Source organism: Pelodiscus sinensis, chromosome 30 (genome assembly GCF_049634645.1).
Source record: "Pelodiscus sinensis isolate JC-2024 chromosome 30, ASM4963464v1, whole genome shotgun sequence".
NCBI lineage: Eukaryota > Metazoa > Chordata > Testudines > Trionychidae > Pelodiscus > Pelodiscus sinensis.
Window position 1 is genome coordinate 10638987 of NC_134740.1, and position 60948 is coordinate 10699934.

The 60948-nt window shown below is 45.1% G+C and overlaps 1 protein-coding gene across 6 annotated transcripts; it reads left to right on the top strand.

Annotated features, from left to right (window-relative positions):
* Positions 1-24869: 24869 nt before the first annotated feature.
* Positions 24870-59705, top strand: LOC102446945 (cytosolic phospholipase A2 gamma-like). Of its 6 annotated transcripts, XM_075911994.1 has the most exons (17): positions 24892-24962; positions 25052-25116; positions 30503-30619; positions 32314-32456; positions 33795-33993; positions 35430-35547; positions 37455-37595; positions 39637-39690; positions 40841-40906; positions 41462-41518; positions 44344-44391; positions 45242-45295; positions 47479-47523; positions 51995-52090; positions 54429-54583; positions 56537-56705; positions 59209-59705. In XM_075911994.1, the coding sequence occupies exons 4-17, from the start codon at positions 32365-32367 to the stop codon at positions 59379-59381; spliced, it is 1467 nt and encodes a 488-aa protein (XP_075768109.1). In that variant the 5' UTR covers positions 24892-24962; positions 25052-25116; positions 30503-30619; positions 32314-32364; the 3' UTR covers positions 59382-59705. The 6 variants fall into 6 exon arrangements, with proteins under 6 accessions (XP_025043760.2, XP_075768109.1, XP_025043762.2 ...); XM_025187975.2 differs by lacking the exon at positions 25052-25116 and having other exon boundaries at positions 24870-24962; XM_025187977.2 differs by lacking the exon at positions 24892-24962 and having other exon boundaries at positions 24971-25086.
* Positions 59706-60948: the final 1243 nt, after the last annotated feature.

The following is a 60948-nucleotide window of genomic DNA, read 5'->3' on the forward strand; positions in this document are numbered from 1 at the left end:
AAGTGGGTCTGGCCCACGAAAGCTCATCACCTAATAAACCATCTTGTTAGTCTTTAAAGTGCTACATAGTCCTGCATTTTGCTACAAATTCTACAGAGAGTTTCACATCTCTTGTGTGGTTCTAGGTCTTTTCCCCTTCCACTGAATCAATGACATTCATTTTCCACTGATGAGGATATTCTGTTTTCAGTTTTGACCCTGAAAATTTGGGTGCCAATTCTGCCACCACAGTGAGTTCCTGGCCTGCAGTTGGATGCAATTTTGTGCGGATCTGTATTTGGGGAAACCAAAAATGGAAGTCGGTGAAGGATCTGGAGCCACACGTGTCATGATTATGAGGGTTAGCCAGCAGCCTGCGGATTAAGGAGTTAACTACACCTAGCCAGGTGGAGTGACCAGTAGGAATGTAGGTGGGACTTTCAAACTGGGAGAAAGGAATTTGGGATTTTTCTTTTCTCCTTTTGTCTCTCTGAGAGGGTGAGTTCTCTGCAGCTACAGAGAGGGACAAGCATGTCTCTCTCTCTCTCCAAGACACCATTCATCATTTTCTGTAAGTAGGGTAAAGTTTAGGTAGTTTCGTTAGGCTTTATTGTTTTAAGGGTTGGGTATGGGATCTGAGATCTGGCACTGCTTAAAGATGTTTTGGCTTTTCTTTAAAAGTGGCGAGGAGTCCTGTGGCACCTTATAGACTAACTGAAGTGTAGGAGCATAAGCTTTCGTGGGCAAAGACCCACTTCCTCAGATGCATGAAGTGGGTCTTTGCCCACGAAAGCTTATGCTCCTACACTTCAGTTAGTCTATAAGGTGCCACAGGACTCCTCGCCGCTTTTGCAGATTCAGACTAACACGGCGACCCCTCTGATACTTGGCATTTCTTTATAACTAAGTTCTAGGCCCATGGAGTTTCTCCATGAGTATATTTTGTTCCCTTCCTATCTAGTCATTATACTTGCAACAGGAATATTGTTGTAATAATAAAAGTTCTTCCTTTTCTTTTTATTAACCTGGCAGTGGTTAATGGTGTGCCCTGATTTTTATTTTAGGGATGAGATTTCCCAAATGATCTTTCCCCTGATTTCTTGATCAACATTTGGGTGGTGGCAGCGGAAGTTTTATTCCCAAGCTCTCGGTTTTTAAGATTTTGGGGGAAGTTTTATACCAAAGCCTGGTAGATAAGGCTTTGGGGTACACTTGCTGGCCCCCACTTCTGCATTTATCATGCCAGAGTGGGGAAGGAGCCATGACAACAAGCGACCTTCCATGTGAAATTTCCTACCGGTTCATACCCCGTTGCAGAGTAAAGGCAACACTAAGACACCCTTATCTACACTGATACACCCTTTCCTGGGTGGCCCACTATATTCCACATTGTAACGGCCTAAAAAGCCAAGTGCTGGGTACTTGAGAACTTACTACCACTCTACCGGCTTCATATAGCAGGGACACTCTAACTGACAATTTTTTCCTTCTTTTTCCTTCACTTCCCCTACTCCACCCCATCAACTGTCTTTCTCTGCTATTTATTTGGAGTTGGACCCCTTAAGTCAGTGGTCCCCAAACTTTTGGGGCTGCCGGGCACCTGGGGGTAAGGCTACGTATGCGCCACATGCCAGGGTGGGGCTGCTCATTCCCCGCACGTCCGGGGGCACGGCAGCACATGTGCCATGCACCTGGGGTAGGGGCCAAGTAGAATAGAGGGAGTTTATTGCTACTCCAGGATACAGCACAGCATAGCTGTAATCTGGTTACAGGGCAGGTCTAGGATGCCTCAGCCCACCTTGAGATGTGGGAGACTGGGCCCCTAAATCCCAGCCCGTTGCTTAGGCTGCCTCCTCCATGATACCAGACAGAAACTAAAAAGTCCCTTCCAGCCCTGCCCCTCAGACAGGGGCTGGCCTCCCTTCTTCCTTTGTCTCTCTCCCTGGGAGACAACTGGTCAGACAGGTTGGGAACCCCTTGCATAATGACTCATCCCCTGTCCTGCTGGGCCATGCTACAAACAGCCACCAGTGGAGGTCACCCACAGCCCAGCACCCAGCATAGCAACCAGCAAGGTACCAACACTACATCACAATCTACCTTGACTTTAGCAAAGCTTTTGATACGGTCTCCCACAATATTCTAGCCAGCAAGTTAAGGAAGTATGGATTGGATAAATGGACTGTGAGGTGGATAGAAAGCTGGCTAGATTGTCGGGCCCAACGGGTAGTGATCAATGGCTCGATGTCTGGTTTGTGATCGGTTTGAAGCAGAGTGCCCCAAGAATAGATTATAGGGCCAGTTTGGTTCAACATCTTTATGTACCCTTTTAAAAAATATATAAGTACCCCCTTTTAAAATATATATATATATAAATACTCCCAGTACCTACAATTTTCAGAAACACAACATTTTTTGTACCATTGCAACACATTTGTTTGAACAACTTAATCATAGCAGGGCAGGCAATGACATTTGGGGGTGTAAAAATTACAAAAATAATAAAGTGCTGTAAAACTTAAAACAAAAAGTCAATTTTCTCCAAATTTCAGGTGTATTGATGTACCCCCCAGACTTCTCTCAAGTGTGCCTTAGGGTACTCATACCACTGGTTGAGAAACACTGAGTAAGACAGCCTGCTTGTATGGGCAACTGGGTGTGTCCCTTTCTGTGGGAATGCTGGTGAAAATATAGAACCAGGGCTGGGTCAGAAGATTGTACAGCAGCCTGGTGTGACAGAGAGCTGGGAGTGAGAGGTTTGGTGGGCACGGTGCGACTTAATTTTATGTAGAACCCCAGGGGGGAACCCACCACAGATGGGTTATGGCAAAACATGACGAAAAAGAAGCAGTGAACGTCTCTCAGATTTAGAACACAATGGCCACTCTGGGTCAGACCAAATGTCCATCTAGCATTTGACTTTCAAAGGCAGTTGGGTGCCTACTTCCTTAGACGCCTTTAATATCACATCCAGTGTCAACAACTTGATTTACGGATCGCTCAGAGGTCTTTATGGCCAGTGTTTGGAGTTCCAGGTCCACAGATCAGATGAACCTGTAGGCTTTCGCCAAGAAATTCTTTCACTTGGAGCTTTTCATTTTCTTCTTCCGACAAAATGAAGTTGATATTGGTTCCCTTTCTCTATTCTTCTAGCACATTTATTCATCTAATACTCCATTTAGATCAAAAGTTCCTTCTGTACTAATTTCCACTGAAAACTGCCATTTCGTTTCTTCTATTGTTTTGTCACTGGATCAACAGTTCTCCTATCTAGGCAAGAGTCCCTTTAGAAATGGTTGTTTTCCATGAGGGTCTTAATAACACAGTCCTTGTGCCACTGTTATTCCTTTGTACACATAAATATTCACTTTCCTCTATGCAATTATTTCAAATTCCCATCAGGAAACCTATCAAGGGACATGGCATCATCACATAAGAAGAAATGGCCAACTGGGATAGAAGTTTATTTCTGTAAAAGGGAAGAACAACAAAATATCCCAGGAAGTGCAGTTGTAGGAACCCAAAACTCTACTTCCTGACATAAGAGAAAAGTATCAATATTAGAAAAGAATGGAAATTGTAGTACCAAGACTATTGTTTTGTCTATGAATATGGTAAAGGGAAGGCTAGCGTTTGGTGCATAGATCAATAGATCAACGCTGTGTCATGGAAAACAGCACAAATAAATGAAATAATCTGATTCAGAAAAGAAAAAGGCACCCTCCAGGTCTGAATGAATATCATTGATGTGAGAAAGTAAAGACAATGTAGGTGGATTACCACAAAACATGCCTAAGAAAGGGCCGTGGATCGTTCTTTTATTAAGAATGTAAGAATGGCCATACTGGGGCACACCAAAGATCCTGTCTGCTGACAGTGGCCAATGACAGGCACCCCAAAAGAAGTGAACGGAGCAGAGAATCATAGAATTGTAGGGCAGGAAGACACCTCAGGAGCCATCAAGTCCAGCTCCCCTGCCCAAAGCAGGACCGATCCCAACTCAATCAAAACAGCCAGGGCCTTGTCAAGCAGAGACTGAAAAACCTCTAAGGATGGAGATTCCACCCCCTCCCTAGGGAACCCATCCCAGTGCTTCCCCACCTTCCTAGGGAAATAGTTTGTCTTAATATCCAACCTAGACCACTCCCACCGCACCTTGAGACCATTGCTCCTTGTTCTGCCATCCGTCATAAGAACATAAGAACGGCCGTACTGGGTCAGATCAAAGGTCCTTTTAGCCCAGTATCCTGTCTACCGACAGTGGCCAGCACCAGGTGCCCCAGAGAGGGTGGACCGAAGACAATGATCAAGCGATTTGTCTCCTGCCATCCCTCTCCAGCCTCTGACCAACAGAGGCCAAGGACACCATTTTATCCCCTGGCTAATAGCGTTTTATGGACCTAAACTCCATGAAATTATCTATCTTCTCTTTAAACTCTATTATAGTCCTAGCCTTCACAGCCTCCTCTGGCAAGGAGTTCCACAGGTTGACTACACGCTGTGTGAAGAACTTTCTTCTATTCATTTTAAACCTGCTACCCATTCATTTCATTTGGTGTCCTCTAGTTCTTCTATTTAGGGAACTAATAAATAACTTTTCTTTATCGGCCCTCTCCACACCACTCATGATTTTATAGACCTCTATCATATCCCCCCTCAGTCTCCTCTTTTCTAAACTGAAAAGTCTCAGTCACTTTAACCTTTCGTAATATGGGACCCGTTCCAAACCCCTCATCATTTTAGTTGCCCATCACTTTGCAGACTAAAGGAGCCCAAATCCCTCAGCCTCTCCTCGTACGTCATGCGCTCCAGTCCTCTAATCAATTTGGTTGCCCTCCTCTGGATCCTCTCCAATGCATCAATATCCTTTCCGTAGTGTGTGTGTGTGGGGGGGGGGGGGGGCACAAAACTGGACAGAATACTCCAGATGTGGCCTCACCAGAGACGAATAAAGGGGAATAATCAGCTCCTTAGATTTGCTGGCAATACTCCTCCTAATACAACCTAATATACCATTAGCCTTCTTGGCTCCAAGGGCACCCTGTTGATTCATATTCATCTTCTCATCCACTGGAATCCCCAGCTCCTTCTCTTCTGAACTGCTGCTTAGCCAGTGGGTCCCCAGCCTGTACCAATGCTTGGGATTCTTCCGTCCCAAGGGCAGGGCTCTGCACTTTTCCATGTTGAATCTCATCAGATTTCTTGTGGCCCAATCTCCTAATGCATCTAGGTCATTCTGGACCCTATCCCTACCCTCCAACGTATAAAGTGATCCACTATTTTTCAACCGTTCCCAGCTTCTGACAAGCAGACGCAAAGGACACCATCTATGCCTGTCCTGGCTAATAGCATTGATGGACTTAACCTCCATAAATTTATCTTCTTGGCTCCTTGTGCATTTGTTTCAAGTTTGATCACAAATGCTCATAAAAATGTGAATGAAAACAATGTCTCTTCTCTGAGTGTGGTTTTTTTTTATTTCCATTTTTATCTAATACATTTATGTTGCACGCAGTGTAGACTTAGGCTACGTCTATACTGGCAGCTTCTTGTGCAAGATCTCTTTTGTGGAAGAGTTCTTGTGCAAAAACTCTTCCACAAGAGAGCGTCTACACTGCCATGTGCTTTTGTGCAAGAGATGTGCTTTTGCGGAAGAGCATCCTGGGCAGTGTAGATGCTCTTGCGCAAGAAAGATGGCCATTTTAACCATAGGGGCGTCTTGCGCAAGAAATTCATGTTGCCTGTCTACACTGGCCTCTTTTCAAAGAGTTCTTCCACAAGAGGGCTTCTTCCTCATGGGGAGAGGAATAACTCTTCCAGAAGAAGCCCTGTTTTACTATGCTGTACTGTAAATTTACTTCTGGAAGAACGCTCATGCAGCGTAGACAGCCGGCAAGATTTTGCGGAAGAATGACTGTACTTGCGCAAGAAGCTGCCAGTGTAGACGTAGCCTATATAGTGTATATGGGCACATTGTACATCAGAGGATGAAGACATTAGAAGTTAAGATATATCACAGCATCTGCAGGGGAAAGTAAATAAAAGATTTCAGATTTACTGGCACTGATACGTTTAGCCTACGTCTACACTGGCATGATTTTCCGAAAATGCTTTTAACGGAATAGTTTTCCGTTAAAAGCACATCTAGATTGGCAGGATGTTTTTCCGCAAAAGCACTTTTTGCGGAAAAGCGTCCATGGCCAATCTAGATACGGTAATCCGCAAAAAAGCCCCGATCGGCATTTTCACGATCGGGGCTTTTTTGAGGAAAACACTACTGTGCTGTCTACACTGGCCCTTTTGCACAAAAGTCTTTCGGAAAAAGACTTTTGCCGGAACGGGAGCAGCATAGTATTTCCGGAAAAGCAATGATGATTTTACATGAGATCATCAGTGCTTTTCTGGAAATTCAAGCGGCCAATGTAGACAGCTGGCAAGCTTTTCCGCAAAAGCAGATGATTTTGCGGAAAAACATGCCAGTCTAGACACAGCCTTAGTGTATCAGTGAGGATCTGCTACTGTTTTTGAACAGATCTGTATTTTATGGCTCATAACATTTGGGGAAATGAACAACCTCTCTCTCTCTGTGAACAATCCCATCTTAGATCCTAGGAACACACACAGGTGACTATGACAATCCACAGACTTTGCTGTCGGGTTCTCTCTGCTCATTTTATCCTGCTAGCTTGATCAAAACTCACAAATGTGCATCGATCCACGCTGGGAATTACATTTTTAAGCTACAACATGGTTGGGAAAATACCAGTGTGTGAGCTGGATCCAGTGTGCCTGGTTCAGCCTTTGATGGGCTATCACACTAACCTATTTACCTGTACATCCACAGTTATGGGGGAATCACAGCTCTCACTGGACACGGGTCACTGTTCCCAGCCAGTGAGAGCTGTGATCCCCTGTACCTGAGGTGGCACAGGTAAATACAGAGGCAACATCTCACCAGGGGTTAACCCTGGCGAACCACCGCCATTGTAATCCTCCTCCCCCCCTGGGTAATGCCAACTGGGGAAGGTGTTTTCATCTAGACAAATACTTGGGAAGGAACTTTTCAGGGTAATGAGCCATTAGGGAAAACAATAGGTCTGAGGAGAAGCTAATCTCTCCCTCCGCCCCCCTCTGTGAGCTTTTCTGAGAATGCTTCCCAGAGAACCTAAATAATAGTTGGGCAATTTACCAGGTCATTTGACTCCTGGGATGTTGGTGTTTTTCCACAAGGTGGTCTGGGAACCAAGGTTTGAAACAAAGGATTCCCACCCGATACCAACACTATATAAACAGGGAGTGATCTCATTCTTTGTGCTTCACTTCTCACCCTAGCGATCTCCTAGAAAGGCCAAAGGACCAAAGAATGAACTGGGGGAAGTACAGGACCCAGGCTCACGTGCTTTCTAACCCACACATGGAAACCTTCGAAGGCCAAGAGGCAAAGCTAATGACACTCATGCCGTGAGAATCTAGCAGACGGCTGCTGTCACAGTCAGGGTAAGATACTGCACTTTCATAGTCAGTCTAGCCAGTGTGTTAAGCTCACCTTGTGTTTTTGTTTAATTCCTGGTAATCTGCTCTGGTCTCTTCCCCATCCCTTATAATCACTTAAAATCATTCTTGCGTAGATCGTAACTTGTTTGTAGTTCAACCTCAGTCAATGTGAAGTATCTGGGGAACAGTCTCAGATTCATTAGCTCAGGTGTGCATGTTCCTCCCCACATTGAGGGAAAGTCGACCGGAGGAGCAAATCAATATTCATCAGGGGTTTGACCAGGGCAGGGCCAGTGCCAGCTTCTTCAGGGGGAATGAATCGAGTGGGTGATCAAGTGACGCATCCCGTCACCCATTCCCAGCTACCAGCAAACAGAGGCTAGGGAACCATCCCTGCCCATCCTGGCTAATAGCCCTGGATAGACCTAACTTCCATGAGTGTATCGAGTTTATTGTCTCCTTGTGTATGTCTTATTTTGCACTGTGGGTTTTGTTGTTTGCAAACATTTAAAGACAAAATACCGTTTCTCTTCTCTGGGTGTGTGCGTGTTTCGGGACTTCCGTTTTCCTGCCGTGTGTTTATCTCTCCCAAATATCAACCTACAGTTTCAACTCCTGGGCTGTGTCTAGACTTGCCAATTTTTCTGCAAAATCAGCTGCTTTTGTTGAAAAACTTGCCAGCTGTCTACACTGGCCGCTTGAATTTCCGCAAGAACACTGACGATCTCATATAAGATTCTCAGTGTTCTTGCGGAAATACTATGCTACTCCTGTTAAGCAAAATCCCTCTTGCACAAATCATTTGCGCAAGAGGGCCAGTGTAGACAGCACAGTCCTGTTTTGTGCAAAAACGCCCCGATGGCTAAAATGGCGATCGGGGCTTTTTTTGCACAAAAGCGCATCTAGATTGGCATGGACGCTTTTCCACAAAAAGTGAAAAGCGTCCATGCCAATCTAGATGCTCTTTTCCGCAAATGCTTTTAACGGAAAACTTTTCCGTTAAAACATTTGTGGAAAATCATACCAGTCTAGGCGTAGCCCTGGTGTGTGCATAGCTTATGTGAGTGCATCACAAGTCACTAGGTCAATAGGAGGGAAGTCAAGTTACAGCAAGAAGTGTGCAGGGGAAAAGCAAAGAAGAAATATGAGGATAATTGTCTCTGATACCTTTGCTTTTACCGCAAGGTCTGCTATTCTCTCTAAGCACATATGTATGTATTGGAGCTGATGCAGTTTCCCCTGGTGTAACTGAGATCAGGAAATAGTCTGTGGTGCGTGTGTAGTGTTGTGTGTTTGTGTGTGTGTCTTTGTCAGCAGCGTGTATTAAATGGTGCATTTTTCTTCTTTTCCTTAAACAGAGCACAGCTGGACAGACTGTCATACTAGCCTTCTCCTCTTTCGTGTTTCGGGACGTGTCTTAGGAGGTATGTCTACACTGCTACAGCCCTGCATATCCACAGACATGTTTGTGTAGGGGATACCTGTGAAGGGCTCTGCCCAGCCCCTGAATGAAGTGGCGGGAATGGGGGGACGTGCCAGGGCCCTCACTGCCAGCTGGGGAGAACATAAGAACATTAGAGCTACCAGACTGGGTCAGACCAAAGGTCAATCCAGCCCAGTGTCCTGTCTGCCGACAGTGGCCAATACCACAGGCCCCAGAGGGAGGGATCACAACAGGGAATCATCACACAATACTTCTGCCCTCATCCACTTCCAGACGGAGGTGAGGGACAGCATGCCTGGGTAACAGCCATTGATGGACCTAACCTCTGTGAATCTATCTAGCTCTTTTTTGAACTCTGTTAAAGTCCTGGTCTTCACCACATCCTCTGGCAAGGAGTTCCACAGGTTGACTGTGCACTTAGTGAAGAAAAACTTCCTTTTGTTTGTGTAAACCTTCTGCCTCTTCATTTCCTTGGGTGACCCTAGTTCTTATATTGTGGGAGCAATTGAAGAACTTTTCCTTATTCACTTTTTCCACTTCTTTAAAGTTCAAGAGAGCGTAGGGAGTCACATGGGCCATTGCTGGTATTCAAGAGGTGTCCATGTATTGGGTTCATATATATTGGAAACTCTTCCTCTTAGTGAGATGACCTGGTACAAGTCTACCTTCTCCAGGTTTCCCCTACTGTAACTGACTTTCTGTTTCTAGACACATATTATGCAGAACGCAGAAGGAGGAAATCAAACAGTCTTCAAGGAATTCATCCTCTTAGGATTTGGGGATGTCGGGGAACTGCAGCCCCTCCTCTTCCTTGTGTTTCTACTGATTTACACCATGACTGTGGCCTGGAACATCATCATCATTGGGCTAGTGGTGGCCGATGGACACCTTCACACCCCCATGTACTACCTCCTGGGGAACTTTTCATTCATGGAGATCTGCTACACCACCACTCTCCTGCCCAGGCTGCTGGCCAGTCTCGTGACGGGCGACAAAACCATCTCTGTTCACAACTGCATTCTGCAATTATGTTTCTTTGTTATCTTCTCGTCTGTGGAATCTCTGCTGCTAACCGCAATGTCTTTGGATCGGTACCTAGCAATCTGCCATCCCCTCCGTTACTCGGCTCTGATGAATGGCAGGATCTGTTGCCTGCTGGTGACAGGGTTCTGGACAGCGAGCATTGTGGGTTGCAGTTTAGGAACTCTTTCCTGGAGGGGGTTAACGTTCTGTGGTTCCAATGAAATTGACCATTTCTTTTGTGATTATGCACCCCGGATAAAACTAACCTGTGGTGACACCCGGGTACGGCCACTGTTCACGTTCATTATTGCAGTGATAGGGTCGGTTGTGCCCTTTCTACTTAACCTGACGTCCTACGTTTGTATCATCGCTGTCATCCTGAAAATCCCTTCCGCAACAGGGAGGAAAAAGACCTTTTCCACCTGCTCCTCCCACCTCACTGTGTTGACAATTTACTATGGGACCGCGATGATTGTTTATGTGGTTCCAGCAGCCAACACTCTCAAAGTTCCAGACAAAATAATCTCGGTTTTCTACACCGTCCTGACTCCCATGTTTAACCCTGTCATCTACAGCCTGAGAAACAAGGAGGTTAAAAAGTCCATGCGGAAAGCAGTTCTTCAGGTGATTGCTTTGAGAAACAGGCTTTGATTCCTTGAGAATATGGGTCCACACTTCATCCATCCATCCATCCATCCATCCATCCATCCTTCTTTCTTTCTTTCTTTCTTTCTTTCTTTCTTTCTTTCTTTCTTTCTTTCTTTCTTTCTTTCTTTCTTTCTTTCTTTCTTTCTTTCCACAAAACTTTTTAATGTATGGCTACATCTAGACTACAAGCCTCTTTTGAAAGAGAGCATCTAGACTAAAAGCAGATTCTTCGAAAAAGTGAGCCACTTTTTTGAAAGAGAGTCTTGACGCTCTCTTTCAAAAAAGCACAGTTTGCATTCAATAGCATCTTTTTCGAAAGAGTATTTTCAAAAAAAGGTGTTATTCCTCATAAAATGAGGTTTTTTTCGATTGCTACTTTTAAAAAAAATTGCTACTTTTTTCTAAATAATCCTGTATTTTTTCCTTGTATAATGAAGTTTTTTTTATTGCTACTTTTTTTGGAAAAACCCTGTAGTCTAGACATATTGTATGAGACATACTTTGTGAAAAGTGGTCTTTTTCCCAGATACCTACTGAAGTAAATCATTTGTCTTCATTTAGTCATAAATAAACATGCGTGACTAAATTCTACAGGGAGCTTAACATCTCTTGTGTGGTTCTAGGTCTTTTCCCCTTCCACTGAATCAATGACATTCATTTTCCGCTGATGAGGATATTCTGTTTTCAGTTGTGACCCTGAAAAATTGGGTGCCAACCTGCAGTTGGATGGAATTTTGTGCAGATCTGTATTTGGGGAAACCAAAAATGGAAGTTGGTGAAGGATCTGGAGTGACCTTCCAGGTAAAATTTCCTACCGGTTCATACACCGTTGCAGAGTAAAGGCAACACTAAGACACCCTTATCTACATTGATCCACCCTTTCCTGAGTGGCCCACTATATTCCACATTGTAACAGCCTAAAAAGCCAAGCGCTGGGTACTTAAGAGAACTTACTACCACTCTACCGGCTTCATTTATCAGGGACACTCTAATTGACAATTTTTTCCTCCTTTTTCCTTCACTTCCCCTACTGCACCCCTATCATCTGTCTTTCTCTGCTATTTATTTGGGAATTGGACCCTTTAAGTCAGTGGTCCCCAAACTTTTGAGGCTGCCGAGCACCTGGGGGTGAGGATAGTATCTTATCCTGACAATTCCTTCCAGCACCGGGAGGCAAAAGGCCTTTTCCACCTGCTCCTCCCACCTCACTGTGGTTACAGTTTACTATGGGACCCTGATCACTGACTACGTGGTTCCAACAGCCAACACTCCCAAGTTCGTACACAAAATATTCTCTGTCTTCTATATATGAAGCCTGAATCCCATGATCAACCCCGTCATCTACTGCCTGGGAAAAAAGGAGGTGAATAAGTGCCTGAGAAAAGTTATTCTGAAAGTGCTTGCTTTCAGAAATAGGCATAGAAATGAAAAGGGTGAACTGAGGTCTATCACAAAATAGGGATAAACTGATTCATTTTCTCAGACCTAGTTGTGTCCCAGAAAAAAGGATTTTTCTTTCCTGCTTGCTTCCCTGCTTGTTTGCACTGGTAACTCATTAAGGGTACGTCTACACTACAGCGCTAAGCTAATTCGAACTAACGCGTCTAGAACTAAAAACTAGTTTGAATTAGCATTTTGCTAATTCGAACTAGCATGTCCACATTAAGTGGACCCTGAACAGGGCTTAAGGATGGCCGGAAGCAATGCCGGCAGAGCATCAGAGGAGGACTTAGAGCGTGGAGATGCTGTTTCAGGCTAGCCGAGGGCTGCGCTTAAAGGGACCCGACCCCCACCCCAGACAGACAGTTCTCAGGGGTGCCCCGCTTGCAAACCAGTCCTGGCTTGGAGTGCCCGGAGTGCCCACACTGGGCACATCACAGCACTCGGCCATCAGACCGGCTGCACTTGCCGCAGGCTGCCATCTGGGGAGAGGGAACACTTGGGGAGCTGCAGGCGAGCTTCCACCCCCAGAAGCCCGCAGAGCCAGCCCAGTCCTCCCCATCGGGGGCTCGTACCCCATTCCTCCCTCACCTCCTTCCACTTACCCCTCCCTAGCCCCTTTTCTTGATGTACAAAATTAAGGACAATTGTGTTCAAAAATGGACTCTGTCTTTATTGAACAAAACTGGGGGAGACTAGGAAAAGGAGGTGGGAGAGGGGAAGAGAGAGGCTAGGAGAGGGGAGGGCAACTAAAATGATCAGGGGTTGGGAACAGGTCCCATATAAAGAGAGGCTAAAGAGACTGAGACTTTTCAGCTTAGAAAAAAGGAGACGGAGGGGGGACAGGATAGAGGTCTCTAAAAGCAGGGGTTGGGTGGAGAGGGTGCATTCTGAAAAGTTCTTCATTAGTTCCCATAAAGAAGGACTAGAGGACACCAAAGGAAAGGAATGGGTAGCAGGCTTCAAACTAGTAACAGAAAGTTCTTCTTCACATTGTAAGCTCAGGGCTCAGGGTCGGGGGTCTCAGTGGACCCCCTTGATTTTCATTCACACTTGCTCCTGGGTGGCCAGGCTGGCAGCTCTCCTGCCCTAGACAGCCACTTTCCTGTGCCTAGTGTGGAGATCGTGGACGATGTCCACGATGTCCGCTCTAGACCAGGCGGGAGCCCACCTCTTGCGGTCCCGGGCAAGCTCCCGGGAGCCGCCAGCCTGGTCCCGGGAAGAGGGGGAGGGCTGGAGGGCATCAGGTGGGTGGCTTGATCCGTGCCAGGTGCAGGGTCTGCTGGCTGGGTGCTGGCAGGCTTGCACCTGGCACAGGCACCGTAGCCAGCCCGTGCCCCTTTAAGGGGTCCGGGGCCGGGAGGGGGGCAGACGAGTGTTGGTATTTTAACCCCGCCTCTCTGTTTGAAATATTCATAGTGGCTTACACATTTTTTAAAACACAATAAAATATATATAATAATTTCAAATAAGAGAACTCAGAAGGACATAAAACCTGCTAAAAGCTCATAAAAATAGGAGATTAGAAAGTAGGGTATATCACAACGTCTGCAGGGGAAAGTAAATGAGAGATTGCAGATTTATTGGCACTGATACTTTTAGTTTAACAGCAAGGCTCTGCTACTATGTTTAAACAGGTCTGTATTTTACAGCTCGTAACATTTGGGGAAATAAACAGGTGCTTTTGCGGAAAAGCGTCCTGCCAATCTAGATGTGCTTTTCCGAAAATACTTTTAACGGAAAAGTTTTCCGTTAAAAGCATTTTCGGAAAATCATGCCAGTGTAGACGTAGTCTCTGTGAACAGCCCCATCTGAGATCCTAGGAACACACAGAGGTGACTATGACAATCCACAGACTTTGCTGTCGGGTTCTCTCTGCTCATTTTATCCTGCTAGCTTGATCAAAACTCACAAATGTGCATCGATCCACGCTGGGAATTACACTTAAAAGCTACAACATGATTGGTAAAATACCAATGTGTGAGCTGGATCCAGTGAGCCTGGTTCAACCTTTGATGGGCTATCACACTGACCTATTGACCTGGACATCCACAGGTGTGGGGCAATCAGAACTCCCGTTGGACACGGGTCCCCGTTCCCAACCACTGAGAGCCGTGATCACCCGTATCTGCGGAGGCACAGGTAAATATAGTGGCAATGTCTCACCAATGGCCAAACCTAGTGAACAGCTGCCATTTTACTGCCCATCCATGAGCTACGAAATAGTTGTCCCCTTGGTTGAGTGCCTTTCCAATCTTTTTTTTATTATGTCTTGTAGATTTAGTGCTTTGATATTGCTATGAGAAGAGATTTCAAAATCCCAGCCTGAAAGACTCTTCCAGTTGAGGAGTGCTTACGGGTGTCAGTTGGCACATTTCTATAATTCAATACATTTTCATATGCTTCATTCACCTATATCAGCAGCACAACTTCTTAATAATACAAGAAGTCATTTTGCTGAGTGACAACTTCATTCACCCAGCAGCGAGCTGCATTGGTACAAGGAGACCTACACCAATGGACCCGACAGCACAAGCTGACCAGGTGCACTCCATCAATCTGTCATGGTTTCTGTCCCTAGGTAGCCCTAATGGAGAAAGCAGAAGGAAGAAATCAAACTATCATTAGTGAATTCATCCTCCTAGGATTTGGGGATGGCCCTGAACTGCAGCCACTTCTCTTCCTGCTCTTTCTGCTGATCTACGTTGCGACAATGGGTGGGAACCTTCTCATCATTGGGCTAGTGGTGGCTGATTTGCACCTTCACACCCCCATGTACTTCTTTCTGGGGAACTTGTCCTTCCTGGAGATCTGTTACACCTCCGCCATCCTGCCCCGGCTGCTGGCCAGTCTCCTGACGGGGGACAGAGCCGTCTCGGTGAAGGGCTGCATTGCGCAGACATATTTATTTGGTTTCATTTCAGCTTCAGAATGTCTGCTGCTCACGACCATGTCCTGTGATCGGTATATAGCCATATGCCACCCCCTCCGCTACTCTGCCCTGATGACGGGCCGGGTGTGTGCCCAGCTTGTGGTGTGGTCCTGGATAAGTGGCTTTTTGCTATGCACCATGATCAATGGTTTTTTCTTCCATTTACAGTTCTGTAATTACAAAGAGATTGACCATTTCCATTGTGATATTTTACCCATGATAAAAGTGGCCTGTGTAGATACCCAGACTGTGCAACTGGTGACATTAATTATCTCTGCCATAGGGACACTTGTTCCTTTTCTCCTTACCCTGGCGTCTTACATTTGCATCATCACCACCATCCTGAGAATCCCTTCCAACATCGGGAGGCAAAAGGCCTTTTCCACCTGCTCCTCCCACCTCACTGTGGTTGCAATTTACTATGGGACCCTGATTGCTGTGTATGTGGTTCCAACAGCCAATACTCCCAAGATCTTACAAAAAATATTCTCTGTCTTCTACGCTGTGCTGAATCCCATGATCACCCCCTTTATCTACTGCCTGAGAAACAAGGAGGTGAATAAGTGCCTGAGAAAAGGTATTATGAAAGTGCTTCCTTTTAGTAATTGGCATAGAAATCAAGAGAGTGAATTGTAGTCTATACCAAAATAGAGATGAATTGATTCATTTTCTTAGACTCATTTGTGTCTTGGATAAGAGGACTTTTCTTTCTTTCTTTCTTTCTTTCTTTCTTTCTTTCTTTCTTTCTTTCTTTCTTTCTTTCTTTCTTTCTTTCTTTCTTTACTAGGCTGTGTCCAGACTCAAGGGATTTTTCGAAAAAAGTAGCCTTTTTTCGAAAAAACTTCACCTGCGTCTAGACTACAGCCGCGTTCTTTCAAAATTAAATTGAGAGAACGCGGCTTTTCTTTCGACGGCGGAAAACCTCATTTTACGAGGAAGAATGCCTTTTTTCGAAAGTGCTCTTTCGAAAAAAGGCTTTCTTGAATGCAAACAGGGCTTTTTCGAAAGAGAGCATCCAGACTGCCTAGGTGCTTTCTTTCGAAAAAGCGGCTTGCTTTTTCGAAAGTACTGCTTGCAGTCTAGATGCTCTTTTTTGAAAGAGGCTTTTTGAAAGTATCTTTTGAAAAAGCCTCTTTTGAAAGAGGCTTGCAGTCTAGATGTAGCCTATGGGTATGTCTACACTACAGAATTTTGTTGGAAAAACAGTTGTTGTTCTGACAAATCTTGAGTTACGTCCACACTGCAATTGCATTCTTCCAAAAGTAAGTTGAAAGAACAGAGGGGGCTTTGTGACATTGGTAATCCTTTTTCTAAGAGGAAGAAGCCTTTTTCCAAAAGAGCTCTTTCAGAAAAAGGCATGTGTGGAAAGAGGAAAAAGCACAGGTGCCCTGGTGGCCACTCCGTGCATAGCAATCTTACATGCACGACAGAGTCCATTCACTGTGGACACTTTGGCTATGTCTTGACTACCTGGTTATTTCTTGAAAGAACTTCCCCTGCTTCTAGGCTGCCACCACATTTTTCAAAATTAAATGGAAAGAAAGTAGCAGATGTTTCAACAGCGGTATGCCTCATTTTATGAGGAAGAACATCTTTTTTTGATAGAGCTCTTTCCAAAAAAAAAAGGCGCTTTTGATCGCAAACAGGACTTTTTCGAAAGAGAGTGTCCAGATTGCCTGGCTTCTATCTTTCGGAAAAGTGGCTCACTTTTGCAAAAACACTGTGGCCGTCTAGAAGATCTCTTCTGAAAGAGTGGCTTGTTGTCTAGAGGTACCCTATCTGTCAAAAAAGCAGGTCAGTTTTTTTATGTGCTTTCGCACTGTGGATGCTCTCTTTCAGAAAGCTACATCGAGACTACAAGCTTCTTTTGGAATAAGCTTTTCCAGAAGTTCTCTTCCAGAAAATCTGATTTTGAACCGGTTCAAGGAGAGCAAGAAGTGAGAAGTTTTTTCTGCGTGCTATTGCCTAAGTTTAGCTGAGATACATGCTTCAAGAGAGCTCCCTGGACCACCATTTCCCTGCTTCTGCTGATTGTTCGCCTGCCCCTCCGAGGGACAGCAAAGCTTTCACAGTACGTGCTCTGGTTGTCCAGCTTTTGGACACCGCAGCACTCTTTGCCATGGAACTGGAGCTGGCTCTGGGGACACGATGGCCCCACACGGCCAGGCTGCAGGTTCTGAAGCACTTTGTGCTCCACTGTGAGGGGGAGCGAGGCCCTTGCACCCACACCTCACAGTGGAGAGATGCTTCTGGAGGCTGGACCTGAGACAGAGTCAACGCCAGCCTGGGCAGGGCCCACATGCAAATAGAATGCGTGTTCGGGTGCTTGAAGGTACAGTTCAGGTGCCTCCTGACCTTCCTCGACATAGGGAAACACAGCATCCCTGAGGTGGGCTCAGCCTGTTGGGTTCTCCACAACACTGTGGAGAGTAAGGGGGAGGCCTCACTACTTGGATGAGGGCCAGAGGCCAGCCAGCAGGGAAGGGCCTTAAAGCAACCATGCACCGCTGCCACCCGTCATCAGGTAGGAGTGAGCATCTGGGAGGTCTTGAGTTAAAGTTTCTCTCAAGGACCCCAGTAACTCTCCCCAGGTCCTCTGCAGTAGGGGTCTGTGCCTTATCCTACTATACCATTCCCTCAAAACCCCTCCCTTGCCCACTTACCTGTAAACTCAATTAAAAAAATGTTTTTTTTTCCAAAAGATAACTTTGTATTTTGTTTTCCAGTACAAGTAATTGGGGAAGATGGGGATTGAGAACCTGGATAGGAGAAGGGAGGAGGGAGGCTCAGAACTGGGGCTGGGAGTGGTGTGTAATGTGGCTGGGAGTTCCTCCTCAGATCTGGGGATCTTGGCAACCTCGGGGTGGGTATGGCCTGGGACAACATGGGGGTGGGTAAAATGGGGCACTGGAGAAACATTTGGATCCACCAGTGGGCGTCATCCCGAACCTTCTGGGCCAGGGTCTGCTGAATGTCCTGGAGGATGCCCACATGCTACCTCATGAGGTCCTCCTGGACCTTCTGTTACCTGCAGCTTCTCCAGGGTCAGACAGCTGGTTTGCCTGCTGGTGATTGTCCCTCCACGGCTGGTCTAACTGTGGGGAATAAAGAGGGAGAGGCCGTCAGTCATCCCTGCAGACACTCTCCTTGAGTCCTTGCCCTCCTCTGTGAACTTAGAGCAACAGTCCTGGGGACAGGGTATGTCAGACACTGACCCTGAGCCCTTGCCCTCTTTCTGAGCTGCAAGATACAGTCTGTGTGCAGCAGAATCTTTCCTGCTGTGGTTGATGGTGGGAGATATCCCCTGCACTCCCAGATATCAGATGTGTGTGAGGCCTCCTCGGAGCCTGTGAGCAGGAGCCCGGGGGTTCTTCAGGGATGCCTTGTCGGATTGTGTGCCATAGATTGGTGCTTCCATGTGCACGCACTGTACTGCAAGAGCCAGGCCAAAAAGCCGAGCGACAATCAAACGCCAGCCTCTCAGTGTCCACCTTCCCCACCCTGGCTATGTCTAGACTGCAGGCTTCTTTCGAAAGAGGCTCTTTCGAAAGCATCTTTCGAAAGAGCCTCTTTCGAAAGATCGCGTCTAGACTGCAGGCGGATCTTTCGAAAGAGAAATCCGCTTTTTCGAAAGAGAGCACCCAGCGAGGTTTACCGCCATCGAAAGAAAATAATTTCGAAAGAACGCGGCTTGAGTCTGGACTCAGAGGAAGTTTTTTCGGGAAAAGGCTACTTTTCCCGAAAAAAACCCTGAGTCTGGACACGGCCCCTGTGTGCATAGAAAACTAGGAGCACTCACCTGATGGTGCCTCCCTGGACTAGGAGGATGCCTGGGAGACAGCCAGGCCCTGGGGTACCGGGTCCACGGTGAGGGTGCTGATGCTGCCTGTCTCTTTCTCCTCCTTCTCTTGGCTTGGGCCCCCGGGCAGGTGGTGATGGGCATACACAGCCCCGAGTCCAACACCAGGGGTGGGGAAGGTGCTGCACCACTCCCCAAGATGCAGTGGAGCTCCTTGAAATAGGGGCAGGTGTGAGGTCCTGTCTCAGAATGTGAGCCGTGCTCCCTGACGCTGGTGTAGCTCTGGCACACTCCTTTACCCACTCGAGGCTCCGGGGATGGTTCCCCCCTGCAGCCAGGGCCTTAGTCATCCAGCCACAGATGTCAGTGTTGCAACATCTGGAGCGGAAATCCTGTAGGGTTTCCTCTTCACTCCAGAGCTCCAGGAGGGCCCTGTATAATTTTGACTCTCTCTGCATAACATTTCACACAGAGAATGTTCACTAGGTCAGCTCTATTTCTGAGTGCACACTGCTTGCTCCCTGCAAGTAACAATTATGTACCATGGGTCTAGTAGCAAACAGAAGTGTTTTATGAAGTGCGAAGGGTAGGATGTGTGTAGTTGCCAGTGAAAACAGGCACATCAAAGTAAGTTCCTAAATTTAAATGTATAGGAAATGCCCAGCTTGTTCTAATATGCTGTGAAACTTGCTGCATGCAGATCCTTTCCAAATAGTGGATCCTATTTCAGGAGAAAAGGTTCCAATCAAAGTTGTTTTTTTACTCTGACTTGGCTCTCCAGCCCTTCAAAGGGTATGCCTACACTACAAAGTTAATTCGAAGTAACAGCTGTTCTTTCGAATTAACTTTCATGGTGTCTACACAGCCAAACTGCTATTTCGAAATAAATTCGAAATAGTGGAGCCCTTATTTCGAATTTGGTAAACCTCATTCTACGAGGAGTAACACCAATAGCTATTTCGAATGAAGTGCTGCGTAGACACTTAATTCCAAAGAGGGGGCCTCCAGCCCTTCCCAGGGAGCCCTGGTGGTCACTCTGGGCACAACCAGGAAATCTTAGTCTCCTCTCCCCCATCCCCAGAGCCATTAAATGGGTAGACCCTGGCCACAGTGCCTGTGCCAGCTCCAAGCCTGCCAGCCCAGAGCCAGCAGTGGCCAGCAGGGCTCCTGACCCAGTGGCCCCAAAACATGAGCCAGCAAGCCACTGGCAGCCAGCCCTCCACCGCTCCCCAGGAGCAGTCTGCCAGCTCCCAGGAGCCTGACAGGGGCTGGAGAAGGTGGGCACCTTCCTGGTCCAGGTTGGAGATCAAGGACCTTATTCAGATTAGGGGGGATGCCCCCAATGTCCACGATCTCCGCACTAGACGGAGGAACACGCCCGTCTATGGCAGGATAGCTGCCAGCCTGGCCACCAAAGGCCACATGCGAACCCAGGAGCAGGTTAGCATGAAAGTCAGGTTGGTCCGACGAAACCGCCAACCCTGAGCCCTGAGCTTCCCCTCCTCCTTCTTCCCCTTGCTTCCCCCTTTCAGCTCCCTCCTCTCAGGTTTCCCCCTCCCCTCTCCCACCCTCTCTCTTCCCCTCTCCCACCTCCTTTTCCCAGTCTCCCCAGAGGTTTATTCCCATCCCCCAGTTTTGTTCAATAAACCCAGTTTCTATTTTTGAACATACGTGTCTTTTATTTGACATCAGGAAGAGGGGCTAGGGAGGAGTCAGTGGAAGGGCGTGAGGGAGGAATGGGGCATGAGCCCCCGGTGGGGAGGATGGGGGAGGCTCTCAGGGCTCCTCGTGGTGGACACTCACCCGCAGGGCCTTCTGGATCCTGAAAGCCCCCCGATGGACCCCTGGATGGCAGCCTGCAGCAAGTGCAGCCGGGCTGATGGCAACGACCCCACGAGACACACCCAGGGGAAGCTCTGGCTCCATGTGGCCGAGTGCTGTGGTGTCCTGAGTTTGGACACTCCAAGACAGGACTGCTTTGCTGTCCCTCATCGAGGTAAACAAGCAAGCGGGGAACCCTGAGAACTGTCTGTCCGGGGTGGGGGTCAGGTCCCTTTAAGCACGAAGCTCAGTTAGCCTCAGGCAGCAGCCCCACACACTAAGTTCCAACCTGATTCCCTGCCGGCACTGGTTCCGGCCAGCCTTAACTTCGGTTCAGGGTCCACTCAGTGTGGATGTGCTATTTTTTGCGTGTAGATGTGTTATTTTGAATTAGCTGAATTTGAATGAACTATTTCGAATTAAGTTAATTCGAAATAGTGCTTTAGTGTAGACATACCCTTAGAGTGATCCAGGCAGCTTGCCAAGCCAGCTGAAGCCCCAGGGCTGTGGCTTCCCGTTGCTTAAACAGTCTTGCCCCCAGAGTGTGAACAAGGAGCAATGGAGTAATCGGTAGCAGGTTTAAAACTAATACAAGAAAGTTCTTCTTCACACAGCACGTAGTCAACCTGTGGAACTCCTTGCCACAGGAGGCTGTGAAGGCTAGGACTATAACAGAGTTTAAAGAGAAGCTAGATAATTTCATGGAGGTTAGGTCCATAAAAGGCTATTAGCCAGGGGATAGAAATGGTGTCCTTGGCCTCTGTTTGTCAGAGGCTGGAGAGGGATGGCAGGAGACAAATCGCTTGATCATTGTCTTCAGTCCATCCTCTCTGGGGCACCTGGTGCTGGCCACTGTCGGTAGACAGGATACTGGGCTAGATGGACCTTTGGTCTGACCCAGTACGGCCGTTCTTATGTTCTTATGTTCTTATGTCTCAAGTTTAGGGGGGAGGTCTAGGTTGGATATTAGGAAAAACTATTTCCCTAGGAGAGTGGGGAAGCGCTGGGCTGGGTTCCCTAGGGAGGGGGTGGAATCTCCATCCCTAGAGGTGTTGAAGTCCCGGCTTGACCAAGCCCTGGCTGGGATGGTTGAGTTGGGTTGGTCCTGCTTTGGGCAGGGGGCTGGACTCGACTCCTGAGGTCTCTGCCAACCCTGGGATTCTGGGATTCTATGATTCCTATTAATTCATTCATTGCTTTTTATTTTCATAGTGAGAGAAGTCAGATCTTATGAGGATGGAGATTGTTGCCAAACGCCTTCTGTTTGCATTTGATCTCTCTGTGCCAATATCCATATGGCTGTCTGTATCAAAGGGGACAGAGGCGCCTTGCCTCTGACAAGTGTATGGATTGGCAGGACATGCTAATTGGAGGGACACTCAGACTCCTAACCCCCCACAGAATTTCATTTCTTTCCCTTCTGCAGACGTGTTCTACATTCTCTCATGGTGGCAGCAAAATATTTCCCCGAATTTCCAAGCAGTACCGAATTTCCAAGCAGTACCAGTCAATGGGATGGGAATGTCGTAGGATTCAGTAGTGGGGGACGTGATCCGGGGTCACTCAGAATCTGTTAAGCTCCCTGAAGTATCTGAGCACTCGCGTCCCTGTAATTGTAAGTTAGCAGCCGCTATTTTGGTCACAGACACCATTTTGGATCATAAAACAACAACTAGGAATCCAGCTTGGTGTCTCTTCTGTCCTCTCCTTTCCCAGGCTCCTTTCCCACGCTCCATCTGGTGGCGGGAATCCCTGGCAGTCATATGGGTATAATCTGCCCAGTGGCTGAAATCACATGCTCAGGGGCTACACTGGTTACATCAAAATCTGCCCCAAAACTGCAGATTTTATAGGACCACCTCTGTTGTAGCCAGGGCTGCCCACCTGACTGGCAGAGTGTTACTGCTGTCTCTTAGGGTATGTCTACACTAGCCCCCTAGTTCAAACTGGGGATGCTAATGTAGGCATTTGAAGTTGCAAATGAAGCCCGGGATTTAAATATCCCAGGCTTTATTTGCATCTCCCCATCAGGGTGCCATTTTTAAATCCCCCTAGTCCGAACTAACTGCCCACGCCTACACGCGGCAGTCAAATGTTAACTCGGACTAAGTCCTTAGTTTGAGTTAACTGTTATGCCTCGTTATAACATCCCCAGGCAGGACTCTGCACTTGTCCTTGTTGAACCTCATCATATTTCCTTTGGCCCAATCCTCTAATCTGAACCAATCCCTGCCCTCCAGCATATCTACCTCTCCCCCTAGCTTAGTGTCAGCTGCAAACTTGCTGAGGGTGCAATCCATTGAGACCAGAAATTCTGTCCAAATCAATTGCCTTTGAAATGAGACAGTTAATTTTTTGGTCTGTTTCATGGTCTTTTCGGCCAGCAGGTATCTTGTCTCTGCTACTTTCCTGTGAAATCAGTTGTTTTCCGATAATTCCCCTCTGAGATCAGAGTAAGACTGCCCTAATATACTTGTTTTTCCTGTTGTAAAATAAATATTGTTTCCCTCATGCAATCATCTCAAAATCCCTCCAGAAGAAATTTCAGGGGACATTGAATCATTTCATAGGAAGGAGAAAGACAGACATCCATTTCTGTAGAAGGGAATAAGTTGTAAGTACACCAAGAAACCTTGCAGAATCCAAACAATCAGGTTTCCTGAGATAATTGAGGTCTGTCAAAAGTAGACAAGAACAGAAATAAAGTATAAAGAGTTTTACCTTATCTCAGAAAATAGAAAGGAGGAATTAAGGTGAAGGTTTTTCCTAATATGTGACCTAAATCTCCCCCACTGCAATGTGAGCCCATTGCTCCTTGTTCTGCCATCTGCCCCCACTGAGAACAGCCTCTCTCCAGCCCCTTTGGAACCCCCTTCAGGAAGTTGAAGGCTGCTCTCGAATCCCCCCTCACTCTTCTCTTCTGCAGAATAAACAAGCCCAAATCCCTCAGCCTCTCCTCAGAGGTTATAGGCTCCAGCCCTCCGCTGTACCCTCTGCAATGCATCCACGTCGTTTCTGTAGTGGGGACCGAGAACTGGACGCAGTACTCCAGATGTGGCCTCACCAAAGCCGAATAAAGGGGAATAATCACTTCTCTGGATCTGCTGGCAATGCTCCTCCTAATCCACCCTCATATGCCATTAGCCTGCTTGCCTACAAGGGTGCCCTGATGACTCAACTCCAGCTTCTCATCCACTGTAATCTGAAATTTATCATACTCCATTTTGTACTCTTAACCTCCATTTTGTGTATCTGGCTTCCCTCTTGAGAAAGCAGGCGTCATTTCACCCCCTCTAAGCTACAATCACTTACCATCGAATGGGAAACAGCGCAGGAGTAGAATGAGGTACAACCACAAAGTGTTTCTAGATGGTTGAGGCCATGGGTTAGATACTAAGGGTGACTAACGGTCACTATGAAAAAGCCAAGGGGTTAGTTGAAAATTGTCGGGGTAGATCATGCTTTTATCAGGGGGTTGGATTTCCAATGTCTTCCAAGTGGTTTCATTTATTACATTGGTGGGCCAAACCTCAGGCAAGACAGATTAAGATGGGGCTAGGCAGGTTGTTTAGGGGCAAACCCTGATTGTCAGGGTTACAGAATCAGTATAAACGTGTTTCCCGGCATCCAGTGATCAGGACAAGGCCAGCTGTGTTCCCCAACGCCTCTCTCTTGGGCCAGTTCCATGCGTGTGCTCTCCAGAAGATGTGTCAGAACTACAGCCAAGAACAGCATTGGGCTGGCTGATTTTCTTTGTTTATAATTAGTTGGAGCTCTGGGAACGTATGAGATCTTCGTTCTTTTGTATCAAGTGGGGAATATATTACTAATGTGGCTATTGTTTTAAGCAGAGCCTTCCAGAGTTGCCAAAAATAATTAGGCTGGCTTGAAAATTTCAGGACCTACTTACCTACCTACCTACTTTTCTATCTTTTATTGTCAGTCTAGCTTCTATTATCTACTTGTCTGTTTGTGTTTCTATGTCATTTATCTTTATCTCTCTTGTATCTGTAGTTCTTCATGGAGGGCTGGTTAGGATTTACTGCCGAGGTGTCCTCACAGGTCTCTGGCTCCGTCAATGATGATAACCAGAAGGCTGCTTGCGTGTGTGCTCAGTGATGTGGGCCACGTCAGCTTGTGTACTTAGTCTCCACAGCAGATCCCAAGAGAGCCCCAGATAAGGATGGTCAGGTTTACTGTAGAGCGAAGTACAGTCACAGTTGTCAGTAGACTCTATGGAACCACTATGCACGTGGACTTGTCACAATGGAATGACTCAATCGGTGGGAGACCCCACTGTCCCTTAGGTCATTCAAAGGCTGTCCCCCCAAGGCACCACCTTATATACAGATACAAGTCACACCTCACTGCTGATGTATCAGGTTGCTACCCTCTGATCTTAGATACCACCCATCACCCTGTACCTTGTGTTTTGATTAGATCATCTCTATCCACCATTCTGTCATTTTAGACCCTTTCTTGAACCTGAGTCTGTATCCATGAGGAGTGAGTACCAAGGTCTTTTCTAATGAGCTGGTGAGATCATGTGCTTTCTAGTATCAATGATTGCTCTGCAGTCGGTACCTAGCACCGATGAGTGTTTTGCACTCTCAGCCCTGTGCGTGCCAAGTTCTGTGAGCGGGGGCCTTCCTTCTATTTGTCTATTTTTACTGAAGCCAATTATTTTTATTCATCATTTATTGTGTGCTGTTATAATTAATGAATATGCTATGTGATGTATTAACATTGTCTCCTAATGACTGAAGTTGTAGGGTTACAGAAATATCGCATTAATTAAGAGTGAGAAGGGACTGTTATTTATCTAAGTATGTAGGATTGAATGGAACCTACCAGATTTCAGTTTAACTATTTCAGTCTTTAGACATAAAAAATGCTGATATAAGTACGTGACCAAAAGAACAACTCAATGCTCTAGTGTTATGGAGAAAGAGGAACCAAGTAGTTATATTGTGAAAAAATTAACTGGAAGATTAATTTCAAACCATAATGATGCTGTAATGGCACATCTGTTTCCAGCTTCCGCCTTAGCCACATGATTATTAAGAAAGGGATTATTAGGAATTATTAAGAAAGGGATAGAAAATAAGACCCAGAATGTCTTACTGCCCCTGTATAAAACTATAGTACACCCACATCTTGAATACTGTGTACAGAAGTGGTCTCCTCACCTCAAAAAAGATATTTTGGCCTTAGAAAGGGTTCAGAAAAAGGCAACTAAAATGATTAGGGGTTTGGAACGGGTCCCATATGAGGAGAGGTTAAAGCGACCAGGACTTTTCAGTTTAGAAAAGAGGAGACTGAGGAGGGATATGATAGAGGTCTATAAAATCATGAGTGGTATGGAGGGGGTGAATAAAGAACAGTTATTTATTAGTTCCCATAATAGAAGAACTAGAGGACACCAAATGAAATTAATGGGTAGCAGGTATTAAACTAATAAAACAAAGTTCTCCTTCACACAGCGCATAGTCAACCTGTGGAACTCCTTGCCAGAGGAGGCTGTGAAGGCTAGAACTATAACAGAGGTTAAAAAGAAGCTAGATAATTTCATGGAGGTTAGGTCCATAAAAGGCTATTAGCCAGGGGATAGAATTGGTGTTCCTGGCCTCTGTTTGTCAGAGGCTGGAGAGGGATGGCATGAGACAAATCGCTTCATCATTGTCTTCGGTCCACCCCCTCTAGAGCACCTGGTGCTGGCCACTGTCGGTAGACAGGATACTGGGCTAGATGGACCTTTGGTCTGACCCAGGTTGACCATTCTTATGTTCTTATTGTGCACCAATGTTAACGAGAATAAAGAGAACATCACAACCCATCCAAATCAGGATTCCTTAAGGCTACGTCTAGACTACATGCCTCTGGCGACAGAGGCATGTAGATGAGGCTACCAGGCATAGGAAAATGAAGCGGCGATTTAAATAATCGCCGCTTCATTTAAATTTACATGGCTGCCGCGCTGAGCCGATCAGCAGTTTGTCAGCTCAGCGTGGTAGTCCAGACACGCGGGTGTCGACATCAAAGGCATTTGTCGACCACCCAGGTATGCCTCCTGGGATGAGGTTTACCTGGGTGGTCGACAAATGCTTTTGATGTCGACACCCGCGCATCCAGACTACAGCGCTGAGCCGACAAACAGCTGATCGGCTCAGCACGGCAGCCATGTAAATTTAAATGAAGCAGCGATTATTTAAATCGCCGCTTCATTTTCCTATGCCTGGTAGCCTCATCTACATGCCTCTGTCGCCAGAGGCATGTAGTCTAGACGTAGCCTAAGTGTCTAGGAATGAAAGGAGGGTTACGATTTTTAGAGATGTCTAGACAGAATCACATAATTAATAAAGTGCTAATAATGGGAAAGGTGAGGGCTTAGGTGAGTATGGAGTTTGTGCATGTTTGGATAGTCACAACTTTCTGGGTAAAATGAATAAAACATGTCAAAGGGATTAGGCCTTGTACTTGTGTGGTCACTGCCCTTGGTTTTTATGTTCCTGGAGACTGAAAATCTGAAGCAAGTAACAGAAGTGGCTTTCACTGTGTTAATCATTAAACAGTAGTCACCAGCGCCCAATAAACAATTGTGTAACACCACATGACAGACAGCACTTTAAATCATATAAAAGGCCATTTTATACTCTCTCTCTCTCTCTCCCCCCCCCCCCGTACCGCCAAACATTAAGCAATAACAATGTTGTAATTTTCAAGTCATTTCCCAAAGGAACATACTACTGCTTCTCTCCTCACTGGGGAGTTGGCCGTGTCTTACGTTGAAATACATCTGGTACCGCCAATGCCTGCACTCACCGAGGTAGATGGATCACGACCCTGATCCAGTAATTCAGCATTCCCTCTGTCACTATATTCAATGTGACTAACGGTGACTAATGGTCATTCTCAAAAAGCCAAGGGTTAGATGAAAATCGTTGAGTTGGGCTTGGTCCTGCTTGGGGTAGGGGGCTGGACTCGGTGACTCCTGAGGTCTCTGCCAGCCCGGGGGATCTGGGATTCGATGGTTACAAAATGATGCACTGACAAAAATCTCTTTAAGGAAGCTCTTAGCTCCGAAGTAAACAGTGAGTATTGGCTGCTGGCAATGTCCCAGGGTGGTGGGTGTGGGTTGCCTGTCAGTGAGCACATGCTGTCTAGGGTTAGGAATACACCCTATAAAAGAACTGATGGCTTGGGACAGTCTAAAAGGCAGAAGTCAGGCAGGTGCTGGCAGAAAAGCTGCTGGAGAGAAGTTTTAAGCTTTTGAGAGATCCGAAAGCAGAACTGACTGACCGGAGCTGACTTGGAAGTAGCAGCTGCTGCAAGCAAATAGCATGGCAAAGCCAACGGAGAGAGTAAGCCGGCTACTTTTAAATTGTAGTAGAGCGTGGAAGACAAGAGCTGTCGCCAGTGATTTGCTGCAGCCCAGTCCTCTGTAGCAAAGCCCACGGCCGAGAGACATTTCAACTCTGCCTCTTGCGGGATCGATGGTCCTTCTTTCAAAGTAAGGGGAAGGTCTCTGGGTTTGAGGGGGAGAGTATGCCAGGCAGGGAACCCGAGGGACATCAATATGAAGAGGCCAGGTTTTAGAAAGAAATGTGGCCATCACTATCGAAAGGTAACGTACACGTCTGCCAAGCCGGTTCATTTATTACCCTGGAGGGTCATCGCTCAGGCAAGACAGACTAAGAGGGGGCTCGGCTGGTTGTTTGGGGCACTCAGGGCCTGTTTGTCAGGGTTACAGAATCGCTCTAGGTGTGTATCCTGCCATCCACTGATAAGGACGAGGGCCAGCTGTGTTCCACACGGCTTCTGTCTTGGGCCAGTTCCATGCGTGTGCTCTCCAGAAGCTCTGTCAGAGCTAGGGCCAAGCACAGCATGGGACTGGGCTGATTTTGATTGTTTATAAGTAGTTGGAGCTGTGGGAACATATGAGGTCTTTGTTCTGTTGAGTCAAGAGGGGAATACATTACTAAAGTGGCTAGAGTTTTCAGCAGCGCCTATAAGTGTTGGAAAAAGTAATCAAGCTGGCTTGAAAATCTCATGATCTATTGATCTACCTACCTACTTACCTATCTACCCACCTATCCATCTTTCTATCTACTTACCTTCCTCGCTAGTAATTAAGCTGCCTTGAAAATCTCTTCATCTTTTGAGCTACCTACCTACCTACTTTCTATCTTCCATTGTTTGTATATTTTTATCATCTCTTTGTCTGTGTTTCTATGTCTTTTATATATAGATCTTGAATTATCTGTCTGTCTGTCTCCCTATCTATCTTTGTTGACTATAGTTAAGTTAAAAGGATTGGAAGTGTGCCAAGGTAGAACTTCTCTGTTCTTTTATAGAAATAGGGAAGTTAATTTCTCATCTTTCTAGAATTTCCTACAGTATCTATTAGAGATGGGTTCACAAATGTGATTGAAATTCAAAAGGAGTTGAGAAGGAAAAAAAGGCGTATCTTCTACATCCTGGGAGCTCTCTCTCTCTCTCTTTCTCTCCAATCTTTTATGTGTCTATTTTCTACTGAAGCCAATGATTTGTGTTGATTGTTCATTTATTGTGCACTGTTGTAATTACCTAATATGCTGTTATAATTAATTAATATGCTATGTGATGTATTATCATTGTCTCCTAATGACTGAAGTTGTAGGTTTATAGAAATATGATATTAATTAACAGTTAGAAGGGATTGTTATTTATCTAAATATGTAGGATTGAAGGGAGCCTACCATTTTTTGAGTATTACAGATCTTTCGAAATGGGGCATTTCAGTCAAAGGATCCCTATCTTGACCGTGGGTTTTTTTTATTTTATTTTTTTGAAAAAAAGCTGTTGCCGCTATTATGTAAATGAAGTGCGGGAAATTCAAATTCCAGCTTCATTTGCAATTTCGATATGTTTAATTTACAGCCCTTAATCGAAAAAGGGATGTAGTTTAAACATACCCTAATTAAGTAGCATTGAACAGAGCCTCCCAGATTTCAGCTTAGTTATTCTATGCTTTGGGCTGAAGAAATGCTGACATAAGTAGGTGACCGATGAATAACCCAATGCCCTATATTTAAGCAGAAAGAGGAATCAAGTGGTTATATTGTGAAAAATTACCCGGAAGATTAATTTTAAACTTAAAAATACTGTAAAAGGTCATGTATTACGAAGAGGCTTTTGCACAAAAAGGAGCCATCTACACAGGGAGGGAGCATAGAAAAAGAAGCAGATCCTTTTGGTGGGGACTGTTGAGGAGGGCTCCGGTCGGGATAATGTAAGTAAGAGCCATTAAGGGTAGTTCAGGAACCTAATGGCTCCTTGATATGGTCAATGATCTATTAAGAGGTATGTTTTTCCTATGGACCAGTCCTTAAGAAGGTCTGAGAGTCCCCTACAAAGACATGCACCTGGAAGTGTCCATGAGTTTCTCTGCTGTTTTCATTGTAGTTGTTGACCTGCTGGTCCCAGGAGACTGGATTTGGAACGATTTCTTGCAACACGTGTTAACTCCTTTATGCTTAATAAGCTGGGCCACCATGTACTGATCTGTGATGCTCTCAGTCCCTTTCTGAGATCTGGAGAAGGGCTCTGTGATCTTTGGAAGCTTCTTTCTTTCACCAACAGATATTTGTCCCTCAACCACTTTGACTCTCTTTCTCCTCCCTGAGTTTTCCCCTCTGTTGTTTCAATATAAGAGGTGTGAAATCCCTCTAAACAGGTTCCACCTTGACAAAGCCCTGGCTATGTTGATTTAGTTGGGATTGGTCCTGCCTTGGGCAGGGGGCTGGACTTGATGACCTCCTGAGGTCTCTTCCAGCTCTATGATCATATGATCCGTTAATGGAATTTCTGGATCTCTATACGTTGTCCCATCCTGACAGATTTTTTGAGCACTGATACATTCTCTTGACATTCTTTCCTCCAGGGTGAAGGTAAAATCAGAATTTCCCATGAACTATCAGCAGGGGAAAAACTAGGCACAAGGAACAGAAAGGTGCGGGTGAAGAAATGCCTGGATAATCTTGGAATTCCCTGTAATCTGGTAGGTGTCCGTTGATGTCTTGTTGAACACTAGAGGGATATAAAGGAAATTGACAACGAGAATGATTACTTAGTGCAGAGCTGGTGAAAATATGTTCTTCAGCAAGTTGTGGGTTTGGGTTTTTGTTTTGTTTACCTAGTTTATTTTTTTAAGTCTTTTAGAGTAAAGCCAACTGAAACCACTCGAGGGAACGGCTAAAATTAAGTGCATGGCAAAGAGCGTTGCTGAATTCAGATGAACCTAAATACATGTTTCAATAGAAATGAAGGAAAGAGCAGTGAGTCTGTAGAGATGTCCGGTTTGGCCAAGATACATGGCAGAGAGGCATTGCTGGCTCTTGATGGCCTATGTCATAGACTCATAGACTCATAGACTTCAAGGTCAGAAGGGACCATTATGATCATCTAGTCTGACTCCCTGCTCAGTGCAGGCCACAGAATCCCACCCACCCCCTCCTAGAATAATCCTGCCATCAAGCGCCCCTCATTGGTTGGCGCCATGGGCAGCTACCCGGCTCACCCATGTTTCCATCTGGCCCTGAGAAAGGGAGACAGCGGAACTGGAATTCATTTGCAAATTCAGTGCTAAGAACACAGGATTGAGTAGGGATCATAGCTGGTTCACGCATTACAAAGTTAATTTCCCCTGCCATCCTGACTTGATTAGCTTTCTTTTGTTGTCCTTCTATATATGCACCCCTGCCTCTGTAAACTCCACTGCAATACATCTGATAAAGTGGGTTCTACCCACAAAAGCTTATGTCCTAATAAATCTGTTAGGACTAGTCTACTCTAGACCAAGGTCAGCCTAAAGTACGCAACTCCAGCTAAGTAAAATACATCGCTGGAGTCAGTTTACCTTAAGCCGAGCCTTGGTAGCATCCACACAGTGGGAGGCCTAGAGAAGCAAATGCTCCCATAAGCTTCCCTTACACCTCACAACAGCAAGGAGTACAGATGCCAACCAGAGTCACCCCCAACCAAATCTAACGCCAGAAAATCAACCTACAGAACGCTGGTCTTCCAGTAAGTATTAATGTGCCCCAAGTTTCTAAAGTCCACAGGACTTCTCCTTGGTTTGAAGATACTGCTGGGATTTGTCTAATGTAAACGAGTGCAAATAAAGTGGCAAATAAAGACACTCACATGTGGAAATGTTTGCAGATCTGGGTCCTACAAGATATTCGTTTCATTTTAATGGGTAGCAGGTTTAAAACTAATAAAAGAAAGTACTTCTTCACACAGCGTGTAGTCAACCTGTGGAACTCCTTGCCAGAGGAGGCTGTGAAAGCTGGGACTATAATAGAGTTTAAAGAGAAGCTAGATAATTTCATGGAGGTTAGGTCCATAAAAGGTTATTAGCCAGGGGATAAAATGTTGCCCTTGGCCTCTGTTTGTCAGAGGCTGGAGAGGGATGGCAGGAGACAAATCGCTTGATCATTGTCTTCAGTCCATCCTCTCTGGGGCACCTGGTGCTGGCCACTGTCGGCAGACAGGATACTGGGCTAGAAGGACCTTTGGTCTGACCCAGTAAGGCCGTTCTTATGTTCTTATGTTCTTAACCGCATGATGGCATCTCCTAAGTGGGAATGTGGGTCTTTTTCTGTAGTAACCGTGGAAGTAACTTAGATGATGAATGGTGTTTCTTCAGCAACCCCGGTTTATATGGTGTCGGGTTTTTTCTCCTTTCCTCAGGATGACGTGCCGAATATCGCCATCTTGGGGGCTGGGGGAGGCCTCCGGGCCATGATAGCCCTGTATGGAACCCTGCAGGAGCTACAAACTCAGGGCCTCCTGGATGCCATCATGTACCTGTGTGGGGTCTCAGGGTCAACTTGGTAAGCGCATGTCAAGGGATGTGAGATACTGTCGATACTGTTGACAAAGCTTCTGTCGACAAAGAGCGTCTAGACTACATCCAGTTCTGTCGACAAAGCAATCCGCTTTGTTGACATGACAGTGTAGACGCAAAGGACAGCGTAGATGCAATAACGCCTGCTGTTGACAGAATTCTGACAACAAAAGGTGTTATTCCTTGTAGAATGAGGTTTACAGCCTTCGACAAAACTGCTGAGTTCTGTTAATGTTATGTCGACAGACCTCAGCGGCAGTGTAGATACAAGTATAGTTTTGTCGACAAAAGTCCACTTTAGTCGACAAAACCCTGTAGTCTAGATACACCCATAGGGACCATAATGTTGAAACAACAGAAGTTCAGATTTCTCCCTCACAACCGTTGGCAAGTGGTTTCTTACCAGGGAGAATGGTATCAAACAAAGATTGGATATTAGGAAAAAACTATTTCCCTAGAAGGGCAGGGAAGCACTGGGATGGATTCCCTAGGGAGGGGATGGAATCTCCAACCCTACAGGTTTTTATGTCCTGGATTGACAAAGCCTTGGCTGGGATGATTGAGTCGGGGTTGGTCCTGCTTTGGGCAAGGGGCTGGACTCGATGACTCCTGAGGTCTCTGTCCACCCTAGGATTCTATCATGTCCTTCAGAACATCTGGCTGGTGTAACAGGGCCACACAGTGAGGAGCAATTGACACAGAACCTAAGGGGTTTAGGAACTCTGGTCTTGGAGCAATTGAACAGGAGACTGACATGAGTGGGCAACTTTCAATCGCTTGTAGGGCCTGATTTTCCCCCATTAACACCGTAACTGAGCTCAGCTGTGTTTATTTCTACTGTGTCCCTGTGAGGTGGGAAAGGGCCGAGGCTTAGAATGTGACTGGGGATAAATCTGTGGGTAAGCAGATCCCACATTTTCTGATGTCTAGGTTAGTGCTGCAACCACTGAACCATACTGCCAAACTTTCTGTACAAATGGCCCCACTGAAGTCCACACTTCAGCAGTGGAGCCATGGGTGGCTGTGGAGATGTATGGATGTTACAACTAGCCCGGCTGTAATCAGAGCCATTCACACTGTGTGTCATGGACCCTGCATACTTCTAATGGAGATTCTCCATTAGCTTAGTTTGGGAAGGGGCTGGGGGACATAAATTGTACAACTGCTAATGTGGTTTTCCACAGCAGCTAGCCGTGAGATCCTGCAAAAGTACACCACTGCGTGAGAATAATCTAATAAAGACCTGTGCAGAGACTGAAGGGGCTGGGGATAAAAGCCCCTATTCCATTCCCCCCTGCAATGGTGTGTTTTGTGGCTCTGGCAGGTGTATGTCGTCTCTCTACAAACATGAGGACTGGACAGAGAAATTGCAGGCCCTGGTGGAACGCATGTGCACTCGACTTGACAAATGGACCTGGAACCTCCCCAAAGCCACAAAAATATTACTTGAGGCAGCTAAGGATGAAAACTACTCACTGACCGATTTCTGGGCCTACACTGCGATCTATGGAATGATACACGAGGTGGGTGGAAAACGTTTCCTTTTGTCTCTCGCTAAGGATCCTCGTCTGGCCCCCCTCTCCAAAGGATGAGCGCCCCTCATGATCCTTCCAGGAGGTTAGCCTCACAGGGTGTGTCTAGACTACAGGGTTTTGTCGACAAAAGTGGACTTCTGTCGACAAAACTATACCTGCGTCCACACTGCCTTTGAGTTATGTCGACATAACGTCGACAGAATTCGGCAGTTTTGTTGACGTATGTAAACCTCATTCTACGAGGAATAATGCCTTTTATCGACAGAGTTTTGTCGATAGAAGGTATTATTGCATCTACACTGTCCTTTGCGTCCACACTGTTATGTCGAGAAAGCGACTTGCTTTGTCGACAGAACTGGATGTAGTCTAGATGCTCTTTGTCGACAGAAGCTTTGTCGACAGTATCTGTCGACAAAACTTCTATCGACAAAACCCTGTAGTCTAGACATACCCACAATGTCTCTGGGAGGTGGGAAAATGTGCTTAGGGGAAACTGAGATTTGTGGCATCCCAAGACCAGATATTTTAAAGGAATGAGCTTGAGGGAAGAGCACCCTGACACCTAGAACCCATTGATTTCAATGGGGATTTAGGGGACTAAATTTTTTTTTTGAAAATCCCACTAGATAACTCACTACCTTTAAAACATCCTCCTTGAACAGCTCAAAATGACATAAGTCATGTCTACACGACCTGGTTGATCTGGTCAGTGGACCGAGGGGGATGTGCCTGGAATTTCTCAGCCTGGGTTGGCATGTCCACACTCCTCGGCACTGACTCTGTCAATACTCCAAGGCTGGGACACTCATGGAAAAACTCAGTCGATGCCCAACACCCACCATCAGCTCCACTGGTTAGGTCCTCCCTCCCGTTTCCCAGCATCTTCAGTGGTGTGTGGGAGGTGCTGAAGGGTGGGAGACCTGGGGTCAATTGGGACCCAGCAACCTCTCAAGGGAGGCATTTAGGGATCTGGGGCAAATCTGTCAGGGATGGTACTTGGTCCTGCTGTGAGGGCAGGGGCCTGGACTTGATGTCCCTTCAGGCTCCTTGAGATATGTCTATCTCCATATATTAAAGTCCGGGCTTGGCAAAGCCCTGGCTGGGATGATTGAGTTGGGGTTGGTCCTGTCTTGGGCGGGGCTGGACTCGATGACTCCTGAGGTCTCTGCCCTCCCTGGGATTCTATGATACCTATGTACATGTGAGAGGCTCCATTGAATTCAGTGGAGTTACTTAAGTCAGTTCATCACTTGGGTGAATGAAGGCAAATTCCACACCTGTCTAGCAATCTTCTTAGGGTGTGGCAATGTTCTAACACTGGATGCTCAGGTTTAGGCTGAGCCGTCGGGGCATGGGCAATGTGAAAACCATAGTTTAGAATTCAGAGTGTGTTTGTCTGGACCTATCGAATCCTGTCTTTACAGCTGGACAAGGGACACTTGTCGGAGCAGCGGGGTGCAGCTGAGAATGGAAGAAACCCCTACCCCATGTATGCAGCGGTGGATGAGCAAAGTTTCAGCAAAGTAACTGAATACTCTGCAGGTAAAAACAAACTTCACTGGGTTGCCTCATCAACATGCAGATCCTCAAGGTGGCAGAGATGTTGAGGTTATGTTTAGAGCACATTGGGGGGGGAAAGTAAATCTTTTTTTTTCTTTGCCAAGATTGTGAATGGATTTTTCAATGCTGCATGACATTGTCTGCAATATTCTTTTGCTTTCTCCCTAGACATTTTATCAAAACCATATTTTAGTTTCATTTTCTTCATCCAAGCCTGATTCTCAGTAGGCCCTGGTCTACACTAGGACTTAATTTCGAAATAACCCTCCCTGAGGTCGAATCTGTAAGCAGAGAATCCACACTACCAAGCCCGTTATTCTGAAATAACAGTCTGCTTAATTAAAAATCTGTACTCCTGCTTTTCATCAGAAATAACACTAATTCTGAAATAGTTATTTCGAAATAGCAAGAGTGTGGACCCTATGGTGCCTCTATTTCAAAATAACGACTCCCCAGAGTAATTCAAACTTGACTAGGCAGGTTGGTTTAAGGTACGCAACACAAAAGTGTAGCTGGAGTTGGCTAACCTTAACGTGAGCCATGGCAGTGTCCACACAACAAGAGGCTGATGGAAGCATATGCTCTTGTTGGCGTCCCTTACTCCTCGCAGAACGAGGAGTACCAGATGCTGGCAGGGGCTGCCCTCAGTGTTTGATTTAGAAGGTCTACATTAGACCCACTAAATCAAATGCTAGAAGATCAACCTCCTGCAGGTCGATCTTAGCGCTAGTGTAGACATGCCCTAAGATGCTGTTGGAAACAACGGAAGGAACTGTAGATGAACTTCTAGATCACATGGGCTTTCTGGAACATGGAAAGAATTCTTCATGGGTGGTGATGCTTTAGAAGATGCCATGAATTTGACAGTAGGAAAAGGCAAGGTGGAAGATGTGTGGATAGGGAGGATAACGTTGGAAAAGGGGATAATCAAGTTCAACTAAGATAAATCTTTTTAATAAAATGGATTTTCACTAAAAATGCATATTCAGGCCTGTAGTTGTGGAGTTCACTTCAAATACAATGCAAAGCTTTATTTGGGCAAACAAATTATAAACTAATTTGTTTCTACTTGTTGATTTAAAATGGTCTTTCAATTTCAAATGAAGTCAGTAAAGTGAAAACAACTGCATCAAGGAAGGGAAGATGAGCCAAGTGCATGACAACCAAGTTTCATTTTATGTCAACTCAAAATGGTTTTTTTCATTCACTTTGTAATTTGGTGAAAAACTGGGGAGGTGTTTCTTTTTCGGTTACAATCAAACTGGCTATTTCTACAGCATTTTTGGTTCAGCTCCTGGGCTCAAACTTCTGGTATTTGCGTGGCTTGCAAGGCAGGAATTCCAAACCCAGAAGCAATTGGGAGGGAATTATAGTTAGAACTTCAGAGGTGAAGATCAATAGTTTCCTGGAGAATAGGAATCAAGGGAGGTTTTGAAGATGGGACATCACGGATGGGAAGAAACTCTATTAATGTATAAACAATGAGAAGTCCTGTGGCACCTTACAGACTAAGGGTATGTCTACACTACCCTCCTAGTTCAAACTAGGAGGGTAATGTAGGCATACCCTAACAGATTTATCGGAGCACAAGCTTTCATGGGCAAAGTTCCACTTCATCAGATGCATCTGACAAAGTGGGTCTTTGCCCATGAAAACTTATGCTATAAGGTGCCAAAGGACTTCTTGTTGTTTATGCAGATTCAGACTAACATGGCTACCTCTCTGATACTTGTCTCTATTAATTAGACATTGTTTGAAAAATGCTCATATTCTACTGAGTTAGGGATACCTATGACCACTTTTCCCTAATGTTCTTCTCTTGGTGATCCATCCGCCACCTCAAAACTAGTGCTGGGCTTAGCTTCCAAACTCTCTCTTGTATTTTTCAGCAACCTGGTTTGAGTTCACCCCCCATGAAGCTAGTTTTATTGGCTATGGAGCAAGTGTGCCCATAGAATTCTTTGGAAGTGAATACAAGGATGGGGAGCTAAAGAAGAAGAAAGAAGAGAAAAACATGAGTTACCTTCAAGGTGAGTGCTTGTGTCCCTGCTTCTTAATAGACGGAGAAAACTCAAGCTGGTTAGTTGAAAAAATATTTCAAGAAAACCATGAAATCTTGACATTCTGAAATGGGGTCATATTTTTCATGTATAATTGACCAATATGGACAATGTCCAGAACCCACCAGCTCTCAATCCATCTATATATCCCTCCTCATCCCTCCTTCCTTTCACTCATCTCTTCCAACACCCAGATGCCCTATATAATCATACCAAACTGTTCTCTAGATAGTGGAGATGCCCAAAAAACTTTTTTCCCATGTCATGAAAATGTTCAAGTTCTCAAAGGAAATGCTCCCATTTTTTTGCTAATTGGAAATAGAAATAAGACTAAAAAGTTCAGATCACTCAAAATATTTCATTTCAACAAGAACATAGAAACAGCCCCAGCGTATCAGAACAAAGGTCCATCTAGCCCCACCTCCAGTCCTCTCATAGTGACCATTTCAGAGGGAACAAATCACTGGATGATTGATCTTCCTGTTGTCCACACCCGGCTTCTGGAAATATGAGGCTAGGACAGCGTGTGGGTCTGCATTCCTGCCCTCTATGGCTAATGGGCATTGATGGACCTACCATCCATGGACTTATCTGCAGCTTTTTTGAATCTTATTATACTTTTGACCTTCACAACATTCCTCAACAACGAAATTCCATCAGTTGGTGCTATGTTGGGTGAGAAAGTACTTCCTTTGGTTGGTTTTAAACCTGCTGCCTATTAATGTCATTGAGAGACCCTTGGTTCTTGTATTACGTCAAGGAGTAAATAACACTTTTCACCCACCGCTCTTGGATCACTTTTCTGAGTGAGAAGGATGCTCATTCTGTGGATGGGGGAAAATGACACATGATGGGAAAGTGAGACCATGTCTACACTAAACAGAGGATTGACATTCTGGAAGTCGATCTTCCAGCATTTGATTTTGTGGGTCTGGTAAGGACCCTCTTAATCGAATGCTGAGGGAACCTCTATCAACTCTAGAATTCCTTGCAGTTGCAAGGAGTAAGAGAAGTCGATGGGAGAGTTTCTTCCAGGGTGTGTCTAGACTACATGCCTCCTTCGACGGAGGCATGTAGATTAGCCAGATCGGAAGAGGGAAATGAAGCCGCGATTAAAATAATCGCGGCTTCATTTAAATTTAAATGGCTGCCCCGATCTGCCGATCAGCTGTTTGTCGGCAGATCGGGGGAGTCTGGACGCGATGCCCCGACAAAGAAGCCTTTCTTCATCGACACAGGTAAGCCTCGTGAAACCAGGTTTACCTGTGTCGATGAAGAAAGGCTTCTTTGTCGGGGCATCGCGTCCAGACTCCCCCGATCTGCCGACAAACAGCTGATCGGCAGATCGGGGCAGCCATTTAAATTTAAATGAAGCCGCGATTATTTTAATCGCGGCTTCATTTCCCTCTTCCGATCTGGCTAATCTACATGCCTCCGTCGAAGGAGGCATGTAGTCTAGACACACCCCCATTGACCTCCCGCTGTGGGGATGCCCAAGAAAATCAGTGCAAGATATGTTGACTCCATCTATGCAAGTCACGTAGCTAGATTTGGGTATCTTCCATCAATTTTCTCTGCCAGTGTAGATCTAGCCTGAATTAAGTCACAGTTGAGAAGTCAGACTTTTCTGAAAAGAAAAGAAAAGAAAAGAAAAGAAAAGAAAAGAAAAGAAAAGAAAAGAAAAGAAAACCCCCTCAAAATAAAAATTTTCACTTCAAAAATAGTGAAAAACAAAACCTAGCTGGCTAAACCCTTTTGAACAATGAAAAAAAATCAGTTTTCAGCTAATAAATAAATACATACATACATACAATAAAAATTAAGAAATGTTTTCTAATAAGCAAGACTTTCAATGACAACAGACATTGTCCTTTGAAATTTTCATTTTGTCAAAACCCCAATTATCTGTTCAAAACTAACGTGCAAAAGAATAGCTCGACCAACCTGAAGGAGAACTTGTGTATGTCAACACTGTCAAATCCATTTATACGCTTTTACTTCTTATTTGCAGGTCTTTGGGGAAGTGCCCCAGGCAGCAAAACGGAAAATGAAAAAGTCATAAAAGGTTTGCTAGTTTGTGTCTTCCTAATACACGGGAACCAGAGTGGAGAAGTTTAGTGCAGGGTGGGACTCTCTCTTCTACGTAGCTTGAGTTGCGTACCTTAAGCCAACCTTTGAGGTCTAGTGTAGACCTGGTTTATGATTGCGCACCTGTGGGATTTAGTGTTTCATGTTCTTCAGACTTATTTATTCAATTTTCATTCATGGCATAGATTCTAATATAATAATGTAATATAATATATGGACATATACTTATCTCATAGCACTGGAAAGGACCTTGAGAGGTCATTGAGTCCAATCCCCCGCCCTCATGGCAGGACCAAGTACCATCCTTGTGTGTTAGACTGCGTGTTAGTTATCTCTTCATTTTCATTAGAGGAGATTGGAAAAGCCACAATTTTCTGAGAGGAAAAATGCACAACTGTTTTGTAGTTTCAGTGTAAAAAATCCACAGTTTGCTCCACTGTTCTCGCATCTTTTTATATCCTCCCACCACTGTCTTCAATGAATACAATTTTAAAAAAAGATGAGGAATAAAAAAAAGAGAAAATTGTAGTGAACATCTAAAAAAGAAAAGAAAAGAAAATTTTGGTTTCTCAAGAAGTATCATGTTTCATTGATTTTTAGTTTGTTCCTTTTTATAGTTTTTTCGTGATGATTTCAACTTTGATGAACCCACTTTTTCAAACAGGAAAAAAACTTGATCAAAATGTTTACATCTCCTCAAATTTTATGTATTTAAAAACCCTGAATTAATAAGCCAACCACTCACATGGCTCTAGATGATGGTTTGAGCCATGCGGACACAGAGGAAGTCATATATAAGCCACTCCCACTCTAAAGGTTGTTTCCTCTCTTTAGTTCAACCACAAATAAAGGTGACATAAATTTCTATAATGGTCCCAGGCACCTCTAGAGGGGGACACTGAGACATATTAAGTGAGTGTTCAAAATGGGCTGAAGGAAATAGTGACAAGGTAGAAATTTAATGACAAGAATGTTGGGGATCAGACCGAAATGGGAGGGCTCTAACTTCATCAATATACTTTGTCTCCATCCTGTCACCTACAGCACCTAAAGGACTGAATTATTGTCAAAGTATTGTGAAATGATTGGTTCTCCTAATTGTTGTTTTATTCCCTCCTTCTCCCCAGATATATTGTTTGGCTTCTTTAAGGGGAAAAAAGACTCAAGCTCACCGTTCGCGGCAGATCAAGGAAGTAAGTCTTTACAGGTCACGGCCACTCCAATAACACAGGTGGAAATATTGATCACATGTACCTAGGCGATAAGGCGAGAGCTATTGGGATCGTGCTGATGTCTGAAAAGGTCCATGGTCTACCTCAGTCCCTCAGGGAAAATCTTTTTTTTGAGGGGGGAAAAATGTGGGATGTGGATTGAAACACCAGAAATAAAAAATATGTCTCTACTATTATCTGAATTAAAAAAAGGATTGGTTTTATCAAAAACAAAATCAATTTACTGGAAAAAATCAGTTTCCATGTTCTATGGATCCCTCAAAAATTTGGAAAAATGAACCTCTCCCCCAACATGTCACTACTATGTACGAATTTTCATTGGGTTGAATGTTTCAGTGGAACAATATTTTCCATTAAATAAATGGATTTCCTCAAATTTCTACCAGTTTTATTCCTTGTGAAGCTTGAAACTATTGACTTGACCTTGGTCTTTGGCACATGAATGTTGAACCCAGGTTGGTGATATGATGACCCATGGCTCTGTGAAATGACTGATATTCCTTTTGGCATTTTCAGGTTGTCCGGAAGGACATGTTGAGGGGTTTCCAACACCTACCATGGAACCTGAGGATGGTTTGTAGATACGTGGAGCTGCCTGTTTCGTCCTGAGTCATTAGCCAATCAAGGGGCCCCCGGGCCTCCCATCCCCCTGCTCTGAACAGGGGGGTTCTGACTCCTGAAACCTCATCCTAAGCTCAGCTTGTCACACCTCTCAACCCCCTCTCTGAGCCCCCTGCCCTGACTCCTGCATCCCCCCCTATTTCCTCAGCCCCCCAAACCTTCCAATCCCTTGCCCAGAGCCCCACACACACCCAGCCCTCTTCTCAGACCCCTATGCCTGCCAGCCCTCTGCCCTGAGTCCCCTTCCTGTGCCTCCCAACCTCTGTCCTGACTCCTGCACTCCTACTCCCTTCCCTTAGCCCTCCACACCTCCCAGCCCTATGCTCCAAGTCCCCTAGCCTAATCTGCCACCCACTGCCCTGAGCCCCCCACATCTTCCAGCTCCCTCTACTGTGTCCTGCATCCCCAACTTTTCCCTTGCGACCCTCCCAAAATGAATTCCCTGCCCTAGACAGTGGTTTACTGTAGCATGTATATTATCATTTTAATTTCCACCCAAAACTAAATATTATTACAGTTGAGGGGCTAAGCAGTGTTGGGAATGTCTGCTAGTTCATCATAAAATGTCTCCCTTCCCCTCTCCCCCTCCGCCCAAACTGTTAATTGGCAAGTGTTCATTTTTATTAACAACCTACATTTAAAAATAGGAAAAAATAGTTTCAATATTGATGAAAAACCCGGTTTTGACCAATTTGCAATACGTCATTGTTTCAGTTGAAAATAACTTCTCATTGTGAAAATGAGCTTAATTCCTAACAAGGAAAAGGTTTCAAGTTCAAATTTTTGAAAAAAAGGACATCTCCATTTGTCTGAAATAAGTTTTAGGGTGAGGACTGTCAACTCCCAACGCCTCTTCCGATTTGGGCGAATTGAATCCATTTGAGACAGACAAATGTGGAAATCTCCGAAATTCTTGTGGAATGTGAAAACCATTTCGCACCCAGCCTGGTTTCTGGCTATCTTCTAATGAGCCCGAAGGATGTGTGGAGATATTTAATAAATTAAATTAATGGAGATTGCCTCTCTCCTAGAACTGGAAGGGACCTTGAAAGGTCATCGAGTCCTGTCCCCTGCCTTCACAGCAGGACCAAGTACCATCCCTGACAAATTTTTGCCTCAAATCCCTAAATGGCCTCCACAAGGATTGAGCTCACAACCCTGGGTTTAGCAGTCCAATGCTCATATTTACGAGCAGATTGGATATCAGGGATAATCTAGACAGTGCTTGGTCTTGCCGGGAGGACAGGAGACTGGACTTGAACTCTTGACGTCCCTTCCAGTTCTAGTATTCTGTGATTTCTATGACTTCACTTGGGGCTGAGCTATTGGCATGGAAGAGGCCAGTGATTGTCTTCAGATCAAAGATATGCTAGCCCTATCATATCAGATGATAGCCAGTCAAATATTTCAGTATTCTGATATATTCCTGGAAATTTGTAAATCTCTTTACAAAAGTACCATCTCTTCTAATTTTTACCCAAATTGGGCCAATTGTATTGTATTAGTTGTCCATTGCAATAAATACTTGCACTCGCATTCTCTAACAAATGATGGCCCAAGAAGAAACCATATTGTAAATCTAGATGTTTTTATTTATGGAATTCATTATGGTGCCAATAAAAAAAGTCTTCGAGGAGTTAGCTGTGTTAGTCTGTAACTTTAAAAACATTGAATAGTCCTTTGGTCTATATAGCAAGGCTAAAATCAAAATAAGCTATGCAACGTGAGCTATGCTAATTGTGTAACTTAAGTCGAAATAACGTATTTTGACTTTTGGCGCTGTCTACACAGCAGTTATTTCAAAATAGAGCACTCTTCTCCCGACTTCCCTTACTCCTCGTACAATGAGAGTTACAGGAGTTGGAGTAAGAAGCCTGTTATTTTGAATTTTATAGTGTCATGAGCAAAACCCACTTCTTTAAATGCGCTTGAGTGGAGGGAAAAAAAAGGAAAACCAAACCAAACCAAACCTAAACTATGGTGTTTATGTGATAAAATAGCTTTTTTAGTAAACATAATTACCATAAATTAGCATATATAACCCGCACTTGTGTATAACCCACACCCGTGCATAACCCACGTTTTTTGTTGAATGTGTAAAAAAAGTTTTAGATAACCTACGGACATGTATAACATGTATAACACAGGTTATATATGCTACTTTAAGGTAATTGTACATATCTGCTGCCAGCGGGGGGGAACATAGAGTACAGTACAGGTAAGCTGGCCGGCATGCAGGAGGGAAGACGCACTCACGCCCAGGCTCCACGCAACCGCAGCCAGGCGCAACCCAACCTCCTCCGGGAGGGGAGAACAGAGAGCGTAGTGCAGGCCAGTAAAAATAAACTTGTATACCCCGCGGACATGTATACCCAGCAGGGGTGGGCGGGCTTTGTAATAATGTGTATAACCTGCGGGTTATATACTCTAAAAGACGGTATTTTAAAAATTATGATATTTCTGTTTCCCATGATTTTTTTTATTTCTATCATAATATTTCTAAAACCAAAACTCTCCATGACCCAACATTGTAGCTGAAAAATATTTTTTTGAAGAAAACGTTTGATCATTCCTAGTGTGGATGTGGCCATATTACTAGACAACACAGAAGACAACCATAGGCGTAGAAAATTGTCTTTGATAGGGCTTAGGCCAGCATTTGCTAAATTGAAATATGGTGAACTAGCTTAGTTGACCTAAGTTTAGACCACCCTTGGAAGTTTGTGTTGTTTTCTGTGACTTTGTGACATGACCAGATGTTCTTATGATATTTCCAGATGACATGGAAGGCACATTTCAGGGTGAGCCAGAAGGATCTTCACCAGGTAGGTGTCTCTATTCCTGCACCAATTGTTCTCAATGCATTGAAACCAAGAAGTTAAAACCACATGAAATACTCATGCAAGAAGATTGGAATGTCATATTACTCTATTTTTGTTTAAATTGATGCAGAATCCTAGCACAAAGGAAACAAAAAACAGAGAAGGAAAAAGCAGACTTCTCTCTGAGGCAAAAGCCACCTTCCTCTAGGCTGGCTTTCTGCAGCATGACTGATGAAATAAATAGATCTCATGCCTCCCTTAGGGTATGTCTACACGGCACGCTTATTTCAAAATAAGCTATTCCTGAATAGTTATTCTGAAATAGCTTCTTTCAAAATTGAGAGTCTACACTGCAGGGAAGCCTCAAAATTAGTCTGAGACAGGCTCCCATAATGTAGACTCACCACCTCAATTTAGAGCCCCAGGGGGCCCTGGGAAGGGGCTATTTCAAAATAGCCACAGTGGAGCATCTACACAAGCCTTATTTCGAAATAGGTATTTTGGAAGAGGTGTTATTCCATCTGGAATGAAGTTTACAGATTTCAGAACAAGCCGTCCATTAGTATGAAATTATTTCAGAATAATGGAATGGCCGTGTAGACGTTTGCATTGTTATTGCGAAATAACACTAGCTATCTCGAAATAATGGTTCTGTGTAGACACACCCCACGAGCCCGGTAGCCTATAAACTTGATCAAGAAACACCTGCCAAGGTAAATTTAGTCCTGGCTTGGCTTCCCAGTAGATGCAGACTGTTAGAGGAGATCAAAGCAAACAAACATCGAGACTCCTGAAACGGAAATGAGAGCTTCATTTGCCAGAGCCAGAGGTCACTGTATTTCCTTTTTTCCAGATCCATCTGCCCCAGAAAGCTCTGACAAGCAGTCCAGGAATGTTCCTCAATCTGGTGAGTGTGATTTTCACAAGTTCTTTCCAAAGAGTTTTCCATGAGCACAAGTTGGCTGTAGTGAACCAAAGGTAAACCCTTCTTGTCCCATCAGCTTGCCTCTGTCCAGAAGAAACTCTAGTGAATATGGTTCACAGGGTATGTCTAGACTACACCTCTCTATCAACAAAGAGATGTAGATTAAGCACATCGAAATTGCTAATGAAGCAGGGATTTAAATATCCCGTGCTTCATTAGCATAAACATGGCTTCCACTTTTTTTCTGAAACTGTTTTTTTTTAAAAAAAGGCAGTCTAGACATGGATCTGTCGAAAATAAATCCTTTTCAACAGATCCTGTAAACCTCATTTTTTGAGGAATACGGGATCTGTCGAAAAAGGGTTTATTTTTGACAAATCCGCATCTAGACTGCCATTTTTTTTCAAAAAAACTCCATTTAAAAAAAATAGTGGTGGCCATATTTATGCTAATGAAGCACGGGATATTTAAATCCCTGCTTCATTAGCAATTTTAATGTGCTTGATTTGCATCCCTCTGTCGACCGAGGGATGTAATCTAGACGTAGCCCCAGTGACTAGAATTTTAAATGATTGTGTCAGAATTAGGTACCCACATCTCACTGAGTTTCAATGAGCCTAACTCCCTTAGGCGCCTTGGAAATTCAAGCAGTTGAGTGCAGTTGCATCACATTTGTCTGGAATGGAAGAGTTTGTGGTATCGTTGTGCTATTTCAGTCATGCCCCAAGTGCGATTTCTGTCACTGGATTCCATAATCCTGACTGAGTAGCGAAGAATGAAATTGAGGAGCACCGATAAGGAAGAAGAGAATTTTAAATTCTCTGTAATATGCAACAGGGCTGCAAAACAGAGCATCAAGGAAGGATCTTACTAATCAGAACCACAAGCAAAGGAAAGTCTGTTTAGTAGCTGAAATGTGGAAAGACTGGAGTGTAGTAGGGGTGGGATGGATTCTCTTGGTGTACCCCACACACCTAAGGTGCCTCTACCCAGCAGGGCTTACCTCGAAATAAGCGACGCAAATTGGTCTACAACAATTGCATAGCTTATTTCGAAATTGGGAGTGTATACATGGCACTTAATTTGAAAAAGAGCACTCTTCTTCTGACTTACCTTACTCCTTGTACAATGAAGGTTACAGGAGTCGGAGTAAACAATCTTCCAGCTTGACAGTATTTCAACATTATTTCAAAATAACTGCCTGCTGTGTAGAAGCAGACTAAGTTATTTCAAAATAACGTTGCCGTGTAGACGTACCCCCGGTGGGATTCACAGTCCCACAGAGTGGCACTTAGAACACTTACAGCAATAGATAAGAGCAAGAGAACTCTACAGCCTAAATCGAGAGCCAGCTGGCTTTATACAGCTCAGACTGTAGAGCAGTGTCTCTTAAACTTTTTAAGACCGAGGAACACCAAGCAATAATTTTTTTTTATGGGGAATACCAAGGTTTTTTTTTGTTTGTTTGGTTTTTTTGTTAAGCAAAAAAAAAAAAAAAGGAGGCTTGTCCCTTTAAGGGCAGCCATTCCCAAGGAAAAAGTTGTTGACCAGAAAAAAAAAAAAGCCCCCAGGGAAAAGTTGTTGAGTAAAAAAAAACCACAGGGAAAAATTGCAAAACAAACAAACAAACAAAAGGACAGGGAAAAGAAGTTGTTAAGAAAAAAAAACAGTTTGCCCTTTTAAGGGCAGCCATTTTGAACTCTGTTCTCTGACGCACACCTCCAATTGCTTTGTGGCACACTGGACCACACTTTAAGAACTGCTGTTCCGAAGGCTCCTATACTAAGCTCCAGAAGTCCCAGGTTCCAATCTGCATGGTGGTGGTTACACTTGCAGTAGAGAAATTCACAGAGAAGTGACGAGAGATGGTGGGCAGCCTGGGAAAAGGTCTTTAGCCCAAGCGTACATTTAGACAGGACACATTTTGGACGTATTGTAAAGAAGAAAGTGTCATCATATTGACATGGTCTGGTAAAGGAATCGAAGATACTATATATTAGATCTTACATTTCTACCACTTTTTTTTTCTTTCTCGTGATAACTTACAACCTTCAGGGAATATTAATTTGGCCTTAAACATCCTAGCCTGACCGTTCTGTCAAGGTGATTGTATTATGGTCAATAAGCACGTGTGGTGATGACTAACCCAAGTATATTTTTTTCAGAAACTAAGAAGAAATCAATTGCTGGAAACATTAAAAGCGGCATAGGTAAGTCATTTTCATCCCTATGCTCTGGGCTTCAATAGCCTCTTGTGAACTGCTTTCAAAAGGCCCAATCAGTGTCTTTGTAAGAAGAGGTGCAGGGCCAATGTATTTCTGAATGAAGCAAATCCATCTGCTCTTGCTCTCCCTGCCTCACAGATAATAATTCTCATGTCCTTTCTGTTGTGGTGTATCCCTACCTCTGTGTAGGGTTTTCCAACATGCCCTTTATGGATGCCTCTTGGTCTTCACCAATATCGATAAATATCATTTTGTAAGTGCATTTCAGCGAGGGCGTTGGGATTCCTCCTGCCTTCCAGATGTAGATGAGAGGCCCCCTGAGAGATAGGTGGTGGGGTTTTCAATAGGCATGAAAAGGAGGACAGAGAATAAGGCCAGTTGACTAGTGGTAGGACTTTACTCCTAAGTCACATAGCACCAGAGTCGTGAAGGTATTTAGGTGCCAAGTGGTATAGTCAAAACCCATGAGGCATCTTAAACCCAATTTTGTGTTGCCCAAACTGTTTAAAGAGACTCGGAATGGTTGTTTTGAGGGAGGGGCTTATTTTGAATGTGGACATTTTGGGTGTTTTTGTGAGCTGGTTCAGAATTACTATTCTGACTCTCTATGGGTATATCTACACTACCCCGCTAGTTCGAACTAGCGGGGTAATGTAGGCATACTGCAATTGCAAATGAAGCCCAGGATTTGAATTTCCCGGGCTTCATTTGCATAAGCGGGGTGCTGCCATTTTTAAATCCCCGCTCGTTCGAATCCCGTGCCGCGCGGCTACACGCGGCATGAACTAGGTAGTTCGAACTAGGCTTCCTAGTTCGAACTACCATTACTCCTCGTGGAATGAGGAGTAACGGTAGTTCGAACTAGGAAGCCTAGTTCGAACTACCTAGTTCGTGCCGCGCGGCTACACGCGGCACGGGGTTCGAACGAGCGGGGATTTAAAAATGGCGGCGCCCCGCTTATGCAAATGAAGCCCAGGATATTCAAATCCCGGGCTTCATTTGCAATTGCGGTATGCCTACATTACCCTCCTATTTCGAAATAGGAGGGTAGTGTAGACATACCCTAGTAGATTTAGGAGTCAGAATGAAAGAATTTGATTTTTTTACAGACAAGCCACAAACCTGAAAGGGACAAAATACAATGTTTCAACCCTTCACATGTTTTTCCCCATAAGAAAAACGATGTGTCCAATGTGACCTGAATTTGAGGCCATGAAAATTGCATTTCTCATGGTGAGGAAAAAACTTCTCTGCTGTAGAACGTTTGCCAAGCTGTGTTTCGGAGCCAACTTCTGCCTCTAAGTTAACACAGTTGATTTTTTGCACAGGTCAAGGGTCCTGTTTTCTAAGCCAGAAGCTTCCGTTTTAATCACTTCTCAGGAATTCCAGCAGGTGCAGAATGGGCTGGGTGGGATGATGAGCAAAATTTGCACCTGTTCTCATAATTACTAATAACAACGCAAGGTTCTGTTTTTCAGTTTGAACTAATTCCAGCATAGGAAACTCAATACTAGAAGGGGTTGAACATTTTCAGCTCCATCATTTTTTCTTCTGAAAAAATGCAGATTTGGGTCAGCAGCACAAATTTCAGGAATTTCTGCTGAATGTGCTCAACTGTTTACATCAGTGTTTCTCAACCTTTTTTGTTTAAACAACTTAATCATAGAAATTTGTGGGTGTAACCAGGACAAAAATAATAAAGTGCTGTAAAACTTACAAAACAAATTTATTTTTCTCCAAATTTCAGTTCTGTTGAAGTACTCCCCAGACTTCTCTCAAGTACCCAAAGGGTACCACTGGTTGAGCAACACTGGTTTACATGACAACAAAAGATAATCAAGGGGAAAAAAACCCAAAATATTCCATACTGAAATTTTCAAAGTGAAATATTTTGATATTTTTTGCTTTATTTTTTTTAGAAATGTGTTTCAATTTCACTTAGAAACCCCCTTTTCAAAACTCACGAAGAAAAGAAATATTTCCTTGTGTGTCAAACCAAACATTAAATCCTACAAAAAAGGAAGCCTTCAACTTCCTGAAAGGAGGTTCCAAAGAGGCTGGAGAGAGGCTGTTCTCAGTAGTGACAGATGGCAGAACAAGGAGCAATGGGCTCAAGTTGTGGTGGGAGAGGTCCAGGTTGGATATTAGGAAAAACTATTTCACTAGGAGGGTGGTGAAGCAGTGGAATGGGTTACCTAGGGAAGTAGTGGAGTCTCCATCCCTGGAGGTGTTTAAGTCTCGGCTTGACAAAGCCCTGGCCAGGTTGATTTAGTTGGGATTGGTCCTACCTAGAGCAGGGGGCTGGACTTGATGACCTTCTGAGGTCTCTTCCAGCTCTAGGGTTCTGTGATTCTATGATAAAGGGGAGGGGATTACATTTTCTGTTGGCTGAAAAATGTAAAAAAAAATTATTTGGGGATTTTTAAAATGAATTGTTTGTTCAGACACAATTAGTTGAGTAGCTCAAGTCAAGCAGATAAATGCACTGAGCCACATAACTCAAATGGTGGATGTCACAGACTCTCACGCCCCACCCACTCTTGGCCCTTGTATGGTCCCTGGGTGGAAGCACTTTCTCTGTGGCAGATCTTCTCGGGAGGGAGGGGGAGGGGGAGGGCACTCTTTCAAGTGTTAAGCCCCTCCGCCTCCTGGGACCTCACCTCTCTGACCCCCAGCAAAATGTGGGCCCCCTTTGAGAGTCCACGTACTCTGGACCCCCAGAGACTCCACTCAAAGAGCATGCCCGTTTCCTAGACCAGAGTGACTCTAAAGTACGTCTGCACTGCACACTTATTTCGAAACAACCTATTCCAGAATAATTATTCCGAAATAGCTTATTTCGAAATTGAGCATCTCCAGTGAAGGAAAACCTCAAAATGAGTCCAAGGCAGGCTCCCTTAATGTGGATGTGCTATCTCGACTTAGAGCCCCAGGAGGGACAGGGGAGGAATAACTTAGAATTGCCCTCGGCTATTTCGAAATAGTCGCAGTGGAGTGTGTACACACGCCGTATTTTGAAATAGCTATTTCAGAAGAGGCATAATTCCTCATAGGATGAGGTTTACAGATTTTGGAATAAGCCACCCGTTATTGGGAAATCGTTTTGAAATAATGGAATGGTGGTGTAGATGCTCGCATTGTTATCTCCAAATAACGGTGTGACGTAGATGCACCAGTGTGAAACTGACGGGTTTAGGGAGCAGCACACCCAGCCCAGTAGCTCCCAGGCCTGCAGGCCGCTGTCAGCCCAGCACATCTGAGTCTCCCTTCCATCCAGGTTCTCCTTAATGGCTCTTTCTGCTCAGTCCAGAAGCTCTCATCTTCCAGCCAAGCCTCTGATATTCCCTCCAGCAACTCCTCTCTTTTCCTTAGTCTTCCATCCCAGTAAACTGAGTCTTTCTCTTCTCCACCTCCCCTCTCGTCTCTCCTTTGTTCTCCCCCTGGTTGGAACTGGCTGGGCAGGTCACTGGGGTCCTCTCTCTCCACAGCCCGTTGTCCTCTCACTGGACAGAACTGGCCCTTTCATCCACGCTGGATCTGCCAGTCTCCTGCTCATTTATCACTTGGGTGTCCATTCTCCAGGCTGCTGGCCTGGTCCCAAGTTCTACTGCCATGTCTCTGGCCCAACAAACTCCCTCTCCCTTCACCTTGTTAAACCTGTAACCTGCAGGGAAACCAAGTCCGCATGCGAACCATTGAAACAACCATTCCAATCCCCCATGTTGTCACCATGGATGGTAGGAAGGGAGGTAGAACATCTGACACATCTCAAGCTGGACAAGAGCATGTGGCTCTTTACCCAAAGGAATCCATGACTCTGGGAATACATCAGTGTCTGTCTCAGTAAACAATGCCCTTTACTGTCCTCACAGCTTTGCAGGGTTTTTACTTCCCGGGTATGTCTACATTGCAGAGTTTTTCCAGAAAAACGTCCGTTGTAACGGGAAAACAATACTTAGTTCTTTTGACAGAAAGTCGGAAGAATGGAGAGGGTTTTCTGACGGTGTTAAACCTCATTCTACAAGCTTTTTCAGAAAAAGGCGTGTGTGGATGCGAAATTGTTTTTTTGAAAGAATAGGCCTTCAGGAAATAACACAGGTGCCCTGGCGGCCTCTCTGTCCACAGTAATCACAATTTAAATGCAAGATAGCGTCCAATCAATGTGACTGCTCTCTTTCAAAAAAACACATCACTTTTTCGTTCCGCTGTTGCTATGTGGATGCTCTCTTGTGAAGTAAGCTTTTCTGGAAGATCGCTTCTGGAAAAGCATCTTCCAAAAGAAGTCTGCAGTCCAGACGTAGCCTTAGATACAAGCGATACTATCATTTTCCACCACAGGTCTCTGTTTGCACTAGCACACCAGACATAAGAGGGCCTCCACTGATGTACAGAAGTTCCTGATTATATTTAAATATTTGGATCTGATCTCTGGAGTCTGTTCTGTGTCCTTTGATAGGCTCCGTGGTGGATTTCGCTAGAATGTGGCAGAAAACTACTCAGGGTCTCTTGACCTGGAAATGGGGAACGAATAACAACTTCCTTTACAAATGCTGTAAGTAAAACACCACTTCCTGACTCTGTGGGGTGGATGACTCCTTTACTTAGGGGCCTGATCCAACCTCAAATATATCACTCAAAAAACTATGGGAACAGATTGCCTTTCTACATCTTATTTTTATGGTGGGAAACAATCATGTTAAAAATGAGGACAGACTTCTTATTTGTACTATTTCAGTCTTTACTGGTAGCATGTTTAGGAGTTTTATAATTTTACATTTTCACTGCTGAATGATGCCAATAATTTTAAGAATTTTAATGGTGGGCTGGGGAAGGTGTGTCTATACTGTATAATTGGCACTAGGGTGCAGCAGAGGGTGGGGGGAAAGCCGGCTATACTGTATAATGGGCACTAGGGGGAAGCAGAGGGTGGGTGGGGAAGGGGCGGCTATACTGTATAATGGGCACTAGGGGGAAGCAGAGGGTGGGTGGGGAAGGGGCGGCTATACTGTATAATGGGCACTAGGGGGCAGCAGAGGGTGGGAGGGAAGGGGCGGCTATACTGTATAATGGGCACTAGGGGGCAGCAGAGGGTGGGTGGGGAAGGGGCGGCTATACTGTATAACGGGCACTAGGGGGCAGCAGAGGGTGGGCAGGGAAGGGGCGGCTACACTGTATAATGGGCACTGGGGGAAGCAGAGGGTGGGGGCGTGGAAGGGGCAGCTATACTGTATAATGGGCACTAGGGCAGCAGAGGGTGGGTGGGGAAGGGGTGGCTATACTGTATAACGGGCACTAGGGGGCAGCAGAGGGTGGGGGGAAGGGGCGGCTATACTGTATAATGGGCACTAGGGGGCAGCAGAGGGTGGGCGGGGAAGGGGCGGCTACACTGTATAATGGGCACTAGGGGGCAGCAGAGGGTGGGAGGGGAAGGGGCGGCTATACTGTATAATGGGCATTAGGGGAAGCAGAGGGTGGGGGTGAGGAAGGGGCGGCTATACTGTATAATGGGCACTAGGGCAGCAGAGGGTGGGTGGGGAAGGGGCAGCTATACTGTATAATGGGCACTAGGGGGCAGCAGAGGGTGGGTGAGGAAGGGGCAGCTATACTGTATAATGGGCACTAGGGGACAGCAGAGGGTGGGTGGGGAAGGGGCGGCTATACTGTATAATGGGCACTAGGGGACAGCAGAGGGTGGGTGGGGAAGGGGCGGCTATACTGTATAATGGGCACTAGGGGGCAGTAGAGGGTGGGTGGGGAAGGGGCGGCTATACTGTATAATGGGCACTAGGGGGCAGCAGAGGGTGGGGTGGGGAAGGGGCGGCTATACTGTATAATGGGCACTAGGGGGCAGCAGAGGGTGGGAGGGGAAGGGGCGGCTATACTGTATAATGGGCACTAGGAGGCAGCAGAGGGTGGGTGGAGAAGGAGTGTCTATACTGTATAATGGGCACTAGGGGGCAGCAGAGGGTGGATGGAGAAGGAGTGTCTATACTGTATAATGGGCACTGGGGGCAGCAGAGGGTGGGATGGAGAAGGAGTGTCTATACTGTATAATGGGCACTAGGAGGCAGCAGAGGGTGGGTGGAGAAGGAGTGTCTATACTGTATAATGGGCACTGGGGGCAGCAGAGGGTGGGATGGAGAAGGAGTGTCTATACTGTATAATGGGCACTGGGGGCAGCAGAGGGTGGGATGGAGAAGGAGTGTCTATACTGTATAATGGGCACTAGGAGGCAGCAGAGGGTGGGTGGAGAAGGAGTGTCTATACTGTATAATGGGCACTAGGAGGCAGCAGAGGGTGGGTGGAGAAGGAGTGTCTATACTGTATAATGGGCACTAGGAGGCAGCAGAGGGTGGGTGGAGAAGGAGTGTCTATACTGTATAATGGGCACTAGGGGGCAGCAGAGGGTGGGTGGAGAAGGAGTGTCTATACTGTATAATGGGCACTAGGAGGCAGCAGAGGGTGGGTGGAGAAGGAGTGTCTATACTGTATAATGGGCACTAGGGCAGCAGAGGGTGGATGGAGAAGGAGTGTCTATACTGTATAATGGGCACTAGGGCAGCAGAGGGTGGATGGAGAAGGAGTGTCTATACTGTATAATGGGCACTAGGGCAGCAGAGGGTGGATGGAGAAGGAGTGTCTATACTGTATAATGGGCACTAGGGCAGCAGAGGGTGGATGGAGAAGGAGTGTCTATACTGTATAATGGGCACTAGGGGGCAGCAGAGGGTGGGTGGGGAAGGAGTGTCTATACTGTATGATGGATACAGTTCATTTAGCAATCACCATGGTACTAAATAATAGTGCTTAGTCCTGTCCATATGCAACTGGACATTTGCCTCTTCTAATCCCTTAGTATTAAAACTCTGGTTTTGGCTCCTTTCCTTTAGCTGCTCTGGATGCCCCGGTGCTGACAAAGGAGAAAGTCGTCTCCTTGGTTGACGCGGGCATTGGCATCAACTGCGCATTCCCCCTGGTCCTCCGCCCACAAAGAAAAGTGAAACTGATCCTCTCCTTCGACTATGGCCCTTTTGAACCATTTATGGTAACTTCTGTCCCTGTTCCACATCCATTGCTCAACTCAGGAGTCAGGCCCATGGAAATACATTGCCACGGCCCCAAGAGAGGAGTCCAAAACCTGCTGTAGGACTGTTCAGTAGAACAAGTGCCACCATCCAAGGAGGAAGTTGGACACCACACTGAAGTCAATACCAAATTATGTGAGGTGTCCCAGGGTTGAATGGGTCTGAAGGAGATTTTCAACCACATGGTGCTGCAACCCCAGGGAGTTGGGCAGCAAATTCTCATGTATGTCTTAGAAAATCCTCCTCATCGTGACCACACCGAAGGAAATCTGTATTACACCTTATCTGAGCAATGAACCTTCAGTGCTTTTGAGTTTTGAGGTGATGAGCCCTGAGGTAAAGACTGGCCCATCAAGGAGCCAAGATGTGTGTGGTGATGTCTTCTCCTAGACCAACTAGTGTTGGTGGGAGAGACAAGCTTTGAGCTTACCAAGAGCTCTTCTTCATGTCCTGCTGAACAGAACAGAGCGATAGCTCTGGATTGCAATGAGTCTTCTGGTTTTGTGCTGGGGTCTTAGGGTCCGTGTGCCATATTTGATCCATGCTGTGGCTGTAGGCTAATATTTTTAAGGAAAATGTCATAAGTGCCCATCTGATATTGACTTTTCCAGGGAGGTGAATTCATGCTCCTATTAGCTTTCTTAAATCCCAGCCTTGGGGTCTCTCTGTAGACAGCCATAAACAATTTTCCAATTTTTAAGCAGAGGGTCTGGTTTCCACTGCCGGCTTTCTCCTAGGCTTTTCTCTTCTGCAGACTAAACAAACAAAATCCCTCAGCCTCTCCTTATACCTCATGTGCTCCAGCCCCCTAATCATTTTGTTCGCCCTCTGCTGAACCCTCTCCAATGCACCCACATCCTTTCTATAATGGGGGGCCCAGAACTGGACACAATACTCCAGATGGGGTGTCACCAGTGCCGAATAAAGGGGAATAATCACTTATCTGGATCTGCTGGCAATGCTCCTCCTAATGCACCCTAGTAAGCCATTAACCTTCTTGGCTACAAGGGTGCACTGTTTTCATTCACCTTCTCATCCACTGTAATCCCCAGGTCCTCTTCTGCAGAATTGCCACCTATCCATTCAGTCCCCAGCCTGTACCAATGCTTGGGATTCTTCCGTCCCAAGTGCAGGACTCCGCACTTGTCCTTGTTGAACCTCATCCAATTTCTTTTGGCCTAATCCTCTAATCTGTCCAGGTCACTCTGGACCCTATCCCTGACCACCAGCGTATCTACCTGTCCCCCTAGCTTAGTGTCATCTGCAGACTTGCTGAGGGTGCAATCCATCCCCTCCTCAAGGTCATTAATAAAGATGTTGAACAAAACCGTTCATAAAACTGATTCTTGGGGCACTCCGCTAGAAACCGACCGCCAAACTGTCATTGAGCTGTTGATCACTACCTGTTGGGCCCGACAGTCTAGCCAGCTTTCTATCCATCTTACAGTCCATTTATCCAATCCATATTCCTTTAACTTGCTGGCGAGAATATTGTGGGAGACCGTATCAAAAGCTTTGCTAAAGTCAAAGTATATGACATCCACTGACTTTCCCATGTCCACAGAGCCAGTTACTTCATCATAGAAGCTAATCAGATTGGTCAGACATGACTTGCCCTCACGAAGGGCATCCCTGTATTCCTCTCAGTGAGAGGAAGAAGGGATATTCCAAAAGAGGAATTGTTCTTAAATCTGGCCCCATTTAGATGGGCCAAATTTTGGAAAAGTCTCTTTTGGAAAAAAAGCAGGAAAAGATATGCAAATTGCAGTTTGCAATTTGCGTATCTTTTTCCTACTTTTCTCGGCAGTCTAGACAGAACCTGAGTCAATTAGTAGAGGCCTCAGAGAAAAAGTTTGATGTTTGTGTTCTGAGCAGTTCTTTAAATAAAATATTCATGGCTCCCTCACCTACAGGCAATCAAGCAAACAGCCAAATACTGTAAAGAAAACTGCATCCCATTTCCGGAAATAGACGAGAGTTTGCTGAAGGACCCAGACAACCCCTCTGACTGCTACATCTTCAGAGGAGAGGGCGCACCCACCGTCATGCACTTCCCACTTTTCAACAGAGTGAATTGCCCCGGTAACTTTCATGTCACGCCAACTTTCTTAAAGGCGCCTGACCTGTTTCTCGTTAGACTTGCATGGTGACTTAAATGCAGCTGAGTCTGGTTTGCGCAGGGGTAAGGTTGCAAAGGGATGAAGGGCTTGGGATAAAGTAGCAGATTGATCTAGTCTTTTCCCCGTTGCTAGAGAGCATCTAGGGTACATCTACATTGCAGGCTTATTCTGGAATAAGCTATTCTGGAAGAAATGCTCTGAAATAGCTTATTTTGAAATAGCATGTCTACACTACAGAGAAGCCTCAAAATTAGTCCACATTAGTCCCTCATGTGGACATACTAATTCGATTTAGAGCCCCAGGAAGCACTGGGGAGTAATTACTATAAATGGTCCTGGGAAGGTGCTATTTTGAAATAGCAGCAGTGGAGAACCACACTGCCGTTATTTCAAAATAGCTATTTCGGAAGAGGTGTTCTTCCTCCCCTTCTTACAATTTTAAAGTGAATCTCCAAAATACCCTTAAAAATGTCTGTGTGCTTTGAATACCATCAAGCTTTTGGCTTAAATAACATGCTTGGTGAGTTCCACCTGTTATTTATTTTTGCTATTATGATTTTTGTATTGGTCAATATTTAAATGACTTCCTCAGCTCAAAAATCAGGTATCTTGTTACTTGAACACCCGTCAAGACAGGGGCAAAATCTTCTCTGTGTTCCACAAGTGAAGTCAAAGGAAGAAATAGGAGCAGTCATTCTGAGTCACATCAAAGGTCCTTCTAGCCCAGTGTCTGCCAACAGTGGCCAATACCAGATGCCAAATTTATGTAAATTTCATCGACTAGAGTCAGAAAGGAGAGGGGCACATAACGAACGACTAATTCAGAGAAGAATGCAGAGAAAAGTTAGAGTTGGTCAACCTTTAACTTTCCTTCAGGTGTCCAGGCATGTACCCGACACCATCTCAGACTCATGTATGTTCTGCACAAATTCTGTTGCTTTTGAGCTTTGATCCACTCTGAATGCCAGGCACAGCTTTAGATTGGAATCCAGTAAGAACCTAGGGTCAATATTTTACAAAGAGTATCATGGAGTTAAGCACGCAAATGCTATTGTTTCCACTGAAACTTCAGGATAAGTTGCGTTCTAGGTTAATTTACCCCAGTACACATGACAGCAGAAGCTTCTTGTTTTTCACAAACATGTTGGCTGTGTCTACACTGGCCACTTATTCTGGAAAATCAGCCGCTTTTCCGGAATAACTTGCCATCTGTCTACACTGGCCCCTTGAATTTCCGGAAAAGCACTGACGATCTACTGTAAAATCATCAGTGCTTTTCCAGAAAAACTATGTTGTTCCCATTCGGGCAAAAGTCCTTTTCCAGAAAACGGTCCCGGAAAAGGGCCAGTGTAGACAGCACAGATTTCTTTTCCGCAAAAAAGCCCCGATCGCGAAAATGACGATTGGGGCTTTTTTGCGGAAAAGCGCGTCTACATTGGCACAGACGCTTTTCCGGAAAGAGTGCTTTTCCGGAAAAGCATCCTGCCAATGTAGACGTGCTTTTCCCGGAAATACTTATAATGGAAAACTGTTCCGTTTTAAGCATTTCCGGAAAAGGGTGCCAGTGTAGACGTAGCCCGAGAGTATGTGACAGTACAGAGTAAAGTAAGGAGACACAGAGCAAAAGAGGGAGGTGTAGGAAAAGGAGAAAACAGGAGAATGAATCTGATAGAATTAAAGGAAACTTGCTTAGCCCTGGTCTACACCTGTGCTTTATTTCAACATAACCCCCCTTAGGTCGAATGTATAAGTGGAGCGTCCATACCAGAAAGACCGTTATTTTGAAATAACAAGCTGCTTATTTCGAAATCTGCCCTCCTTCGAACTCCTTGGGGAATAATGCTAATTATAATTATTTGGAAATAGCATTGGTGTGGACGTTCTGGTGCAGCTATTTCAAAAAAACGTCTCCCCAGAGTAATTTGAATGGATTAGTCCCCCGTGCTTCTTGAGGCTCCAAGTGAAGGAAGCATGTCCACATTAACGGAGCTGGCTTCGGACTAATTTTGAGGCTTCCCCATGGTGTGGACACGCTAGTGTGATTTTGTAAAATCAGGAGTTATTAAGATGAATAATTTCCTAGTGTAGACATGCCCTCATGACTCTGGAGGCAACTTCATTTAACCGCTTTGAGAAGTGCAAAGTGCCCATTTCAGTGCCAGTGGGTGTTGACTCTGAACCCTACAGATGGCTGCTCACACAACTACATTAACTATGTCACTGCTGATCACCACAGACAAGACATTCAGATGCTTTGGGGTTGGGAGTAGAGCACTGGTGAAATCCCTTTGCCCATACATGAGCCTCACTTGATTCTTCTTGCAACATATCCCTCTCACAACTGCCTGCAAACACTAGAATGCAGTCATAATATTAGCACCAGTTGTTACTAACTCTATGTTGTTACTAACTCTAACATCCTCATCCTTACTTTGTTTTCACATCTTTTCACTCTTTGCTTTCAGCCTATGTGACCGAATGGAGAATTAGATTCACCCCCATTCGCTGTCTCTACCATATGGGAGACATCACCAAAGTCCTCCAGTCAGCCAGACTGAATGTGTCGAACAACAAAGACAAGATCCTACAAGAGATCAAACACCTTGTGGATCGCTCCAGCAAGAAGGCGATATCTTAAGACACCTCCATCTACATTCTATGTTAAAGCTACCCGTTGGATTCTGCAAACTACAGAGCTGTCTCTTGGCTTGAAAATATCATTATTTGTGGTCTGAAAATGTTAGTACTGGTTCCTGAGTTAGCCCTTTTTGACTTGACCACACCATAGATCAATCACTACAGTGCTTTTGCTCATTGGTCAAAGACAAATTCTCTCTTGGAGGAATCTTTGCTTGCCACTGTGAATTATTGCTAAATCTGCCTCCGCTCTGTGGGATGCCAAGTGTCTTGTGTTTCCAGCTGCACAAACAATGGTCAATCAATAAAGCCTTTAAAAAACACACTACTTGCCTCCATCCTAGAAATAGCTGGCAAAAATCCAAGCACAGAACACCTGGGGTAAAAGCCATTTCTCCTACCTCTTCTCTCGCTATTGGGCCTTTGATACATAGAGGATTTAGAAAAACAATAAACTAGGTTCATTGAAGTAGGAGGAACCATTTTTGTTCCAAAGGTGTGCGTGTGGGTTTTTTCCCATGAAAACATTATTGAAAATGCAGTGGAAATCATTATCGATAAAAAACTAGGTTGGATAAATGGAACAGCATGACACAAAAATACTTCAGCTGAAAAGCTGCTTAATCTATACTAATTTTCAGACTTTTTTTTAATTTTGGTTTTCCAGTAAAAAATCAAAAGCTTTTTTGGAAAGCTGACAATTTGTGTGGCGTTGTGTTTTAATTAAGATCCCAAATTTCCTTCAGAGAAAAGATTTCACAGAAAGTTTTTAACCAGCCCAAATCAAGTGGGAGATAAATTGGGATTTAGAATATTGGCAGCATCAAAGCTACCCAGCTGTTGATCTGCAAAGATCCCCAACTGCAGGCTATGAGGCACTAGGGGTGTGTCTAGACTACAGGGTTTTGTCGACAAAAGTGGACTTTTGTCGACAAAACTATACTTGCGTCCACACTGCCTTTGAGTTATGTCGACATAACATCAACAAAACTCAGCAGTTTTGTCGACGTATGTAAACCTCATTCTACGAGGAATAACGCCTTTTGTCGAAAGAGTTCTGTCAATAGAAGGCATTATTGCATCTACACTGTCCTTTGCGTCTACACTGTCCTTTGTTTTGTCGACAGAACTGGATGTAGTCTAGACGCTCTACGTCAACATAAGTTTTGTCAACAGATTCTGTCGACAAAACTTATGTCTACATAAGCCTGTAGTCTAGACATACCCTAGGTGTCGAGGTAGCTGAGTTGCTGTAGAGAAGTCCTTGCCAAAACTCTCGGCGAGATGTTCAGGATCAAACTGATCGCTAGGTATGGGGCCGGGAGAGAATGTTGGTCACCAAATTTGGGGCTGGTGAACTGGAATGGGTCACTTGAAAACTGCCCTGTTCCCTTCATTCCTATTGTCTGCTATCACAAGACAAAAGCGACGAGGAGTCCTGTGGCACCTTATAGACTAACTGAAGTGTCGGAGCATAAGCTTTCGTGGACAAAGACCCACTTCGTCAGATGCATGTCTGCACGAAGTGGGTCTTTGCCCACGAAAGCTTCTGCTCCTACACTTCAGTT

What these genes read in the sequence shown, in the direction of transcription:
- LOC102446945 (XM_006129554.4), top strand. Translation starts at nt 27,921, where the DNA reads ATGGCAAAGCCAACGGAGAGA. An exon ending in TTGGAATTCCCTGTAATCTG is followed by an intron (nt 30,620 to 32,313) that starts GTAGGTGTCCGT and finishes TCCTTTCCTCAG; the next exon opens with GATGACGTGCCGAATATCGC. An exon ending in CAACAGAGTGAATTGCCCCG is followed by an intron (nt 56,706 to 59,208) that starts GTAACTTTCATG and finishes CTTTGCTTTCAG; the next exon opens with CCTATGTGACCGAATGGAGA.